This window comes from Myotis nattereri (assembly GCF_964212035.1).
Source record: "Myotis nattereri genome assembly, chromosome: 8".
Classification (NCBI taxonomy): Eukaryota; Metazoa; Chordata; class Mammalia; order Chiroptera; family Vespertilionidae; genus Myotis; species Myotis nattereri.
Window position 1 is genome coordinate 24,647,428 of NC_138083.1, and position 72,089 is coordinate 24,719,516.

The following is a 72,089-nucleotide window of genomic DNA, read 5'->3' on the forward strand; positions in this document are numbered from 1 at the left end:
TCTAGCCTCCCTTTGTGGGAGGTGACCGGGCTGATCAGGGAAGGCACCAGCCCCATCACCCCGCTGCAGCAGCCACTGCCAGTCACCACAGCCAGCAAGGTTTTTTCATCAACAAGAACTCCAGTCCCTTCACCATGAAAAAATGACAATTTTTTAAGGCATTTTTAAGATGTGTCTTTCATATAATAATAATTTCTTTATTATTTATTATTATCCTCACCTGAGGATATGTTTCCATTGATTTTTAGAGAATGTGGAAGAGAAAGGGAAAGACAGAGAGAAACATCAAAGTGAGAGGAACACTTTGATTGGTTGCTTCCTGCATGAGCCCTGACCTGGGCCCTGGCCAGGGAGGAGCCTGCAATCTAGGTACATGCCCTTGGTCAGAATTGAATCCAGACTCTGGTCGGCAGGCCGAGGCATTATCCACTGAACCAAACCAGCTAGGGCAGGATATGATATTTCTTAGCCCTCCAGCAGCAAACCTTCATTTTTTTCTCCAGGAGTGTGGTGGAAAAACCCTAGATCACCTTTTTGGATTCTTATTACCCAAGTTACTAAGAATATTACCAGTGGGATACAGGGAGCTTAACCAATGAGCAGTCAGAAAAGGAGTTTCCTCTGTAGTTCACTCTGATCTCCGACTCCGCCTCTGCTCAGGCCTGCAGCCTCTGACCTAGGCTGAAGGCCTGGGCAGGGGATCCCCAGGCCCCTCCAATCCCAGTTCCACCCCTGCCCAGGCCTGTAGCCTCTGGTTAGGCCGCAGGCCTGGCCAGGGGATCCCCAGGCCCCTCCAATCCCAGTTCCACCACTGCCCAGGCCTGTAGCCTCTGGTTAGGCTGTAGGCCTGGACAGGGGACTCCCAGGTCCCTACAATCGCCAACTCCACCCCTGCCCCCTTTGATCACCTGCTCCACTACTCGGCAACCCCCCTGCCTCCCCCGCCACCTGCCTGGCCAACAGGCCTGGACACTTCAGCGGTGGGGCTGAGGGGACTGGGCACCACCATCTTGTGTCTATGGGTGCAGCCATCTTTGTGATGTAGTGACAACTAATTTGTATATTACTATTTTATTAGATAGGATAGTCAGCATGCTGTATGTTAACATCCCTAAGACATAAGGGCCTTATAACTGAAAATTCATATTTTTTTTTTACCATATTTATCCATTTATTTATTTATTCTTTATTTCTGGTACTCTAACCAAGATATAATGCTACAATTCTTAAGCTGTGGAATAAATACCCCCAGGACTATGGTGATATGCCTAGAGTATACCCAAAGGCACAAAGAACTTAGAGCATTAACTTAATTTTGGTAAAATTCACATGTTTACACATTTATATTAATGCTGACACATGCTTTATGAAATATAAGCAAAATTTTAATTTGATTTTATAATAAAACATGTCAAGAAATATTTTGGTCTGCTGAACCTATACTCCAAACTGCAGAAGCAAGGTTGTACCCCTCTGCTGAGAATTTTCTGACAGTCTAACATAATGACAATATCTTCAATAACAATTTTAGAGAAAATGCTAATGTTTTCCCATGCAGTTATATATATCCTCCATAAAAATCCAGGGCAGAACTTGACTTACAAAGTTGCATGTTCAGAGAGCCAACACAAGGAAGCTTGTTTTGGACCAGGTTGCTTGTGCTTTCACTCCAAGGAAACAGAACTTCATCTCAAAATGTCATCCTCAGAGTATCTGCATCAGAAAACCCTGGCAATGCTTATTAATATGAAGATATTTAGAATACACCCACGACTCAAAGGGTGATTGTTTTTATAAATCTTTGTTGTTGAGAATATTACAGATGTCCTCCCTTTTTCCCCCATTGCCCCCCTCCACCCAGTTTTAGCCCCTTCTTAGGGCTTCACCACCCTATTGTCTGTGTCCATAGGTAATGCATATATGCATAGAAGATATTTGGTTGATCTCCCCCCACCCCTTCCCCCTGAGATTCATCAGTCTGTTCCATATTTCCATGCCTCTGGTTCTATTTTATTCATCAGTTTATTTTGTTCATTAGATTCTTTGTTTAGTTTGATTTTTTGATTCAATTGTTGATAGATATGCATTTATTGCCATTTTCTTGTTTACATTTTTATCTCTTCTTCCTCCTCTTCCTCCTCCTCCTCCTCCTCCTCCTCCTCCTCCTCCTCCTCCTCCTCTTCTTCCTCCTCCTAAAGAATACCCTTCAACATTTCATGTAATACTGGTTTGGTGGTGATGAACTAAAGAGGGATTGTTTCTGGAACAGAAGCTCAAGAACCTCCATGGGAACTTAATAGAGGATTGATACATAGACACACTGAAGTTTGCAAATAATTTCAGATGGTTGGAGGGTTTGAAATTCCCCTAGCTAGCTTTCCTATATATCACTTTTCTCAGCTGGCCTTCTCATAAAGCATGGTAGCACATAAACTCCAAACAGTTTTTAGAACTGATTGTAAGGAGCACTATGCATCATGAATACCAAAACTCTAGGAGGAAAGTTGATTGTTCTACTGGGGATATTGAGAGATCTGAGTCCAGCCTCACTCATTTGGAGACTCAGTAACACTTACCTGAGAAGGGTTATAAGGGTCATCTCAAAGAGAACCAAACATTTCTAAATGCCTCCCTCAAACCATTTAAAGACCTGGACAGATGTTTGAATGAACACCATACTTCTGACCATCTTTTCCTTTCACAAAAATCAAATCCCCCAGGTTGTTATGAGATAGTACACTACAATAAGCTCCTATTGTCTATCAGTTTTGTATCTGACTTCCTCAGAGTAGATCTTCTCAGATTCTTTAATTTATTAATGTGCAGAGTTTTGAACAGGAAGATAAAAGTGTAAGTTTTTAAAATTTTTCCCTTGAACTTATTGGACCAGAGAATCTTCTTAAAAGAACGACTTCTTTATATCCCTGCTACTCAAAGTAGGATTCAGAAATCTATGGGGATCTCTGTAAGCTTCCCCCAGGAGCTTGTCAGAAATGCAGTATCTTTAGCCCTCACCCCAGAACTACTAAAACAGGGTCTGAAGTTTTACAAAATCCTCAAGAGATATGTATGCACATTAAAGTCTGAGAAACAAGGCTAGAGAACACATTTTGAGAACCAAGGCCAAGGACAATGACAGAGATGGTTGTAACCTGGAAAGCTTCAAGAATCAGTCTTACAGTTCATTCACCTTGGCTCCTGAGAGCCTTCGGTGTTGTTTCCAAGGAACAGCTGCTCGGGGCAGGGAGTTTTCACTCGGAAAATTACATCTGAAACCTGCATGCAAAGCAACGCTTTCTGCAATGGAGAAAAGCACAAATTGGGGCTATGGTTTGTAGTTTTCTCAGTATATGGACAGTTTGATTTGCACCAAATATGTCCCACAGAGACAGAGATGCTGAAAGAATTAGAATGTTCCCTGCCATTTTAATCTGCAGAGAAATAGCCCATTTCCCAACTGCAGCTGAGAACCCATCATCTCATCTTAGCTGACAAATAATCAGAGATTTTTTTAAATTGCTATTCCCAAGCCACTCTAAGTCCCAAGCACAGATTCTGAATCAGGTGCGTGTGAAATACAAACAGGACTGGAACTGGGGAGGAAAGATGAAGCTTGAGCCTTAACAAGCAAAATGTACATGTTAATAAAAGCCATGCTCAGCCTCAAGTCCATGTAAGGTATGAATCAACCAGCAACAGCAAGGTTCCCATCGGAATCTTCCCAGCGTTACAGCCATGACTCATGCCCAGAGCCATCTTGTCCCTGCAAGAGAAGCATAAATCATCATCCATTCTTGAAAATGATGCCAAAAGTGCATTTTATTCAAATGCATTCCTTAAAATAATTGCTGAGAAAATAATACAAGAGTATTCAACTGACAACTGACTCTTTAGTGTTCACATCTGGAGGGAAAAATGTGTCATGGAGTGGTTAAGTGGATTCTAGAGATGCTGGGAATTCCTAAACACACAAAAGTCCAGCAACAGCAGAGCTTGTTTTATTATTCTAAGGAGAAAACTTTTGTGTCTTGGTCACACTTACACACTCCTAAGTTTTATAATACCAACCTTATTGTGTTTTTCTTTGTTTTCTTCTTTTCCTTTCATATTTTAACCAACAATAGCAGAAAAAAAATATTTGTCATAGATTTATATAAGCTTTTTCTCCTCTCCAGACTCCTTCACAGTTACAATAAACCATCTTTGACTCTGTTTCTCCTCCTTAAGCTATTTTTATTAAGAATTATACTAATTTTCGCAACCATTTATTAAGCCCTATAGTGGATACTATTGGTGTCCCAGTCAATGCCCTTTACCAGGTTGGTATACCTACCCCCAAGAAACCACAAGTGTTGGCTACTAATAGTTCACAATTGCCCCTTTTTCAGAGAATTCCCCTTGGCAAAAATGGCAGCCATTTGCCCAGGAAGTCACATCCCACTCCCACCCCAGAGACAGACCCCTGCCAATGACTGGCTGACATGAAGAAAGCAAAAGGCCAGCCAGTCACATCTAGGTTGGACAAACTCCATGGTGTAATTAACACTCCAGAGCCTGCAATGAATCAAGCTAAAGCCAGAGTATAGTAGAAACCATATTCTGGCTTAGCTCCTTCTCCTACCTCATCAGCTTCATTTCACCCCCCACCCCCACCCTCTTTCTCCTGAGAACCTGACTCTAATAAATCACTTCCACCTGAACCTCTTTCACAGGCTCTGCATCTAGAGATGCAGACCTAAGTCAAGCCATAATTTATATGAACTGCAGACATACTGTTTTTATATATTTGTTTCATTTAACACTCAGGAATACCTTCTTTGGGAACGCTATATAATTGAGATGACTAGAGACCAGGGTTGACAGATATTTTTCTGGTTCCTATACATGATCTATATGTATATGCTAAAATGCTACCTTAGATATTTATAGTAACAAGTTAATCACATATCACCAATAAAATTAATAATTACAAAGTTCATAATTTGAATGAATGTCTCCTCATCATGTCAACATGTTCAACACCAAAAAGAGGCACACAGTGTTTCCTTGATACAAAGTTATATTTTTCCATTAGGAAAAAGGAGGAGAAAGAAGAAAAGGAAATTAAAGTAAAAGAAAGTAATGAAAGAAGGAAGGGAGAAGAAAAAAGGAGGGAGGAAAGGAAGATAGAAGAGAGGGAGGGAGAGGGGGAAGGAAGGAAAAACAGACAGACACACAAAGAGATAGGCCACAATAGATACTTGTTTTAATAGGCTTATAGCCTCTTAGGTGACCCTGGTCTTGCTTCTTGGCTGGAAATGCACTGCTGGTCATTGCTCCTTCCCACTTCTTTTCAATGTGGAACAGTTGGGAGTGTTTTCATCATGGGCTGAGCTTCAGTGCAGGGCTTGGCTGAGAATCACTTTTTTGCTAAGAACTGTGAGCAGTTTCCAGGGAGGGCTTGTAAACTAGTTATCTCTGTTGATGACCACATCTGTGGTACAGAAACATTCCATGTAATAAAGTGGATCTTGTGTTCTGTGACTTTCTGCCATGTGGGCTTGTCTTTCCCACCCCATTCAAGACACCCTTTTCTTATTAAAAAGAATCAGAATGTAGCGAGTGATACCCCGCCCATAGGGTGAGGAGGCCTTTCAGTTTTTCATTTTGTGTCCAAGCAAGGCAAATATCATAAAATTCATTGTGTGATTTCTTAAGACTTCCAAAATGATCTCACTCTAAAGGCATTGAGGACGCCGCACGCCTACTATGTGACAGATATACATAGCAATACCACTGAATATTTTATATCACCTCAATAGGATTTCACAGCAACCACCGAACTATGCATTCTGGTCCCTGTTTTCCAGAAGGAAAAACTGAGAGCCAAAAGGGTAAAGTCCAAAATCAGGCATGGCATCTAAGAAATAAAGAAACTCGGCTACAAAGTCAAATCTGAAGGATTCCCAAAGCCTACTTTAACAGGAGCACAGAGAGTAACTTCTCGGGTGTCAATCTCCATCTGGATAAGAACATTTTTCACCTTGAAGAAATGCAGTTGTAATGGTTATTTGCCTTTAAAATGTTTGCTCTGCCCAACTCTCAGAATTCTGTAGAGATCTACCAGCCTTCCAACGAATATGAAAAGAATCATCATGTAATATACCAATAGTGTATTCCCAAACCACAAGACGATGTAAGCAAGGCTGGAAGAAAGAGAAGCATGGAAAATGGCCTGCTATAACAAGGATTACTCAAGATGACTACAAGCAAAAAAAATTTTTTCTTAAATTTTAAAATGCCTTTGAAAGATTTTGTTTGAGCTCCTGAGGCTGAAGAAACTGAAAATGAATATGTTCACTCCCAAGGAATTCAGGCCCCAACGCTGTATCTTGATCTTTGTAGGAATTTGATATCCACAGGCATTTGCCCAGAACAGTGACCTTTGACTTCATTACTGCTTTTAGTAAATATGGGAAGAACATGATTTAAAGGAGCTTGGAAAAAATGGTTTATTTTTAAAGAAGAGCAGAAAGTATGTCAATCAACTAAAAAAGCATCAGGTTTGAAATTTAATCATCAAATGCAAGTAGGACTAAATAATGTCTAATTTTACTTCCCATGATATTTTAGGATTTTAGGACATATTAGCTAGAAAATGCACCTAATTGCTGGCAATAAATTTTATGAGGTTATAAACATTTGCAAAGAGGCTCAATGGCTTTCTAAACCTAGAGTATTGGCAAATGCTATCTATGTTATTTTTTAATAGAAGTTATTTTACAGTCCTTGACATAAATTATACTGTAGATAACATAACTTTCTTCTAGTGCCAAAAGTAAACACTATAATTCTTGGGCTAAAGTACCCTAATTAATAAGTTAATGGAAATAAAGAGTAGTGAATATATTTGTTAAAGACTTGTAGAGTTAGCACAGACATTGTGGCATACATGATAGATGGTCATTTTGGCAGATGCCTGCTCAAAGCTTCCACTGTTTATAGTTACTGGTACAGGTAGACTCGGCTTAGAAGATATGCCCCTGGTATATTCTAGAAATAGACACATGCTTTGCTATTAGGATATCTATATTCCATGATTTTTGAATGAAATAATTATATACAATTGTAGCATCTGTTGCTTCTTTGTTTCATCATTCTGTATTCCACTTCTGTCTCTCAATAAGGATAATATTAAAGAGAACAGTGGAAACTTTACCAGCTACTTGTGAGCTCTCTAAGTCAACTGGCTGACCTACACCCATGAAGAGTCAGCAGAGCCCCCTTGGCTTTATCGGGGAGGCCAATGAGCTGGCTATAGGAAGCACTGGAACAATCGAAGACAGGTTTGGGGGAAAGGGCTAAGGAGTGTTTCCCTGGCTTTGTTCTAGGAGTATCCTAGACATGCTCCATGCATACTCTTGGGCTTCCCCAGCTTCCAGGGGAGTTCATAGACTTATTGAGCCTACCCCTTTAAGCCTCACAGCAACTTTGCCAGGAATATAATGAGATTCCCTTTATTTTACAAACAGAAAATTAAGGCACAGAAAGATCAAAGAACATATCCGTGGTGGCATAGCAGAGAAGAGGCAGAACCAGGATTTGGACTAGCCAGTACGACTTCATGGGCCATATTCTTTGCCACTTCCCACCACTGCTTAGAATCTACAAGCCTGTGTGTTTCCAAGCACACCTTAAATGTAAGGCCAGGGGATGGACTACCTCTTCACTGAATCACAGCATTTTCCAACTAGAAGAGCTGGATGCACTATCACCTATAACAAGAGGGTTCCTTTGGGATTACAAGAAAACATCCAGGTCAAAGTGAAGCAGAGTATGAAATCAGTATGCATAAGGAAGTATGAGGTGATGTTCCCTCCCAGAAAATGTAGGCATTAGTGAGAACCACTTTTCAGAAAGAAGATAAATGCTTTATATCTCTTTAAAACTATGTGTTTGGAAGCACCTCGGTGTCCTCCAACAATTCAAAGAAACATGCTAATAATTCCTGTTAAGGATGTTTCTACCTGTACCTTGGCACTAAATCATAATTACTAAAATGTCCTCACAATGTTTTTCTATCCCTCGGTTCAGATCTCACTTGCATCAGCTGAGGGGAGAAGGAGAACGCAGGGAGACGTCCTACCCTGGGCCCTCACTGGCACTGCAACCAACTGGGCGAGGACTGCTAGTCAACTCCAGTGTGGGTTTCATGGCAACGGAAGCACAAAGATAAGGTTGCCAGCTCTAGGCTGACACACTGAATGTAAGGGAGGAAACTTAACTGATGATACGAGAGCCGGAGCCCGAATGTAGGGTTTCTATAATGAGAGTTTCTATTTTTCGTCTGGGAAAATTGAGCATTGTCAGAAAATACTGGAATGAATGCAGTGTATTTTTCCCTGGGAAATGTAGCATTTCTTCATTCATTCACTCATTTATTATTTACAGAGATATGTTTCTAATATGCTTGCTCCCCATTCCTGTTACTGTATATGGAGTCATAGTCCTGAATGAGAAGGAACAAATCAAAATCAAAGTGAAGAAGGTGAAAGTACAAGCATTAAAAGATAAAATAATAGAACCATTTCCTCTTGTTTCTTTCTCTCTTTCTTCCTGCCTCTCTCCCTCCTCCCACCCCTTTTTCTTTTGAATCACATGTTTTTCTGACACACAAAGGAATGTCTGCCTTCATTTCCTCCCAGGCCCAACTGGTTTATACATACTAGTAGATAAAGAGAATCTTTATTTTTCCAGCTTTATTGAGGTACATTGACAAATTTGTAAGGTATTTAAAGTGTACAACTTGATGATCTGATATATGTATACATTATGAAAGGATTCCCCCATGTAGTTAATTAACACACCTCCAGCTCACATGTTTACTGTTTATTTATTTAATTATTTAGTGAGAACATTTAAGTTGTACTCTCTTCGCAAATTTCAATTATATAGTGTCATCAACAATATAGATGTCATGTTCTAGATTAGCGTCTCATACCTTAATTCATCTTTTTTTTTTTCTTAATTCATCTTATAGCTGAAATTTTGAACCCTTTTACCAACCTCTCTCTTTCTTTTGTACACCCAAGATCCTGGTAACCACCACTCTACTTTCTTTTTCTCATGTTATGTTTTCTCAGATCCCACATATAAGTAATGTCATACAATATTTGCCTTTCTGTGTCTGACTTACTTCACTTAGCATAATGCTCCCTGGGTTCATTGATGTTGTAACAAATAACAGGATTTTCTTCTTTTATAAGCCTGAATAGCATTCCATATACATATAATGTGTGTGTGTGTGTCTCTCTCTCTGTGTGTGTGTGTGTGTGTGTGTGTGTGTTATATCTTCTTTATCCTAGTACTTAGGATTTTTTTTTTAACCAAATACTTTAACTATTGTGAATATGGAAATATAGATATTTGTTCTAGAAAAGGATTTAATTTTATTTGGCAATACATTCACAAGTGGGACTGCTGTGTGAACAATCTTATTTAGGGGACTCCAGATAATTCCCAATATACTCAAGTCATTCTTGGCATTGTCCACTACTGCACAAGGTTTAATGGGTGTCTGTTTCCAGAATACTGGCCTCCCAAAAGTTAACCCATTCTCCAACTGTGAATTAATGCACCTTTTTTTGCCTTGTTTTGTAAATACTCAATCATAAACAACATAGAAACACATAGCTATGTGCTCATCACACACACACACACACACACACACACACACACACACACACACAGTGTTTCTTATGTTATTCCTTATCCTTCTTTTTCAGACAAGTCTTAAATGAGTCAAGCCATGATGTTTCTACTGTATATTTCATTAGAAATAATCTCTGCACCATAGACTTTTTTTTAACCACTTGAATTTTAGCTTATGTTTTCATTTGCTCCATTTCATACATAACTCTTCAATGATGTCTAGCAACAGTATAATCAAAGAATAAACTATTTCTGATGATTACCACTTCACTTTGAGGTGCAGTCACCCTTCTTTTATAGCCAGTCTAACCACATTACATAATTTGTCTCAGCCCCTCAAACACATCTACTTCCAGGTCTCCTCAAATCATCACTTTGATTTTCCAGGAGTTGTCTCGGTTTTTACTCTTGGCAAAGCCTTGAATAAGTTGTGAAATATCACAAGCAAAGGGTTTAATTATTTCAGTTCTGGTGGGACTGCCCATGAATTCCATGCAGATATGTAAACATTGCCTGGAGCATGAGATTCCTTTCCATGTGTTTACCTGCTGAACCAAGCCCTCAACCTTATTTGATAATCATTTGTTTGTCTCCACGTATTGGGCAAACCATGAAACTCCATTTACTTTCAAATTTGGAAAACTAGAAAGCTTTCTACCTGGGGAAAAACACAATGAGCTTTGCAAAGTTTCAGCAATTTTCCCCCAGCTTGTGAATTTTAAATAACATGCAAAGTGTTTTTTATACATGGCATGGCTCACATATCTCCAGTATCTCTAGATACAGCAAATAGGGAGGTAAATCAAATGATATGTTGACTTAGAGTCATGCATAAATTACTTGTCCACTGCAATTAGAAAAGAAAATAAATTTCTAATTGGGAGTTTAAAAAGCTCCACAGTGTTATTGAATACACTTTCCTGCCATGAGGACAAATATAGAATAAAAAAAAAAAATTTTCTTAGTTGGCAGTCCCTGAGCTGAATGACAAAATGAACAAACACTGAAAGAAAGTGTTGGTGCCCATATAGAAAGCATATATGTAAGTGATTTTAGCTATCCGTTGGCTCCATCAGGAATCAGTTTGTGCACTGAAAATAAGTGAGGACAAGTTGGTGTTTGGCAGGTGGATGGAAAGGATCTTAAGTAAAGCCAGGAGCCACTAAAAGCAACATGGAGGGTGCAGTAAGGGAGTTCCGCTCTTGGGACCATATGAGAGTTGTTATTTATATCAGAATCCAGGTAGAAAATATAGAATATGAAATGGCAGGCCAAGAAACTAGGCACTCAAACTCTGGTGCATTTTTAGAAGATAAAAATTACAAACATTTTAGATTCCAATTCAAGCAAAGTCACCAACTTCTTTAGTTCAAGAAATGATCATTTTATTGGTAATTCTCTCCTGCTTATTGCTAATAATCAGAAGAGTTTGTTTTATGTGGGAAGACCATTTACTAGCTGTGTGTCTTTGCCAAGACATATACCTATTCTGAAAGTTTCCCTGTCTATAAAATGAAAGTAATCACTTGAAGATAAAAAAGATAAGAACATAAAATTAATTGGAAACTGCTATAGAAATTTTATTACTACATATATGGTTATTATTAAATACAGAATGCAAATTCTGTTATTTGTTTAAAGGGGAATGTCTGGCCCAAGGGTGGTATAAGGCCCAAGAAATCATTTGGTCTGGCTCTGCCAAGGCATTAGAGGTGAGTTAATTAAATGTTTGACCAAATATAGAAGGCTCATTAAGCTGATAATTTTGGATGGCACCCAAGTGATATTATAAATATCCAAATGGCCCTTGGCAGAAAAAAAGGTTCCCCATCCTTGGTTTTAAAAGAAATAACTTACTTTAAAAAAAGAGTAAATTAGTGTGAAGTTGAGTGTCTTTAAAGCTTAAGAATTAATCATTTTCCCCTAATCTGAAGCTTGCTCTGAGCCTCCATTACCCTCCAAACTCCTTACCTTAGTGGAAACACAGAGTTGAATGTCTTCAAAGATAAATTATTGAAGAGAGGTCAGCAAATGAGCCTGTTGGATTGGCAGACTGCGGGGAAAGCCTAAGGGAAGATGACAGAGAAGTGGAAAAAGGAAGCTGTTAGGGATAGGCCTGGACCCAGCCAAAGGAAGGAGCAGAGGAAAGGGAGAGGCTTGATGGTGGAATTACAGTGGTTCCTCAGTCTACCTGAGGACCAGGAAATGAAGGAGCATCCTCATCTTTGTACAGCCTCTGAGGTCAAATGCTACCTATTTACAGGGTCCCTGCTTCTAGCAAAAAGCTTCCATAATCACAGAATCCATTTCAACACATGTGGCCTCATGCTTTCCTTAGGCCTGTCACAGCCTTGAGAGCATCGGGGGATCCTTCTTCCATTACAGACAAATTTACTTATATCTAACACAGCTATCACTCAAGGAGAGAAACCTCTTGCAGCTGCCTAGGAGGAAGTTTGCCCTTGAGAACAAAGATGGCAAAAAAAGAAAAAAAAATGCCCAAAGCTCCAGAAGAGAGCAAAGAAGCAGAGAAAAAGCTGTATTTCCAACTGTGGCTAAAATGTCCACGACACATAGTTCATCACTTGAGCACAGGGTTGAGTAGTCATTATAGACCCAACCAGCATGATCTCCCAACACATTCCCACACTCAGGCTGAATAGTACTCTCCTGAGGCCCCTTGCTGTTTTACTGTCAACCCATTTTATCCATATTAACCACTTGCACAAAGACTAAAGAGTGTAGAAGAGATGAAATACACTCCTCCCTCCAAAGTATCTCACTGCTGGAACCTGCCCCTCCCCCAGCCTTTTCTTCCCTGACAAGGGGAAAGAGGATGCAATTTCCGGATGTCCTAGGCTGAGGCAGGCAGAGTCTCAGGAAACACATTAATAGTCATTTGGCTCTCACCATATCCCCTTGGAAATCCCCAGGTGTACCATTTGTACAACTAAAAATAGAGGAAATAAAGGTGGTTTTCTTTAGAAATAAACAGGCCATTATTCTGCTTTGTTCTCATATGTGATGCCAGAGTACATACTAGTATATATATATATACTAGAGGCTCAGTGCATGATGTTCATTCACTGGGGTGGTGGAGGGCATCCCTCCATAGTCTGGGACCCCTTGGGGGATGTCTGCTTGCTGCAGAGGTGGGAGAAGCTCCCGCCACTGCCGCTGCGCTCACCAGCCATGAGCCTGGCTTCTGACTGAACAGTGCACTGACCACCAGGAGGCAGCTCCTGCATTGAGCAACTGCCCCCTGGTGGTCAGTGTGCATCATAGCAACTGGTCGTTCTGTCCTTCGGTCAATTTGCATACTAACTTTTTATTTATAGTGACATGACTACACTCCCAAAAAATCTACCTGTGAGCACAGTCATCTTATTTCTAAGCAATGACTACCTTCTAGTAAATATATCCTACCAAGGTCTCTGGGTCTATGGTATTTAGCTATCAGGTTTGTCTTCAACTTCAATAGTTGTAAAGAAGAACATAAATTTTTCCCCTTGGGATATTTTTATACCTTTTTATTTCCTAGAATTTTTGTTCTCAGTAGAGCCAGTTATGAGGAGAACTTAGTGGGGATGAGTTATCTTATTCTTCCAAGTATATTTCTCCTTCTTATAATAACAAATTCTGATAATCCTGTGTGAAATCATCTCAATCTTATTCACATTCCATGTTATTCAAAGGCATATAACCTAGGTCTGGCCAATCTGCATCTTCCACACATAGTCACTATTATTGGTTCAGGTAAAGCATGTAGCTGCAGTCAGTGCAATCAGAGTTAACCTCACCACTTTTGCTTAAAAAATCTTTAAGCACTCCCTTTTCTACCGAAGTTATTGGAGGGATAAAATGTACACATGAACATGCTGAAGGCCATTTTGCCACCACTGAGAGACAGTCTGCTTAAAAATGGAGGCAACACAAAGGAAACAGAGAGACAATGGAAGACAACCACTGACAACATTGTGTCAGTCCTTAGAGCCAGCAGTCCCTGAAGCCAAACTACTCATATTTTCAATTCTACAGTGTGTCTTCTTTTTGGCTTCATTCTCAGTTAGATTTTCAGCCAATCCATGTTAGATTTTCTGTCACTTTCCACTAAATGTGTTCTGTTTTAAATCTTCCCTTTTGTGCTAATGCTTCATCTCCATCTAAGACTGTATCAGCAATGTTCTCACTTTGCCACTTAAAGCTATGCCTGGAAATCAGGTGACAGTGATGAAAATGATCCACAATCTATGACATTCATTACTAGCTGAACTTCAGCTTCCAATAAATAGAGGAAATTGGATCATAATGAAAGCACACAAAATCATTTCCAATATGAATAATCTTTGGACAACTTCATTCCTCTTTACTCCAGAGACAGACACGAGTCTCTTCTCATTTGCCCAGCTTGGTTAGCCAAAAACACAATAGAATGAAACCATGAAGCTGAGATTACTGTAGAAAATACCACCAGTAAATTAGAGCAGAATGATAAAATGAATATGCTATTAGTTGGATCTTTGTAAATCGCCACTTGAGTGTTTATTAAGTGTTGGAGTTAAGTTTGATTACATTGGGTGAAGAATTTCCATGTGGTAAAAGTGAGACCAGTGTAGCCAAGAAGCAGTTGGAAGTTACACAGATCTGTTCTTGGCTTTCCAATGGGTGTGGAAAGAGTAGACAGAACTAAAAACACAACTGGAACTTTGGCCTAGTTCCTAAATATTAGCATAGAGGGGTGTGCTCTCCAAGCAGAGGGTGTCATCAAGTAACCAAAGGAAGAAATACTTGGGGAAAAGAAAGAGGGTGGGGGAGGAGTCCCTTTCACTCTAGTTCTCCAATGTCAAGGAGACTGGCTGGGGATCAACAAAGGTCCTCTAAGAATGCTTCTATTTCTTGGTTTTTGGCTAGTTACCCAGAGCAGATGTGAAACGTTTGCTATGATTAGGAAATATTTTGCATGTGAGAATGTGAATGCTATAATCCTCAACTCAGCCAAGAAAACTTAATAAATGGTGAAATTTTACATCTTTAGGGAGGAGCAACAAAATTTTTAAAAAGTGTTGGTTAAAATAAACACCAAATTCCCAAGGAGAGGCGCCCAACTCTGATGATGTGCAGCACTGATCATTTTATTACTGTGGAAAAACTTACTCAGACAGTGAAGCCCACCTCATGCTTTTGTTAATGTTCTCAAATCTCCCATTATCAATGGCATATGCATACTGATCCCTTACCATCCTACTTTTCTCTTGTTATTGGATGAACCAGAAATCGATGACACAGTATGTCTTTTGTTAGCAAAGAGTAAATGAAAAAGTGATTTGATGTCATTAACAATGACAAGCCTTTACAAATAAAACCTTTATCAATGTCTAAAAATTTATGGAAATTAGAGAGTACTCTTGCATTCCGGTTCTCCATTATAGCCAACTGTCTGACCTTCATTAAGCCACTTTATTTCTCTAGGTTTCAATTTCCTGTTGCGTCAAGGAGAGAACTGGATGACATCAGCATTTCAGAGTGTGTATTGTAGAAACTAGTTCTATGGGATGTTAATGAATTGTCAAAGTAAAGGAAGGAATTCACTGATCAAACAGGACAAAGGAAGATATTCAAGACAGAAGAAATAATGTCTGTAAAAGTACACAGATATGAAAAAAATTTTATTCATCTGTTCAACAAGTATTTATTGAAAGCAATAGCTATTAGGTGCCAGGTGTTCACTGTTCTAGCTGTTGAGGATCCAATGGTAAGGATGACAAGAAACCTGCTTTCAAAGCATTTATATTCTTGTGGAGTTTGAGGTTAAACAAACAATAAAATAAATTATTCTTAATATTATGCTAGAAAAAGAACAGAAGTTCCTACAGAATATATGGATAAGGGAGGTAAGAGAGGGCTTTTGGGAGAAGTTATATTTGAACACAGACATAAAGGAGATATAGGAGTGACCCAGGCAAAGGTTATAGAAGAGGAGCATTCCAAAGAAAAGGGGATATTATGAGTAAAGAGCATGAGGCTAAAAAAAAAATGGATATTTTGAAGAATTTAAACTTGAAATCCACTGTGACTGAATTTGGTGTGAAAGGGGAAAAGTAGAAGGAAATGAGCTTTAGGGGTAAATGGAGGGAAGATAATGTATCTTAGAAACAATGCACAGTGGTTTGAATTTCATCATGCAGAAAATAAGGAACACTAAAAATTTTAAGCACATAAGCAAAATGACCATATTTTTTTTATTTTTGAATGGTGGCAATAGCAGCAGTGAGAAGATTTAGTGAAGAGGATCAAGATTAGAACAAACTATACTAATTTGGAGACTCACCTTTGGAAGCTGAGGCAGTGAAGATGGAGAAAAGAAGAAAAATGTGAAAGTTATTTAAGAGGTAGAGTTGGAAGGCTTGTGTCTGATAAGATGAACAAAATGGAAGAATCTTGGCTGACACCTGTGTATTCAATTTGAGTCACAAGGTGGATGACAGTATCATAAAATAGAATAGAGATTATAGGACAAAGAAAAGAAGAAAGAATAACTTGAGAAATAAAGTTGAGTGCTGTTTTGGGTGTGTTCATGTTTTTATTCCATTGGACATTTAAAATAGAAGTATTCGGGTATACTAGTCTAGAACACAAGGGAATAGACTGAAATCTCAAGATAAATTTGAATGTGTTTAGTCCATGGAGTGGCCAAGATCTCTTAAAGAGTATGTGAGGAATAAAACAAGAAGAAAGATAAAGCTAAAACCAACATAAATGGAGAAAGCATATGAAACTATATCTGAAAAGAGGGCAGAGAAGGAAAGGCAAAGGGATAGAGTTTATCTTAAATTATATCATCTCCAGCCTCCTTCCCACTTGACTATTATAAATATCAACCTGGAAGCTGGCTGAACAACTAAGTAAAGAAACCATAGTTAATACAAAGCACAAATCAATACATCCAGAAATCAAAAACAAACACATAAAATAAAATTTAAAAAAACAAAAAGAAAAAATACTAAGATTTTTTCCCCAAGTGTTGAACATACTCAGTTAATTTGGAGGGATAACTGTAAGTTTCCAAATTTTGGAACCATTGGGCGCTCTGATTTTCTGACTAAGCTACAGTCTTCTGGAGTTGATTTCATCAGTGGCTAGTGAAGCATGACTTCGTTTTTTGTTGTTTTTTTTTTTTTAAATAAGCTTTTCTTCTTAAAACATTTTGATGAGCTAAGCATAAATTAATCAGAAACATATGGATTAAATTGACTCCAAAATACATATGGGTTTGGAAAAAAAGAAAAGTACTTAGGGCAAAAACACATTTAGGGTTTTATAAGCCCAATATGCTAGAACACCGTAGCAAGAGGATTCTAAAATATGACCTCCCCTTATCTCTGTTATGGTCAGCAAAGTCCTTGCTATCTCTTTACAGAAAAAGGAAGTCAAGAAGCAGATGATCACCCTGAGATGACTCAGTTTTACAACTCACTTTTTAAGACCAGGCATTGAGCCTGTCTGTCTGCTCCTTTTTCAGGGAAAGCAGGCACTCCAAGAGTTTATCCTTTAGCTGCTGAGACATCAGGGTCTATGACCACACCTCCAGGTTATCCTCTCCTTTGAAGATAAACATGCTCATTTTCCACTTCTTCTGAGGCAATTCTTCTCTTGCATAATCTGTTGTTACCTCCAAATTGACATATTAATTTAATGCATTTATTACCTCTTCCTCTTACTTCCTTACTTCCCAGTCTTCTGGGCACAAAATTTGGGGAGCAACTTTGACTCTGTCCTCTTAATTCTTTACATCCCATCAGTCATCATGTCCTGCCAAATTGTCCTTTGAAATCCATACCCTCTCATCCTTATTTCTAACAACCTCATCCACCCCCTCATCACCTCACACCTGGATTACAAACAGCAGCCTCCAAGCTGACCTTACTGATTCCTTCTAACCCCCGGGCCACCCCGCATGCTATTGACAGCTTAATCTTCTTTAACCCATGCTTTCATCATATCACCCTTCCCCTTCTCCTCTTTTTCTTTTACTATGTGTCAAATTTAAATTCTTCTGCCGGCCTCCCAAGTTTCTTTATAACATAAACATATTCTACTCCAAGTGTGCTTTTCCATTATTGTTCAATACTGCCTGGCTCCCAAAGCTTTGCATCGGTTCAGTTTATGTTCCAATTTATGTTCTCCCAAATCATTCCCTTATTACTCATTTCCTCCCTTGTATTTACCTTTCTTCTATTTTTCATGGTAGGATGTCTATATCATATAATTTAGGAACTTTATTAATGCGATAGTTAAGTGACAACCTGAAGGATCAAAAGGACATAGCTCACAAAGAGTGTCAGGGAAATAGCTCATGCAAAGATCCTGTGATAGCATTTGGGTTGGGGGGAGATAAGAACAACTTTGTGTATTTAAGAAATTGTAAAGGTGAAAATTATGTGTAAAGAAATTGTGTTTTAGAAAATGTAAAAGGCAGTTGTAGCTAGCATTGTTTAAAAGGAGGAAATGGTTGTGAGATGAGGTTGGGCAATAGTCATAGGTCAAATCATAGAAGGCCTTTTCAGCCCTGCTAAGGAGTGGAATTTATTTCAAATTCAAGTCATTGTAAGGTCATGATGCTAAAGAGATCACCAAATTTCATATAATTTATACAATATAGAGGATATTCTCTAATTACAGTGGTATTAAGCTGAAAATCATAACAAAAGGTAACTGGAAAGTCTCTATTTTTAAACTAAAAAAGTGTATCTTTATGTAACCCATGGTTCAAAGAAGAAATCATGAAAATTAGAAAATATCTGGGACTAAATTATAATGAAAATACTGCATATCAAAACTTATGGGATTGTGCTTTTTTATAAAAAGTATGCCCTAACTTGCATATATCAGAAAAGAAGAATGGCTAAAATTCAATAATGTATCCATATCAAGAAGTAAGAAAAAAAAAAAAAGCAACATGGTGAATACAAAGATAATATAAAAAAAGGAAATAAACATAAAAACAAAAATTAATTAAAACAAAAAACTACAAAGACAAATGGTCACTTTTTAAATAAAGTAATAAAAACACCACCTACAAAAACCTGACAGGACTGATGGTGAGAGAGGGAGGTGAGAAACAGAGAAGGACAAAGGGAGGGAGGGAGAAAAGGCACAGTTATTAATTTCAATAATGAAAAATAGAACATCATTAAAATCTATCTTAAGACATTAAAAAATAATAAAAGGATATAGTAACTTAATGCCAGTAAACACTTTATTTATTTATTTATTTATTTAAAAATATTTTTGTTGCTTTTTAAAGAGAGGAAGGGAGAGGAAGAGAAAGAAACATTGATGGAGGAGTGGAACATCAATCTGCTGCCTTCTGCATGGCTTCTACCTGGAAACAAGCCTGAAACTGGGGCATGTGCCCTGACCAGGAATTGAACCAGCAACCCTTTGGTGCAAGGGACAAAACCCAACCAATTGAGCCACACCAGCCAGGGCATACCAGTAAACTTTTAAATTGAGGTAAAGTGAATATATATTCAGAAGTATACAACTTAAAACCAACTTAAAGAAATTGGTCTTGCTTTCTATAAAGCATAGTGTTTCTAGCCACCTGATTACCTCCAAAATGGATCCAAGAACTTTCTATGCACTGCCAACTCGGAGTAAATCTATCTAGATCTTCTCTTGTACTTTTCAGAAACAACCACATGACCATGTGCAGGAAAATTTGTTTTTGTTTTATTTGTGTGGTGTTGTTGTTGTTTTCATCAAAATTGCTTCTTCATTACTCACAGGTGAAAAGACATAGAAACCATTGCCCTTAAAGACTTACAAGAAGAATTGAATGCTGTATTCATTAGCAAATGTCAATACTGGGTTCCTAGAACATTCCAGAGGACCTCACCCAATTCTCAGAGTGTGGGATGGATCCATGTATGCCAAGAACTCAGAGTTCTCTCTCTGAATATAATAGTGGAATCATCAGAATGTCCCCCACATAGAATCTCGGAGGTTAATTATTATCTGGAAACCAACAGATGATGAGTAACATCTAAAAACCGATAACTCCCAGAATTCCAATAAATTTTAAGCTATATTTGCATCCTCAACATCTAGTAAAGTTCCTGGTGCATAATGGGATCCAATTTAATGAATGTCAAATGTCAGTAAACAGGAAATGTAACCTAAGAAGTCTTGAGGATGACTCCTAGGGACTCAAAGCTATAATCTGAAAATAAGTTAACGTTTCAACTTCTAATGTCATAACATTGTTTACTAAGTTTTGAACAAAATACAACTAGTCATGTTATCACTGCCAGGGTAATAAGTCTATTGCCACATAAATAACTAACTTGTCTTCTAGTTCATGTTCTGCTAATTCATGAGGTTAGTATAGTTTCACTTAAATTGCTGAATATACCCAATGGAGCTCAGAATTCTTTCAAACCCCATTTTCCCCAGACCCCAGGATACATTTCAGGCTCAAAATTGACTCTCATAGTTTCTTGCTTCATCCAGACCAATGAGCCAATCCTTTCCATAGTAGCTGGGGGGAAAAAGGAATGGAAAGAAGTAAAATAGTCCCCAAAAGTTAGCACAATCGAATAGATATGTAGACATAAATAAAACAGGTAGTAGGTTGAGTAGTATACATTTTAATACTACAAATATTGGAGAAATTGCACAACTTCATCATGGCTTCACTTCTTGTGAATAAAGTACTCATTGCTGGTCTGGGGCAATGAATAAGCTCATAGCACCCAAACACCATCAGAGCTTCTATATTTACCATGTATCTGCCAACAACCCATGTTCTCGCATTTTCTGTGTAGAAGAGCTCCATGTAGGCCAGATTTAATTTGATGCAGAAACACTATATGTCACTTCCAATAAAAGCAAAAAGGAAAGAGAGATTCACACACTAACTTCTCAAGGATGGCAGCTCATGCTGGTGTTTGGAATAGTTTGGAGATATTGTTTTATTTACTGAGCCATCAAGTTCAAAAGAAGGTGCACAAGCCTGATCAGAATGGCCTCTGCAGATCTGTTTTCCAAATAGAAAACATATGCCCCTGTGGGGTGAGCTCTTCATTCCCAGCTACAAGTGAATTTGAAAACAGTTTCACTCTGGGGGAAGGAGAAGAAGATAAGTCTTTTCTTAACAGAATAGTGTTCTAAGACAGGTCCAGGGGAAATTTCTCAGTCAAGGTAAATGCATACCAAGTTTCCCTAATGCAAAAACCAAAGAGAACCTTAGACACCATTACTATACTATTCCACACCCCTGTAGCTTCCTCTAGGTCAGTGGTTCTCAACCTGTGGGTCGCGACCCCCTTGGTGGTCGAATGACCCTCTCACAGGGGTCGCCTAAGACCATCCTGCATATCAGGTGTTTACATTACGATTCATAACAGTAGCAACATTACAGTTATGAAGTAGCAACGAAAATAATTTTATGGTTGGGTCACAACATGAGGAACTGTATTTAAAGGGCCAGAAGGTTGAGAACCACTGCTCTAGGTGCTGATACTAAAGCCTAAAGAGATGACATGATTAGACCTAAAACCACACAGCAAATCCATGGCCAAGTTGGAGCCCCAATGCTGGTCTCTTGATTTATAACTCCGTGTTCAATATCACATCATTTCAGACATCAAAATACATTTTTAAAATGTTATTTAGAGAAAAATAGGAAAATAAATTATCATTGTTGATATGGAGACAACACTAAAGTCATTTATTTAGTACAGAGGAAACCCCAATATATGAGTCAAATCAATACTTTTTTCTGTGATTCACATAAGAGCTCAGGTACAAATACATAAGAATTGTCTCTTATTTTCTAGTAGAGCATCTTTACTCTTTTTCCATTGGAACATGTGGGAAGCATTCTTGTAGGTGTTAGTCAGTTTATTTTTATGTCATGCATTTTATTTTTTTATTGTTGACAGTATTATAGATGTCCCCTACTTTCCCCCTTTTAAGGAATATTAAAAATTGACTGAATTATTTTGTTCTGGCTAAATGCAGGCATGCCATCTTATAGAAATGTGTATTATAAAAAGAGAAACACAAAAAATAAAATACTTAATGATAAATGGCATGTCATGAACTATTTTCTGTATGTGCTCAACTTACACACACAGACACGCACGCACACACACACAACAGTACATTTTATGAAATGTGGTTTATTTTTACATAAAAAATGATTTAGACTTGTTTAAATGTTTCTAATCTGAAAGGAAAGAAACTTTCCATTATAGTTTTAGAAATCAGAAAAACAAGTCCATTGTTTAGAACCCATTCTTTTGTAAGGCACCTTCAGACTTGAGGGATCTGAATCTCTTCCTATATTTGTAAGTCTTTAAAGTTTGCTGATTAATATCCTAAGGTTTTTTTTTATTGCATCACTACAAAAAAAAATTGAGGCAAAGTAGACATTTAAAGTTTTGTTTCTAGAAAACAAACAGTCTCCAGCCTTATTTTGAATAATGTCTACATGTATTCAGTTTAGTAGAAGAAGCTAATAGACAAAAACATGCCAGATGAAAAACATCACACTTCAAAAGCATACCTTGTGAAGAAAACAAATCACTTCATCCAAAAGTTGGCTTCTGAAAATATGGTGGGAGATGAGGTACTATTGTATTAAATTTGTTTTTTATCCATTTAAAGTTTGCATAGAAGCCTATTTATTTAATAAAAATAGCATACTTTCATGAAAATTCTACTTGCCTGACTTTGGCTATGGAGACACTCTGGGCATTTCCTAGTTTAGATTCTCTAGAGATGAATGTTGACTCAAAAGCCAACTTTCTTTGGTCCTTCTATTAGGTTGAGTCTTTGTTTTTGCCAGTACCCCCCCTGGCCCACACTGATGATATCACTCTGAGTCACTAAAAGGCTTGCACACACATGGCTCAGACACAGTAATGATGTTGCTGATGACAACACCACTCTTAATAATCTGACCACAGAGTGATATGAAGTGTTATCTGGCTCTGTACTTTAATAATTAAGTCTTGTTTGTTCTTCTTCAGCATAGACCATCTAGGATTCGACCACACCTGCTTGCTCTTTCTTTCTTTCTTTCTTTCTTTCTTTCTTTCTTTCTTTCTTTCTTTCTTTCTTTCTTTCTTTCTTTCTTTTTCTTTCTTTCTTTCTTCCTTCCTTCCTTCCTTCCTTTCTTCCTTCCTTCCTTCTTCCTTCCTTCCTTCCTTCCTTCCTTCCTTCCTTCCTTCCTTCCTTCCTCCCTCCCTTCCTTCCTTCCTTCCTTTCTTTCTTTCTTTCTTTCTTTCTTTCTTTCTTTCTTTCTTTCTTTCTCTTTCTTTTCTTTCTTTCTTTCTTTCTTTCTTTCTTTCTTTCTTTTTTAACTTTATCTTTGTTGTATATTCTTGGCTAATGTAGAAGGAGAAAACATTTGAGCCATCCCATAGCCTTTGATTGACCTCTTCTGATTAAATGAACATGTCTAGGGCAAACACAGCTTATGTTTGATATCATTTCCCCTTGAGGTATGAAGTTGTATCCAGAGGATGAAAGATAAAAGCTAACCTTCTCTTAGAGTTGCACTGAATTGCTCTGAAATTTATGTTTAGTTTTTCCTAATAATTATGTTGCTACAATGCCTTCCTGAGAGGTTGGAAACAAATAACTATGTTCTATTGATTTTATTCCTTTGTTATTTGTATTCCCAAATGATAAATTGCACTGGCATTATACAAAAGTCTATATAAGTAAAGACATCAAGGTACAAGGACCACATATAGTGTTTGAGTAAGTTTCAATGCATGATTATTGCATTTAATAAATCAAAATATAAGAAATTAATCTTATGTCAATGTTTTAACATAACATCAACTGAAAGCATGGTAGACAAGCTAGCATTACAGTGAACTTTATAGAAAGCCCCAAGACTTCAGCCAATGATCAAATCAGGTACACAAAGAAATCAGTTTGTTGAGTGTTGGTTAGTAAATTAGTTAAGTTGGGGCTAACATAGGGCAAGTCATAGGCTCAATCCCTTTGAGATTAACTGGCTCTGTGTATATTAAACTTGGTTTGCTTGGCCACAGATCATGGTCTTCTGTACTGGATAGAGCCAAATATTAATCTAACAAGTATAATTGCAACTCAGTAGATAGTGTCTACAATCCATAAACTAATACATTTCAGTGAACACATATTATTTGGGAAAAAGCAGAAGAAACAGTTAAAAGAGTTGACAATGGCAAAATGACTAAGGAATGGGGAACTGGTGTTTTCCTTTATTGACCATAATGATCTTTTCATCTGTGTATAAATATTACCCTAATAAAATTAAAAATTAAAAACAAATAACTGCTTTCTATTGCTAACTAAGGAAATAAATGGGACAACGTGAAGCATTTAGTATAAATAATATCTTTCCACAATTAAATGAGAGAGACCATTCATCCTTTCATATATTGATCAAACAATTAAGGAGAAATTACTATGGATCACATAAGGGCTGGATGCTGTGAGAGTTGCAGATGAGTTTGTTACAGCGTCTCTTCTCAAAGACCTCACAATCAAGCAAGAAGAGAAGGATATGTAAAGAGCTAATTAAATATTAAAATTAATGTTTTGCAATGGAGATTTATTAATAAGTGGAGAGTGTAAAGACCCATTGGTATCCACTGACAAAATGGAAACAAACTCCACAAAGAAAATAATCACTTGAATTCAACCTTTAACAATAACATTTCCTATGTGACCCAGTGACTAAGGATTTTAGATTAGTGGAGACATTTCAAATTGGGGGAGAATCACGAGGAAAGGTGAGAAGGTATGTAATCTCAATATGTGTGCATGGGATAGGAACAGGTAAGAGAAAGGTTAAGAGCAAAATCAATGGGAGAGGATTTAAAGTGCCACATAAGGGCACATTCTTTATTCTTCATGGTTTTTTGAAAAGGGCAATGGCACTTGCAAGGTTAACTCCATTGACCTTGTGATTAGGGCCTGAAGAGGGAGAAGCTAGAGGGATCCGTGAGGAAGCTGCTGTGGTTGTGACTGGGAGCACAAGGACATGAACCAGGGCATTGGCAGTGGGAATGGAAGGAAAGGAATACTTTAAGAGGCAGTGTGTGGCAGTGGAAAAATCAATTAAACTTAGCAACCAATTAAATGTGGGAGGTAAAAATAATAAGGGATCCAATATGGGAGGTTTGTGCTTGGACAGTTAAATTAATGGTGGTATCAGTAACTGGGACAGAAAACATAGAAAGATATGGGATCATGGAGGGACTATAATTAATTCCATTCAGGACATCTGGGCTTCAGACACTATCCAAACAAGCAATGTGAAAGCTGACATTGACAAGTGGCAAATATGCCTGTTGACATAGAACAAAAACTTGAATCATGGACAGACATTTATGAAATTCCTGCTATATGCAAAGTATTGAGAAAGGTCCTATGAGTGGGTAGAGCAGCTAATAGTATAGTGTCTAACCATAGAAGCTTGATAGCATAGGTTAAAAACAGACAATGTAAATCTATGGGAAAATATCTAAGAATTGTTCCAAGACATTTTTATGGGAGAGAGAGAAAATAAATTAGCCCTTGAAAGACAGCTAGAGTAAAGCAAGGCGGGGATAGAACTTTCCAATGAAAGGCATGGAAAAGACTGAAAAAGAAGGATTTGTGAGACAAGGAATAGATGGACTAAAGGAGGCATGTGAAAAAAAGACAAAGAGTAAGTGTAGGATGGTAAGCTGGAGCAAGTTTTTGAGCATTTTTAATATTTAACAAAACTGCTTGAATTTGATGCAACAAATGGAACTTTGGAAGATTTTCTAACGAGTAAAATGAACACAAGATTGATGCCCTGCCCTTTTGAAAATTTTTTGCATTGCTTCTTACGTTCCCCATTCTTTAAATAAGTGTTTAATGGGTGGCTATTATGTGTGAGATGCTATAAAAGGCACATAACTGGATCAGAATTGCACACGCTTTTCCTTGACATAACATTTGAATAAGACATCATGCGAAGTGTGGAATCACAATTTGTCTTTCCATTTAGGTTTTGTCACTTATTAGCTTTGGGCAAGTCACCAATTTGTCCTGAGTGGTTTTCCCATTGTTATTTTTATTTGTTTTTATGACAGGCAGTCTTCTTATTAATATTGTTTTTCTATCCTCTTTGCCTTCTCTTTTCTTTCACTTCTGCTAACATATCACAAAGGTACACTTTTTATTATTGCTTGCCAAAATTGAATTGTATGGATAGATTCCTATACAACTTTCTCTTCTCCATGGAAAACATTATTTAAAGCTCTCGTAATGCACAACAAATTTATATTTTTTCTTTTTCCTAAAATTAGATATACTTATTCAATAATCTATCATGCCTTTATCTTTTCTCAGTTTTTTATCTTTAAGACAAAGCTGCAGTAAACATCCTTGCGCACATATATTTATTTCCTAGTGCTTCCTTATTTCCTAGTGATGGAAAAGATCTTCAGAGTTAGGAGTGCTGGGTATATGTACTTTCTTTAAGTTCATTAAGTTTTGCCAACTTGCTTTCCATAAAGCCTGCAATTCAGAGGTCTATACAAGAGTAATGCTTCCCAGGGGTTCACATACATCATAATCATATGGGAAGTTTGTCAAAACACAAATCCTGGGCCTCCCCTCTAGAGATTGTTTGCATGACTACCTATATTTGGTTATAATGTTTTTAATTGTTGGCAGTATAAGAGATATAAAGTCTTATTGTACTTTAATTTGCATTGTATTGGCTATTGATAAGAGCAAGCATATTTTCAAACATTTGTGGATCACTAGAGTTCACTCTTCTGAGTATTACTTCTCATGTTCTTTGTCTGCTTTTTTTCTATTAAGTTGTTCATTTTTTTTCCTGAAATTATCACTCACCAAGCATCCGCTGTTGCACATCTCATGAGCTCAAACATTTGGAGGAGTTTAATTGCCTTTCTCCCTTCCTACTAACCAAGTGCAGAAGGAGATGCAGATTCACAGCTCCTTTCCAAGAGGAATGGGCAGGCTTCACTATGAACTGGAAGTTCAGCACTCAGTTCAATATTATGGCTGAGGTATCATTCCCCAGGTGTCTTGCCTTGTCATCGCCTCATAGGAAATCAGTAAGCTAAGACCTATCTGAAGGTTTTCCATCTTGGATTCAGAAGTAAGTGATGAAATAAGGCGTTTCTCTGTTTATTAGATTCAGTTAAAAATACTTGTGACAGAGAAAGCCTGTTTAGGCCTCCTGAGTGAGTCATGTCAAGATAAATTCCTTCAGAAGGACTCACAGCTCAAGCAGCTCCTACCACAGAATGATTTCTGTCACATTGAGAGAAGGGACATTTTCTTAGATGTATTTCCAGTCATTACAGTATCTGAAACAATATTTTCAAGATAGTATACATGCTCAACTAATGAAGGTATATGGCATTATCTATCTTTATAACTTTACATATACACATAAAGGTTAGGACTGAACCCACAGCATATCAAATCTGTGCTTTAAAATGGGGTCTACAACATTTGTATTTTAGAACTGAAGTCTTTCCTTCATTCCACATTGTGCATGAAAGATGGTTAGTCAGCTCTCCAATCTGAAGGAAATTTCCCCAAGTCATTATTTCAAAGTGAACATTCTGGGAAAAAGTCAAAGCAAGGAGTCTAAAAACTGAGTTCCAAACCTCTAAAGTGATTCAGATTTTGTTTTGTCTTCAGGGACATACAGAGACACAGTTGGAGGCTGTTGTTGTCTCAGTCAGAATCCCCACCCCCGAGTCTGACCATCTTTGAATGGTGGCTCCATATTATGACGAGGGCATAACCCAAGTTTAGAAACTGCCAGCAGTTTGTGGCGCAAATGTCTGGTCACCAAGGGCAGAAATCCCCAGCCATTTGAGGACTTGTGGTTCAATGGGATATGGACTAGCCAATACTACTCTAAAGTGAGTTTTACTTTGAATAACTTGTTGAACACTATGAGTATGCTCCTGGTATAGAAGTTGGAGTGTCCATGTTATTTGTTTTGGTTATTTGTTTTATTTTTAATCTGAGAATGAACTCAAGGCCAGGGAGCCCATAGTTTGCCAGATTCAATGCTTACAGGCAGGTTTTAGAAAATTGCAAAAATGGCCAAAATATTTTGCAGTCTTCCCTTCAAAAGATGAAGCCTATTCCCCATTGAACTGTCCTCGCTGCTTGCTCGGATAACAGAATACAACAAAAGCAACACTGTACAAGTTCCAGGCCCAGGGCAAAGAGGCCTTGAAGCTTCCATCCTTGTGCCCTTAAAACCCAGAGGCTGCCATGGGAAAAAGCTCAAGTTAGTCTGTTGGTTGATGAGTTGGCTCATGAATACATATTGCCTCAGGTGATAGCCAGCCAACCTCAGAAACAGTCACCTTGCTAAACATGGCAATTGACTGCAGATGAGTAAGTGAGACCAGGCAAGTAACTGCCCAACTAAGTCCACCAAATTACTGACCCTAGAATGCTAAGCTAAGTAAATAGTTGTACCTTTAAACCATGATATTCTGGGGTTGTTTGTTACATGACAAAAGCTAACCGATACACAGGTCCTTATAAGCACACAGAAAGAGTAATAAGAGTGGTGAGGACTTGGCAAACTGATAATCCCTGTCTAAGGAACTCAAATACAGATTTTGAAAAACTCTGCTTGCCATAGGAAACACATCTGGAAGCTGCTGCCAGCCAAGAGTGTTAGCCTTCTGAACTAGCCAATTCCCTCATTCTTACAAATGAGAAAATTGGTCCAGAAACTGACTTACTCAAATTGTTATGCCTAGTTCATGCCAAAACAAAAATAGAGTCCAGGTCTTCTGATATCCTATGCAGGACCTTCTCTTAAAAAGAGGCTTTAAACAAAGGCTAGCTTTTTCTATCTGAAATAGGCAAAATTTGAAGATAAGAAAGGGCAGCACAGAACTAAAACTGTTCAACTTCTTATGATGGGGTCTTTAACTTATCTTTTATGGAAATTGTTCCAACGAGAAGGAATAAATCCTGTGATTTAATTTTAAGAAAAAATATTCTTAGAAATGTTTATTGAGCTTACAATTTTCTGTCCAATGAACACATCACCCTCACTCATTAATTATATTTTTGTGTGTTCTGGAAAGCAGAAAGAATAACAAAGTTCTCAGATCTTAAAATGGAGGGGAAAATGTTCCTGTTACATAATTCTTTGAGGAACTGACTTCTGTCAGCTTACGTAAGAGGATAATAAAATCCATATTGCATATCCTCTGAACATATAATGCCACCTTTTTGTAGGTGTGCAAATGACTACCTTTAAAATGAGTTTCATCATTGATGACATAATTGCATTGTAGAAGATAAACAGAGGTTTCAACAGGTATCTGGCATTTAACTGCAAAAAAAAAAAAAAGTGCATTGGAGGGTCAATTTTCATTCAGTTCCCTTTCTGTGAAGTTAACATAAACCAAATGATTTCTCACACAGTGTGTTTATTTGGTATTTCTGCATGGAGGTTTACTCTTCACCCGTGATAAAAGCCTCTCCTGCACACAGCCACCACATAAGGGATAGGAAATGGACGGGTTCTATATAAACTGTCCCTTTTCCCATCTGGTTGTGCCCATCCTGCCAAGATAATGCTCTTATTCTCAATGCAGCCCAAAAGAAAAAAAAATTAAAAATCAGCGTGCTGCTGGCACTTTTCTCTGTGTTTAGTGCCTGTGCATTGTGAAGACATTAAAACGTATATGTTGGAATGTATATGTCAGCAAGTACACCTAAGTTTGTGATGGAGACATGAGAAGCACTGTGAGGGAAAATGGGGTGGGAGGCATGAAGCAGAGAAAAAGAGTACAGCTCAATTCCCATTACTTAATAGAACACATTGTGAGGCCAGAGCCTTGTGGGAGCCAATCACCAGCTGACAAAATTAGATTCTGAATCATGCTTTGTAATTCTTTCTAATGCCAGCCAGGGATGAGAGCTTTCCTTGGGAACTGGTTCCTCCCAGGACCTACCCACCCCCCTGCATTCCTTATCAGCCCCTAGCCAGCTGCCAGCTCTTAAGATTACTGGACAGAGAATTTAATTCTCAAGGTTGTATATTAATATTCAAATTCCTTCTTATCCATAGACTGTGACTTAAGTCTGAACTCTTTATTTTCCCCATCTCCACCCTCTTTCCTGCATGAATTTCCTTCCATAGATTTTACCCAGAAACTTTCAAATTGAATGGACGTAGAAAAGAGAGTCGCTTACAAAACTTATACTAAATCAGTCCCGCTGCAGCGTACGCATATCCCCAGAGCGAGGCTTTTTATTTCCCAAGCCTAAAAACTAATTTTATTCAATGTTCTTTAAAACACATCTCCACCCTCAAATCTTTTCCCCTCCAGCAAGTGTTCAGCTGATGTCTGAAGTTGTTGGCAAGTAAATTGGAATTAGTTACAGTGGAAAATACAGTTATCAGAATGTAGCCAGATATCTCATATTGCTTAGGATGGCCCTGGTTTTCACATGGCTGCCTTAGAAAATATAAAGTTCCAGGGATTAGCAGGCGAAACTTCTCAAATGATCCCAATACCGAAAAGTCACCTTACCTGCAGGTTTATCGGGAATCATATGACTAAAAACTATACATTGCAAAAGACATTAAGGCATGTGCTATTTTATGTCATAAAGCATTTTGGCCTTAACTATCAGACTGCCTAAAAGAAAACATGATGGTATTTCAGTTTAGTCTTAATTAATGCAGTGTTCATTCTCCGTGAAATGCATCTTAATGTTCTGCTGTACTTTGCATTTGTGGAGCAAGTCACGCCGAATGTAGGGAAGTCCCCTCCATTGAACTGAAAAAACATTTATCAGTGGCAAAGTGCACACGGCACTTTAATAGATATAAGGAAGATGGATGCTCTCATGGATTATTATTATTTTTTATTATAATGAGTCAGGTAGATCTTTTCCAAGTTATTGTCTAGATCATCCACTAATGTTAGGACTTTGACAAAGTTACTTAAACCTTCTGTGCCTCCGTTTTCTCATCTGTAAAACAATAACCTCAGATGATTATTATCAGGCTTGAAAAACCAATACATACACACTGGCTTGAACACATATCCAAAACACAGTAAGCAATAAATAAATGTTCTATTATTAGCTATCCAGATGGGGAAGGTAAACTATTTTTTCAGAAAACTAACAATTTTAGATTGGATGTTGGAGCCTAAAGCTGGATTTTAGAAACATTACTAACCCAATGGGACCAATCCTCAGTTTATCTTCAAGTACCCTTTTTTGTTTGTTTGAGAGACACAATTCAAGCAGCCATGAGAACTGACCAAGACATGGCCTGGTGAAGAGACAAGCTCATTCTCAACTACCTACCTTTGATCAAAACTCACCTGACATGTGTGCTGTAGACTCTGGGCTCCACAGATGGTATTTATCTTGTTAATATAATAAAATAAACCAGCAAGAATGACGAGTTGGACCACTGGGCTTTGGTTATCCTTTACAAATAACAGATGACATTTTAAATATCCTCCAATGGGCAGGATACATCTACTCCTTAAATGCAATCTACCCTTCAAGGGTTAGAATGCCTCAACATTAAGTACAGAATAATGGCAGGAAGGAATTTTAGAATAAGGGAAATATGGGTGCCCCTAAAACCACACTGAAGGGCAGAACATCCATTCATCCACTCTGCTTGTATAACGCAGAACTGACATCTCACTTTGAAAAATAGAAGTTAACACACAAACCTAATGATCTAAAACCAGAATGCATAACTATCTCACTGCCCTGGCCAGTGTGGCTCAGTTGGTAAGAGTCTCGGGTTTGAATCCAGGGCAGGGCACATACCCAGGCTGCTGATTTGATCCCAGGTCAGGGTGTGTACAGGAAGCAGGTAATAGATGTTTCTCTCTCACATTAATATTTCTCTCTCACATTAATGTTTCTCTCTTTCTCTCTCTCACTTTCTCTCTCTCTCTAGAATAAATAAAGAACATATTCTCATGTGAGGTTTTTTTAAAATTCCCAAAAAAACTATCTCACTTTTCTTAAGCATAATTTTTCTCTAACTTGATGGGAAATAGGACCAAACATCACCTTATAGCTAATACAGAATCAAAAAATTTGAGAAAGTTAACTAATTTTTCTTTGTTATCCTATATAACAAAAGCCTAATATGCTAAGTGTCCAGTCAGCTGTTCAACCAATCAAAGTGTAATATGCTAATGATATGTTAAGACCGCTCAACTGCTTCCTATGATGTGCACTGAGCACCAGGGTAAAGACACTCCAACCAGTAGGTGAGCTTGCTGCTGGGGTCCGACTGATCAAGACTGAGTGAAACGAGCCAGACACACCCTGGAACCCTTCCATGGTCCCTCACCAGCTGGCCAACCTCCTGCATCCCTCCCCAGCCCTGATCGTACACCAGTGGGGTCCCTTGGCCTGGCCTGTGCCCTCTCACAATCCAGGACCCCTCAGGCTATGTCAGAGAGCTGGTTTCGGCCCAATCCTGCAGGCCAGGCCAAGGGACCCCACTGGTGCAAAAAATTATGCACCAGACCTCTAGTCATTATATAAAAAATGTGCCTAGATATGGTCTTCTGGTTTCCTAATAGTATTAGCATATGGAAATGTTAATTGAATTTAATTACATGGCTTGAAATGCCTGATATATTAATGTTAACCCTGAAAAAATTACTAAGTCCCACTTCGAAGCTTATGATTTAACTAGAGTCCCGGGGCAAGAATTCGTGCACCAGTGGGTTCCCCAAGCCTGGCCTGTGGGATGGGGCTGAAACTGGCTCTCCAACATCCCCCAAGGGGTTCTGAATTGCGAGAAGGCGCAAGCCAAGCTGAGGGACCCCACCAGTGCAGGATCGGGGCTAGGGAAGGATGCGGGAGGTTGGCCAGCCAAGGAGGGACTGGGGGAGGGCTCCAGGGCATGTCTGGCCCATCTTGCTCAGTCCCAATTGGCTGAACCCCAGCAGCCAGCTCATCTACTAGTTGGAGCGTCTGCCCCCTGATGATCAGTGCACTTCATAGCAAGTGGTTGAGCGGCCTTAGCATAACATTAGCATCTTACGCTTTAATTTGTTGAATAAACAACCAGACGACCGGACACTTAGCATGTTAGGCTTTTATTATATAAGATAATTTTTAGGGGGAAGGTATTAGCAACAAAATGAATTTGCTTCTTGTCACTCAAGTTTAACCATAAGAGGACATCCAATCTTTAGACTACTTCAAACTTTCTGGCCAAACTATAATTTTTGTTAAATTCAATTATTGGTCTACTCTCAGGCCTGCATCTACACAATTGAATGTGACTGGAGAAAACACATGTATATGATGACTGTTCATACTTTAATGATGAGTAACCTTATGTGGTGTGTCAATGTGATCCAGCAAACACACTATATTTCTCTAGTCCTTTCACTTTCCCCTCTTTGCCCACTTCCAACCCCCACTTTCCACTCCCTTGGCCTTCACTGAACTATTGACTGTGTCCATGGGGTATGCATATATGTTCTTTAGCTAATTCCTTCACCTTCTTTATCCAGTCACATAGCTTTCCCCATCCCCTTGGATACTGGCCAGTCTGTCCCATGTAACCATGCTTCTGGTTCCATTTTGTTCATCAATTTATTCTGTTCATTAGATTCCACATATTAGTGAGATCATATGTTGTTTGTCTTTTCTGACTGGCCATTTCACTTAGCATACTTTCCAGGTCCATCCATTCTGCTGCAAAGGGTAAAAGTTCCTTCTTTTTTATAGGCACATAGTATTCCATTATGTAAAAATATCACAGTATTTTATCCACTCATTGGCTGATGGGCACTGGGGCTGTTTCCAGATCTTTGCTATTGTAAATAATGCTGCTATGAACATAGGGTTGCATATATTCTTTCTGATTAGTGTTTCTGGATTCTTAGGATATATTCCTAAAAGTGGGGTCACTGGGTCAAAAGGTAGTTTCATTCTTAGTTTTTTTGAGGAAACTTCATACTGTTTAGCATAATGGCTGCACTAGTCTGCACACCCACCAACAGTGCACTAGGGCTCCCTTTTCTCCACATCCTCACCAGCACTTGTTGTTTTGTTGATTTATTGAAAGTAGCCTTTCTGACAGGTGTGAGGTGATATCTCATTGTAGTTTTTATTTGTATCAGAGAGCAAGCCTTTTATGATTATCAAGCCTTGTCCTATCCTACAAATAAAAATGCTAGAAATGCTAACAAAAAATAAGTAGTTGTTAGAAAATGTGCAGCTTACAAATATACCAAACTAGATGTTTTAATTTTAAAACTCCATCTTATAGTCTACTCAGTTTACTCCAGTTACCCAAAGGCCTATCATTAGTGAGAGATAACTCTATAACATTTGTGTTTATTAATGGCAAGACAGGATTATGGCTTAGGGATTATTTAAATATTTGAAGTTTGGATTTGACTAGCTGCAGAAGTATGCATATGCTTCCACAGAGAGAGCTAGATAGTGGGTAATTGGCCCTGACTTCATGCATACATCACAACTGCTTTGAAGTAAAGGCTACAACTCTACCCATGGCTTTCTCCCCATCTTCACATCACTGGTTGCTTTTTTATTAAAAAAATAATAACTTTTCTTTTTACTTAAAAAAAAAACAACCATGAAGTGATATGTATCAGTCCACCAAACACTTCCTGCAAGTGTAGTACATCAGGAATAGTGAGTATTTTAAAGACTGACCTCATGACAAGTACTCTATTATGTGGGTCATATCCTCTTTGCTGTTTAATGTTTTCCTAGCATTATAAGAGTTATATATATTTTCAATGGCTTTCTCAGGTAAGTGGTTTTACTTACAAAGTGACCATTAGAATAGGGAAATGACCATACTGCATATTGAACTCTTCAACATATCACAGGTATTCAATGAGGCTGGGAGAGTTGACTGTTATCTTGGGGCTCCAAGGAAAGATTTCAATCTAACAAGTACAAAAATATTTTCATTCACCAAAAACTCATCACAGCACATAGTAGGAATCTCATCAGTATAATATAGGAAGTGCAAATATCTGAAATTATATGTAAACTGATTACAAATCATAGCAATTTTTGAACTTAAAAAGGTGCCAGTAATCAAGGAAGTATTTGTTAATATGGATAAAATTTTGATTTTTTTGATTCAGAAAACCTGCGATGATTTTATATAGAGTGGGTTGTATAAATCCATGATTCATTAATTTAATGCTTCTCAACACAACATCACTATAATAAAGGAATATATATCTAATATATGTAAAAAGAGGAAAGAGACATATAACAGTGCTCCATTGATGAACGTACATTGGATTTTTATGTCTTGATTTTTAGAGAGGGGGGGAGAATGGAGCGACAGACAGAAAGAGACAGAGAGGAAGAGAGAGAGAGAGAGAGAAAGAGAGAGAAAAAGACATTTGTTGTTCCACTTATGTATGTATTCATTGGTTGCTTCTTGTATGTGCCCTGACTGGGGATTGAACCCACAACTTTGGCATATCAAGACAATGCTCTAAGCAACTGAGATATCAGGCCAAGGCATGTACATTGGATTTTTTATTTCATATTGTAGTGTGTTTATCTTTGACTTTATAGCTGTTATATGAGTTGCCAACTGTAACTATATGTGATGATAGGCCAGGTGATGCAAGATTCTTTCAGTTCCCATTGAAGCACTCATAGAAGTTGAACCATGCATCACTGGTCATTGCCAGAGCCCCTCTAATGAGAGAGTCTGTGGGCAAGGACTTTGGAAATCTAGTACTTTAGAAAGATATGGCATTTCTCTGTTCTTTTATCATCTTCCTAAATGGGAAAGTATAGTTTTTGAATTTCCCTTTTTAGGTAATTTCTGATATCTGACCCAATCCCTTTCTCTCATGGTGGTGGGTTTAGAAGGGCAAGGAGGTGCTGGGGGGTTTGCGGGGGGGAGGTAACTTCCTAGAAGAGTCTATTGTAAAATTCATCCAAAAAAAAAAAAGTGGAGAAAGAAAGAAATGCTTTCTTTGAAAACTAAAGATAAGAAAAGAAACTTAATGTTGTGACTGGGCAGAGGGCCATTTTAAAATATCTACTGTCAATACCTTATACAAAGATGAAACAATGCTTAGGCTTTCTCAGGAAGCTGGATAAAGGGGGTTTCCCAACTCCTCCCCCATGTCCCTACCCCTTGTTTAGATGTTAACAATACCTTAGTTTCTAATATTCTTAATACAGACCTTCATATTTATGCCTATTTACTATCAATCCTTGGTTCAAAGGTCTTTTTAACTTTCTAATTAAAAAAGTTGCTCAAAGGATTCCATGGCTATTAAATAGTTCTTTAAAATGGCAATTGTATTTGTGTAGTATAGAGAAGTCAGAAACAGATGGATTAATTTTCCTTTAAAATGCATTTGGTTTAAAACTACTAGAGGATAAAATAAAATATTTGGACAAATATGTTTAAGTTTTGCTAAGAGATTAACACCTAAGAAACACTGTGAAGGCATTAGCCCATCTGAAAATCCAAGGTCTTTCCATAGCAGATAATTTTCCCCTATGTAGAACTAAAACTCTCAATATTTGCAGATAACATGATCCTACCAATAGAAAACCCTAAAGAATCCACCCAAAATTAATAGAATTAATAAAAGAATTCACTAAAGTAGCAGGGTACAAAATTAATATTAAGAAATCTGTTGCATTCTTGTACACTAATAACAAACAATCTGAAAGAGAATGAAGAAAACCATTCACAATTTCATCAAAAAGAATAAAGTACCAGGAAATAAACTTAACCAAGAAGGTGAAAGACCTCTACTCTGAAAACTATAAGACATTGGGCCACAAATAAATGGAAGAATGTATCATGTTCATGAACATGAAGGGTTAATTTGTTAACATGACCAAACTACTCATAACCATTTATAGAATTAATAAAATTCCTATCAAAATACCAAGATCATTCTTCTCAGAACTAGAACAAACAATCCTAAAATTCATATGGAACCACAAAGGAATAGTCAAAGTAATCTTGAGAAAAAAAGAAGAAGCTGGAGGTATTGTGCACCCTGATCTCAAACTATACTACAAACTGTAATAATCAAAATAGGATATTGGCACAAAAATACACACAGATCAATGGAACAGAATAAAGAACCCAGAAATAAGCCCTTGCTTATATGGTCAACTAATCTATGACCAAAAACGTAAAAATATACACTGGAGTAATGACAGTCTCTTTAACAAGTGGTACTGAGAAAACTAGACAGATACATGCAAAAAAAAAAAAAAAACCACCAAAAAAACAAACAACAAAAAAGCAAAAAACTGGACCACTCTCTTATACTACACACAAAAATAAACTCAAAATGGACTAAAGACTTCCATGTAAGACTTGAAATCATAAAACACCTGGAATAAAACACAGGAAGTAAATTATCTGGCATTGGTCTAATATCTTTGTGGATCTGTCCCCTCAATCAAGGGAAACAAAAGAAAAAATAAACAAATAGCACTATGTTAAACAAGAAGGCTTCTGCGAAAAAAGGTAACCTGCAACGAAACAAAAAGGAACCTACTAACTGGGAGAATATACTCGTAAATGATATATCCAATAAGGGATTGGTATCCAAAATATGTAAGAAACTCATAACAAAAACTTAACAACAAAAAAATAAACAATCAATTGATAAATGGGCAGAGGACATAAAAAGACTTTTTTTCCAAAGAAGACATACAGATGGCCAGTAGTCATTGAAAAGATTCTTGCCGAAACCGGTTTGGCTCAGTGGATAGAGCGTCGGCCTGCGGACTGAAAGGGCATGTACCTGGGTTGCGGGCACATCCCCAGTGGGAGATGTGCAGGAGGCAGCTGATCGATGTTTCTCTCTCATCGATGTTTCTATCTCTCTATCTCTCTCCCTTCCTCTCTGTAAAAAATCAATAAAATATATTAAAAAAAGAAAAGAAAAGATTCTTAACATCACTAATCATCAGGGAAATGCACATCAAAACCATGATGAGATATCACTTCACACCAGTCAGAATAGCTATTATCAAAATGTCAACAAATAACATGTTAGGATGTGAAGGAAAGGGAGTCCTTATGCACTGTGAGTGGGACTGCAAATTAATGCAGCCCCTATGGAAAACAGTATGAAGATTCCTTAAAAAAATTAAAAATAGCCCTGACCCGTTTGGCTCTGTGGATGGAGCTTCGGCCTGCGGACTGGAGGGTCATGGGTTGGATTCCAGTCGGGAGCATGTGCCTTGGTTGGGGGCATATCCCTGCTGAGGGCTGGGGGGAGGAGGCAGCTGATCGGTGTTTCTCTCTCATCAATGTTTCTAGCTCTCTATCTCACTCTCTTCCTCTCTGTAAAAAATCAGTGAAATATATTTTAAAAAGACATTAAAAATAGATATAAGATATGACTTAGCAATTCATTCCATTTCTGGGTATTTAGCCAAAGAAAATGAGGACACTAATTGGAAAATATATATACTCCTCTATGTTCTTTGCAGCATTATTTACAACAGCCAAAATATAGAAGTTATCTAGGTGTCCACTGATAGACAAATGGATAATGAAAATGTGGTATATATACACAATGGAATATTACGCAGCAATAAAAAAGAATAAGGACTGGCCATTTGTGACAGCATGGATACATTTATGCTAAGGGAAGTAAGCAGAGAAAACAGACTGACAGCTGTCAGTGGGGAAAGGGGAGGGGAGTTGGGTGAAAAAGGTGAAGGGATTAAGCAAATCCAAAACACCTCATAGACTCAGACAAAGGTATGGTGATTACCAGCGGGAAAGAGAGGGGGAGTAGGTAGGAGAGGGTAAAGGAGGGACAAATGGTGATGAAAGGAGACTTGACTTGGGGTGCTGAACACACAAAACAATATTTAGATGGTGTATTATAGAATTGTACCCAAAGAACTTATACCCATATATGCATAACCCATAGACACAAACAATAGTGGAATGAAGCCCTGAGGGGTGTGGGGGTGGGTACAGGGTGGAAAGAGGAATTGGGGAGAAAATGGGGACATCTGTAATACTTTCAACAATAAAGATAATTTTTTAAAAAAGAAAAGCTATATAATTTTATTAACCAATGTCACCCCAATAAATTTATTTTTTTTCAAAAGAAAGAAAACTGGCTATTGGGGGAAGACTATATTACTTTAGAGGCATTCTTCCCAGTATTCACTGAAATAAAATCCAGATGTATTTTTTTAATGTAGAACAAAAGAAATAAAAAAATGTCAAAGTAATAGAAAATAGGGGTATATATGTGAATAACTTTGCAGTGAAAAATAATCACAAAAATTCAAAAGATTTGCCTATATAAAAAGTTATAACTTTGGTGAATAAAAAGTAACCATTAGAAAAATTAAAAGCTATCAAGTAAAATGTATGATCGGTTATTATGTTTTCATAATCACATCTTTTCCCCTGAATTCTATCTTTTCTTTTTCTTCTTTTTTTTCATGTCACACTTCCCAGAAGGGCAATACACTTTTTCTGCCCTACTTCTACCAATCCTGAAACCACAAGTGTCCTTGTCTGTAGTGCACTCCAGCAGTGATTCCTAAACTTAGCTTTCATTTCATGAAATACATATTGAGGGGTTCCTTCCATCCCTGAGTTTCTGACTCAGCATGTTTAGATCAAGCTCGAGATTTTGCATTTCTAACAAGTTTCCAGATGATGTTGATGTTACTGATGTGTGGCCCACACATAAAAATTATTATTCTACAGAATATTCTCTTCCTGTGTTAACAGAGCTTTGGTAACTGGTAAATCCAGTGGTCCAATTTCAATCCTCATTTCACTTAATATCTCAGCATCATTTGTCATATTTTTCCACTTCTATCTCTTTGAAAGTCTCTCTTCACTGAGTTCCCATGACATTAATTTTGAATTTTATTATTTGCAACTCAGAACTCTTATTTATATACCTGGTATATAACAGCTCTGATAATCTATGCCCTATTTGCCATATAGCTTTAGCTTGTATTATTCTCCCTTCCCAATCCTGACACTGTGCTTACACTGGCTTTCCTCCAAACCTTGCAATTGATGCGCTATTATACTTCTACTAGAGACCTGGTGCACAAAATTTGTGCATAGGTAAGGTCCCTAGGCCTGGCCCATGATCAGAGCCAATCTGTGGGGTGACTGGCAGGATGATTGGGGGCCCTCTACTCACACCTCCCTGTGCAGAGCGACTGGCAGGGTGGTTCGGGGGGGGGGGGGCACCCAAGGCAGCTGCTTTGGCCAGCCTGGCACCACCCACTAGCCAGCCCCACCCCCTGCTGCAGCCACTGGTCACTTCCCTGTGCGGGGTGAGTGGTGGAGGGATCAGGGGGGTCCCCACTGGCACCCGTCTTGACTGGCCTGGTGCTGCCTGCTCACTGGCCCCACCCCCCAATGCCGCCGCCAGTCATATCCCTGTGCGGAGCGACTAGCAGGGTGATCGGGGGGTGCCCCCACTGGCACCCACCTTGGCCAGCCTGGCACTGCCTGCTCACCAGCCCCACCCCCTGCTGCCACTGCCGGCCGCCTCCCTCTGCAGGGCAGTGCCTGTTTTGAGTGTCTGCCCCCTGATGGTCAGTGAGCATCATAGAAATCGGTCGTTCTGCCGGTCATTCCACTGTTTGGTCAATTTGCATGTTAGGCTTTTATTATATAGGATGCCTCTACACAGGGTTGTTTTTTCCCCCTTCTCTGCCTGACAGATTCCTTATTTACCCTTTAAGACTCAGCTTAAGTGACACTCTCCTTGAGAAGGATTCTGCCCAATGGAATTATGTCTCTTGGAATTTTCCTAGCATTTTATAGACAATTCATTACTGTATGTAAGGTATTTAAGTCTAATTATTTGTTTATACAATCATGTGCCACATAACGACATTTCTATAAACAATGCACCATATATATGACAGTGGTCCCATAAGATTATAATGGAGCTGAAAAAGTCCTAACACCTAGTGATGTCATAGTTGTTAAAACATCATAGTGTACCATATTACTGATGTGTTTGTGGTGATGCTGGTGTAAACAAACCTACTGTGCTGCCAGTTCTATAAAAGTATAGCAAATACAGTTATATACACTACATAATACTTGATAATGATAATAAATGACCATTTCTGGTTTATACACTTACTATACTACACTATTTATTTATTTTTATTTAAGAGTATACTCTTTTTACTTATTAAAAAATCAGTTTGCTGAAAAACAGTATGCCAATTTATGCTGGCAGCAGCCTTATACATCTTGTGTTTACCATGTCTCTTGACTGCGTTATTTTCTCTTGTGCTTGATTTAATCTTCGGTTGTTTTACACAATAACATGCCGTACCGGCTTGTAGCCTAGGAGCAATAGGCTATGCCATAAAGCTAGGTGTGTAGTAGGCTACACCATCGAGGTTTGCGTACGTGCACTCTGTGATGTTCACACGAGGACAAAGTTGCCTGACTCATTTTCGGATGGTATCCCCCCCTCGTTAAGTGGCGCATGACTCTCTATCAACCCCATTAAAATATGAACTCATCACAGGACTGTTTCATAGGCAAGGGCCTAGCACAGTGCTGACTCAAGAAGACTGGAAATGTTTAATGAATGAATCAATGGGCCAAAAGTACCAGGCCGTAGCGGTAAACACTGCTTAGAACCAATGTTTAGGGCAGAGCTGTTTTCAGACCCATCCTGTTTCCATGTTACAGAACACATTCCTATCAGCTGATTCTAGGATCTGATCAAGTCATGAATGACTAACTTATTTTGCAATGTACCTGTCATGGCAATGTTCATAAGAAGATATTTAATAAGTTCATGTGAGAGGTGATAAAACAGATAACCTTGTCCTCTTAATTGTTAGAATATACACTATTAGTTTTGCATCAATGTTGACTTTCCAACTGGTTAAATTGAGAAATTAGGAGGGTAAAATTAAGAGATATTTATAATTCAGATATATTCCACATATTGAAAAAATAACTTAATCTGAGGGCATTTCCCAAAAGAGCAATTCAAGCTAATTTTATAAAAGGTTCTAACCATTTTTTCAAATGTCCCACCTTGGAAGCATTTAAACATACTTTAGATTCTGCACAAGTATATAAATGAATGTAAACCTCAAAATGTCCCATCATTGCTCTCTCTAAAAATTTTTAAAGGCTTTCTAGAAGCATAAGAATAAAATACATGCTCTGGACCCTGTGGCTCAGTTGGCTGAGTGTTTTTCCATATACTGGTCCACACCATGTCAAGGTTCAATCCCCAGTAGGGGACATGAAAGAGGCAGCCCATCAGTGTTTCTCTCTCTCATTAATGCTTCTCTCTCTCTCTCTCTCTCTCTCTCTCTCTCTCTCTCTCTCTCTCTCTCTCTCTTTCTCTCTACCTCTACCTCTCCCTTCCTTTCTCCCTATAATCAACAAAAATATATTTTAAAGATTAAAATACATGATACTTATTAATAAGAGAAATTAATAATTATCAAACTGAAAATAAATCAATTTTCAGAAAAAATAAGATAAAATTTTAAGTTATACTGCACACAGAGAAATAAATGATTGATTTTTCAAATTTGAGGTATTTCAAATTGGATTTTAGAAGGATCTCTACGCAGCAGTGTGATGATGGGTATATTGGGCATATAGGAGATAGAAGACAGGAAAATCAGGTAGGAAGATGTTGTCATAATCCAAGTGGGGACAGGTCAGAGGGGCAAAAACCTGAGGTATATGTGATCAAAGTATAAACATGTTGGTGGCTAATTTGACGTTGGAGGGTGAAAGAAGAAACAGGAGTATGATCCTCTGGGTTACTTGGTTGATAATGGCAGGAGCAACATAGGGGAGAGGAGTGAGACTGTAATGGGCTCAGTTTCAACAGTTGCCGTGGGTCATGTCAGAGGGATATCTATGAATAGATCGCTATTAAAGAGTTAGAAAGAGAGGTCTACTTAGAGGATGTTTCATCCTGCTGAGTTAAAAACAAACAAACAGCAACTTCAGCTAAATATTGGAGATATCAAAGCTAAACACATCTTCCTCTAAATATTGGAGACTGATGCAAATGAAAAATATTTCACCCTGGTTTAAATGTTGTGGTGAGCCCACAAATAGATGATTTCATGGTTCTGTTCATCTCAGTGGTGCTATATGCAGTATAAATTCTTCTCAAAGTTTGACATGTGCAGAAATCATGTGGGGATCTTACTCAAGTTCAGGCTCTGACTCAGTGGGTCTGGGGTGGGCCCTGATAGTGTGCATCTCTAACAAGCTCCCAGGTGATGCTCATGCTCTTGATTCATAAGGTTCACAGAATATAAAAGAGACATAATGACACAGTCATGCAGCCAGATTTTGTTTGGATAACAGTCCAGTTGCCTGGTTTCCGGCAATTCATTTTCTTGAATCCAGTTTCTCTTACTGTAGAATGAAGTGATCATCACCAGCTGCCATGGACCCTCCTGAATCGAATACGGGGGCCATGTGCACCCGGTAGATCAGAGAGAAAGTCACAGAAGATGAGGAGCAGAAAGTGCTCACGTGAATGTATGGGAACAGAGCCATCAAAGGGGAGTTGGGAATTAGGAGAGAGAAGTAGGAACAGATGGGTGATGCATTGAAAGAGCAAAACATGGGACTTCTTGTTTACTTAGCATTTACAAAATACTTAAGGGTTTTAATTCTGAACGTAGCTTTTAGCAAATGTTAATATGTACAAATAGATTCACCTGTCCTGCTTGTTAAAATGCAGATTCCTGAGCCTTATCTTTAGAGATTCTAAATCTAGCTCACTGGGGTGGGCCAGGGTTTGTGCATTTTAAATAAGCACCTTAGGTAAGTATTACTTTGGAACAATAGTGTGAAAGGCACTGCTAAGACCTTAGGAAAAAGAGAAATTGTGGAATATTTGAAAGCCAATAAATGTAGTAGAATCAGTGGAAAAGTTTAAAAGCATTTATAGGCAATAATGTTGCAACAGGCCCATGGAGAGATGGTTTGGAAAAGCCAGTGCTTAAATGCCTCCATGGGTAAACTTCAACAAATGAGGAATATGAGTCAGTGAAAAGTACCCCAATAGACCTAGCTCTCGGCAAGCAAACCTGGGGTGCACTCACATTTATTCATTTATTTATTTTTAAATCCTCACCAGAGGACACTTTTTCCATTAATTTTTAGAGACAGTGGAAGGGAGAGGGAGGGAGAGACAGAGAAACATCCATGTGAGAGACACACAACAATTGGTTGCCTCCCACATACATCCCAACCGGGGCCAGGGAATGAACCTGGAACTGAGGTACATACATGCCCTTAACTGGGAATAGAACCCGTGACCCTTTCGAAGTGCAGGCTGATGTTCTAACCACTGAGCACCACTGGCCAGGGCTGCACTCACATTTAGAGGGTCCCCAGCTGAATTGAGCACTAGCTGTCTACCATGCCCACATTCTTTACTGGCATTTTTCCCTTCCCTGTTTTACTTCCTCACTTTCTCACATGTTCCTGAAATCACCTCCCAGGCAAACTACCTGCCTCAGTCCTTGTCTCAGAGTTTGATCGTGGAGAGATAGGGGACTCCAGCATGGATCAACTGCACATGTATATTTATGTGGCTATTTTGTGGGTTTTTTGGTTTTTTTGGTGTGTTTTTCTTTTTATCCTCATCTCAGGATATTTGTTTCCATTGTTTTTCAGAGAGAGAAAATGAAAGGGAGTGAGTGAAAGAGAGTGAAAAACGTCCATGCGAGAGAGACACATCAACTGATTGCCTCCCATAAGCACTTGACTGGGGGTGGGTAGTGAACCCAAAACCTAGGTACGTGCTGTTGACCAGGAATCAAACCCGAGATCCCTTGGTGTGAGGGCTGACTCTCTAACTACTGAGCGACACTGGCCAGGGCAGCACATGTATATTTATGTATACGTGTGTATAAGTGCACTTCATTCTTTTTAAAAAAATATTTTTTATTGATTTCAGAGAGGAAGGGAGAAGTAGAGAGAGCTAGAAACATCAACGATGAGAGAGTATCATCAATCTGTTGCCTCCTGCACGTCCCCCACTGGGGATCATACCCACCACCCAAGGATGTGTCCTGACCGGGAATTGAACCATGACCTCCTGGTTCATAAGTCGATGCTCAAACACACCGGCAGGGCTGCATTACATTCTTAGTTACTAGTGGATTTAAGTCCATGCCTCAAATAGTCTTCTTGGTTATTTCTATTTTTCTGCTTTTTTTTTTTTTTGGACATACTTCTTGCCATACTTGATTATTTCATTGTTTATAATCCCATGACAGGTTGGATGCAGCAATTGTTCTAAGAGTAAGATACAAGTCAATGCTACTGGACTGCTGTTTTCTTATCATTCCTTAACTGGTATTATCTTGAAGGTGACGGCTCCTTTCAGGCATCCTTTATAATGCACCTGTCCATTTTGTGAGACGTTCCATGAAAACTTAATAACTAAGTCCATGATTCCACCTAAACAGGTCACTTAACTAACAACACTTTGCAACAAGGATAGAGAGTGTCTCTATCCTCCACACTGCTCTAAGGAGCCCACACCCTTTCCATAAGCTTCCCCCCAGATCATGAGTGGCTCCTGATTCTGTCATACCTGGACTGCATTTGGGTGCTGCATATCAAATAGTTGTGAAATAAGCCAGTCAGAGAAAGATAAGTATCATATGATCTCACTCAGATGTGGAATCTGAACAAAATAGATCCAGAGACATAGAAACATGGAACAGACTAATGAATTTCAGAAGGAAGGCTGGGGGTAAGGGTGGGAGGTTGGTGCAGAGATTAACCTGGGAAGTTATATGCATATGGACACAGACAATAGAGTGGTGAGGCCTGGGAGGGGCAGGTACAGGGTGAAGGGGGTCAATGGGTAAAACAAACAAGCAAAGGGGACATCATCTGTAATACTTTCAAAAATAAAGATAAAATAGTTATCAATTTCTGTCCTTTTTAAGGTCAAAAATATAAAATTAAGATCTCAGGGCTCTAGAAAGATAAAGCTTAAACCCCATAGAATTACTTTTAGTTTTTTTATATTTTTTCTTTTGCTTAGAATATCCAACTTCATCTTGACTCACCACTTCACATCCTGTGCTCCAACAACACAGACGTTTTTAAATTTCTAAACTCAGCCTTGCTCTTTTACATTACTGAGACTTTGTAAATGTCTGCTTACCTTTTCATTCCTTTACCAACCCAAAGTCATAGTATCCACCACCTTCCAGAGCAAATACTGCTGGTGCTTCATGGCCACTACCATGGTTCACCAGCAACATGGCAGCTGAATTTTCATTGGAGACTTCCAAGTGGACTAGATCTACCTCACCCCATGTGGTCCCACCTCAGGCATGTCGGCAGGCTTCTTTCAGCTGTTTGCTCCAGGGACTTCCATTCTGGCTCCCCTGAGCATGCAGTCCCTGGAGGAAACTCTCCACCAGTGGGGACAGGAGCCAGTGAATAAGAGCTCCAGTTTCCTGTCTTTCAAGGGACAGTTTTGGAAGGCATTGTGTTTGTTTCTCAGGAAGTCCTAGTGGAACCAAGCCCCACTGCCAGCAGGGGAACCCTTGATAAGACACCCTTACAATGGCCTTCCCTCTTCTCTGCCTCACCTACCCTTACTAATACTTCCTGGGACCTACTCCCAAACCATTTGCACCAAAATCCCGGTCACAGGCTCTGCTTTCAGTAGAAAACAAACTGAGACGCCTTGTTCTGCCTAACTGCCTAGAAACCCTGAAGTCCCTCCCCTAAGTAGACGTATTTCTGTTCCCTTTGCTGCTGTCAAACCTTGATGTATCTTAGCTGTTTCACTCATTACAAACAGACATGATTGCTGGTTATCACACATATTCTAATGCCCTGCAAAAGGGCCATCTGACCTGGTCGAAGGTCCCATGCGCTCATACATGTCTGTTCACCCTGACACTTCTGCTGCTCATCTGATGTGGCATAATGGGGTTCTTGATATCACTGTGCTCCATGGGCACTGTGGTTCCCATGACACTGACATTGGCCCAAGTCTGACCTTCAGGTATAGTAAATCCTCTAAAAAACTAACTGGAAGTGAAATGACCCATGATAAATCCAATTTTACTGTAGGCTAATTGATATAAACAAGAGTTAAATTTTCATGACATACTTCTGGTCACAAAACATCACCACACTTCTAAATAAGGACCCCGTACAGTTGTAATAGTAAACATTGAATTAAATGTAAACTCTACCTACATTTAAGAAAGACTAATAAAAACAAGAAGGATAATTATTTTCCAACCTGCTGATTCCAGTTCAGGGTTGCAGGTGATTGGAGCCTAAGCTGGTGGTCAGGTCTCAAGGTGAAGACCAGCCCTGGACAGGACACTCTTCCATTGCAGAGTGCACTCAGGAACACCCTCACACTCCCATTGGCACAATGTAGACACACAATTTCACCTTATCTTCACATCTTTAGAATGTGGCAGGAAACCAGAATCCCCAGAGGAAACCCATGATGACATGTGGAGAACATGAAAACTCTACACAGACAGTGGCCTCAACTAGGAATCATTTTTTTTCCCCCTCATCAACATTATAATGAAACTAGAGGCCCGGTGCACATAAATTTGTGCACTCGCGGGGGAGGGGGGGTCCCTCAGCCCGGCCTGTGCCCTCTCGCAGTCTGGGACCCCTCAGGAGATAACGACCTGCTGGCTTAGGCCTGCTCCCAGGTGGCAGAGGGTAGGCCCAATCCCTAGGTGCAGCCCCTGGTCGGGCTCAGAGCAGGGCCGATTGGGGAGTTGGGGCGCCGCCCCCTGTCATGCACAGAGCAGGGCAGATTGGGAGGTTGCGATGCCACCCTCAGTCATGTTCAGGGTAGGGCCGATTGGGGGGTTGGGGCACCGCTCCCTGTCACACTCAAGGCAGGGTCGATGGGGAGGTTAAGGTGCCACCCCTTGTCACGCACAGAGCAGGGACCATCATGGGGGTTGGGGCTCCGTACCCTGTCATGCACAGAGCAGGGCCAATCAGGGGGTTGAGGAGCTCCCCCCTGTCACTCACAGAGTAGGGCCAATAGGGGAGTTGGGGCACCGCCCCCTGTCACACTCAGGGCAGGGCGGATCAGGGGGTTGGGGTGCCACCCTCTATCACCCACAGAGCAGGGTCGATCAGGGGGTTGGGGTGCCACCACTGTCACACTCAGGGCAGGGCCGATGGGGAAGTTATGACTCTACCCCATCACACACAGAGCAGGGCCGATCAGGTGGTTGGGGCACTGCCACTCTCACACTCAGGTCAGGGCCGATGGGGAGGTTATGGCTCTACCTCGTCACACACAGAGCAGGGCCTGGGGGTGGGGGGGTTGGGGTGCCGCACCCTGTCACACACAGAGCAGGGTTGATCAGGGGGTTGAGGCATCTCACCCTGTCACACAGAGAGCCTCAGGGCGATCAGGGGGTTTGGGCGCTGCCCCCTGTCATGCTGATCCCGTTGCCGGGAGGCCTCTCGGCTCTGCTGATCCTGGTGCTGGGAGACATATTACCCTGTTAGTATATAGGATAGAGGCCTGGTGCATGGGTGGGGGCTGGCTGGTTTGCCCTGAAGGGTGTCCTGGATCAGGGTGGGGGTCCCCACTGGGGTGCCTGGCCAGCCTGGGTGAGGGGATGATGGCTGTTTTCAGCTGGTCACACACCCTTCAGGGTGGGGTCCCCACTGGGGTGCCTGGCCAGTCTGGGTGAGGGGCTGAGGGTTGTTTTCAGGCCGACTGAAGCTCCCAACTGCTCCTTTTTTTCTTTTTCTTTTTTATTCTGGGCCAGCTTTAGCTCTGGCTCCAGCTCTGAGGCTTCTGCTGCTGAAAGAAGGTATATGGTTTGTTTCGGTTCTATAATAGAAACACTGTATAACTCCAGCTCTAAGATCCCGGCCTCACTGAAAGCAGGTTTCTGGGGTTTTGTTTAGCTTCTATATTCGTTACAATGTTTCTTAAACTGCAGGCACAGAGGCCGGCAAGGCAGGCGGGGAGCGTTGGTTTCCTCCGTCACTGAAGCAAGCAAGTCTCATGTTAGTTTCAAGCTGCCTGGTTGCCGGCCGCCATCTTGGCTGGCAGTTAATTTGCATATCTCACTGATTAGCCAATGGGAAGGGTAGCAGTCGCACGCCAATTACCATGTTTCTCTTTCATTAGATAGGATGACATTGAATTAAATGATGTTACTCAAGCACCTGCTGCCCAATTACTCTGACCAGACTCAACTCTCTTTCACATTTCTCCACCAATTAGGCAGTCCTGGCTTGTACCCATGGGATGTTCCTTCAAGGGCCAGGGCTCATGCCTTGGCTGCCGCAGCTCCAAGATGACCGTGGGAAATTACTTAAGCCCCAGAGATTTTTCCATTCAGTGACAAGTTGTTAATTTCTCTAAGACATTCATTTAAAAAGTTAGACAGGGATGGGTTTAATTAATAGCTACCATTCTTGTTTTAAAATTACTACTTTCCTTAATATCCTTATTTGACTATCACTTTTTAACTAAAGTAAATTCAGTATCCCCCCCCCCCATTCCTACCTCCATTAGCTTAATGAAGTTATATAACTTCTCTAGACTTTAGAACTTTTGCTTGTAAGATGAGAATAATAGTTCCTTGCCTACTGAAAGACAGTGGACACAAGATTATCTCTTGAGTGTTCTTAGATCCTCAGACTAGGGTTTATGATTAATACCAGATACCTATGTGACATTAAGTTATTATTCTAGTTTCATTATCAGACACACACACACACACACACACACACACACACACACAAACACTATCCCCCTCCCACCCTTGACTGATGCTGTCATCCTTTGAAGGACATTTCAGCTATACACCTAAAATGGATGCATAAATATAATTGCTGACATCGATTTATTCCCAAAAAAGCCTATCACAATGGTTCCAGCGTGTAGCTCTCAATAAAGGATGTGACAATTACGGATATAAATTCAGCCTTTGGCGTGCCAGAGTTACAGCATCCTCATATTTAGACATCAAACAAGACTTCCCCGTTGTACAAAGCAAAGGAACAGGAAAACGTGGACACTCAGCATGACTGCGCTGGCTCCAGCAGGTCAGGAGTTTGCTTCTTCAGAGGATGAAAATACTCTATGCTTCCTGTGTTTCAGGAAGACTCTGGGTCCATCTTGGCAACATAAAGCTGCGTGGTGCTCAAAAACAAGCATGCCTCATATCCACCCTCATCCCATCGGTTTTGAGTGGGGGTTGGGGGGAAATTTTGGATTCCATTGGGAGAAAGAGACATCAAAGAATTAAATCATTAACTATTAAAACATGAAAAAGTTAGGGAGTGAGAATTAGGATGAGTTTTTTCCTTACTTATCCTGGATCATATACTCATCACAGTTCATTTACTCATGCCATTTTGGGGTCCCTTTGCTCTGAAATCATGGGGAAGAGAAAGGCTCAATCTAACTGTGAGCTCAGGGCAAAATTATTCATTTGGCAGAATGGCTGAATGAGTAAAATTTATTGTAAAGGTGACCATCAGCATATAACTATTTCATACAAAAGACAAAGGAAATAAAGAAAATAAAAAAGGGGATGGATAGGACAGGATTATCATTAGTTATTTAATCAGTTATTCACTTTTATTGTGAACATTAAAACCATACCAAAAAAACAAACAAACAAACACATATCATGTACAGCCATGCCCATGTCCACACAGCTTCAACAACTATAATCCTAGTATGGACATCTTTAGCATTCTATATGCTTAGGCCGTACCAAGCTTAGACAAGCCTGACAGAAGTACATTTGGCAGTTTTTTTTAACACATGATTCTTTGTTCTTTTGCTGTTTGTACCACTGTGAATCCACTAAAGAAAAAAATGTGCCGAACTGTGTGGGTGTTTTCCCATGCACTGTATTGTTTAATTCACATACCCAGTCCCTAGGGAAATTTTTAAAAAATTAGTTTCACTCTAGAAGATCCAAAGAACTCAGCATTTTACAAGCTCTGGGTTATTAATTCTTATAGTTACTTCCCTGCGACGTCAGTAAGTGGGAAGTGTTATTATGCCCATTTTACAGATGAAGAAACTGAGGGTTTTTATGATTATATGTCTCATCCAGAGCCAAACTGCACTGGCAAGACAAGCAAGGACTTCCAATAAAGCCCATTTATATAACCTCCACACCAGTGCTAGAAATATAATGTGAGCGATGTTTGTGATTTAAAATTTTCCAGTAGCTACACTCAAAAATAACAAGAAACAGGTGAAATTACTTTTAATATTATAGTTTATTTAGCCAATATGTCCAAAATATAAGCATTCCATTAAATAATGTGTTGGAGAATAATAGTTTACATTCTTATTTTCATACTAAACCCTCAAAATAGATGTGTATTTAACAGGTAAAGCATATCTCAATTTGGACTCATCACATTTCAAAGGCGCAATTGCCATGAGGTGGCTAGTGGCTCTCATAATGGACAGCAGAGCCCTAGGTCATAGGCCCTTCTCTCACAAGCCACCCTCATGCCATTAGACAGCTTAACCAAGACATGCCATACCTTCTGTCGATTGTTTGGAATGCCTTACATTTTGCTTTAATATCACTTTGGTTTGGGCTAATGGAATCAAATTATAGAGATGAATTAAGGCCCTGGAAAATAATATGCAGTTCCAACTCCAGGAGAAAAAGAGGGAAACCCACCTTCATAAATTTCGAAAGAGGATATAATGTATTTTGAATTTCAGTTCCTACCATTGAAATGGTTTAATAAAATTAGGAATGAGCCTGTGATGGACGAGCAAATAAGTTGCTTTCTGTACTATAAGAGCTATGAAGCTATGATTTTTTGAACTAACATTTAATAGACAAATATTGAAAACATTTTTTTCTCTTGACAACTTAATAAATTTCACAAGCTACAAAAATGATATAGCTACTGAATAGTATCATTAAGGAGGCGGGGGGGGGGGGCGGCTATATTTAGCTCAGTGCTTAATGGTATTCACACAGGGAGCAGAGGCTTTCCCTCTCCTAATTAAAGCATACTTGCATTCCCCCTGGTAGGGGGTTGCCCTTTGAACATTGACCTTTATGTACCTCACAAAACCACAAGTCAATTTATCTAAATCTCTCATTTATTTCACTGGAGGTCCCCGATTTGGGTGGTAACATCAAATAAAACGGTTGAAATCTCAAAAGTATTTCACAAAATCAAAAACCCATGACAATCTAAGGAAAGTTCAGCATCCAAGTAAGCAACAAACAATGTAACATTTCCAAAGGCAAAGAAATATAACTACGGTCTGTATTCCACAAGTGTGCGCCACTAGGATGAACGATGGTGTAAAGTGAAACAAACAAAGTGGGTAATCACTACAAACACAAGACTTATCAACTAGTGACTCCAGGGTTAAGGAAAAAATTACACACTATTCAAGGCTCATAAGACAATGCCAACTGCAGGTTTAAAACTATTTGTGATGGCTAACAATCACTCTAAATACGGGGATATACATTGAATCTGCAGTTATTACAGATAATTTTGAGGAAGATAGTTTAGAAGAGTTTACCCTATAATGTTCAATAATAAAAACCAATAAAGTAATTTCACTATATTTATATGTCTTTTTACCTGTCCATTCATCCATTTTTTCCTGTATGTATCTACCACCTATGTATGTTCATTCCCAAGGAAATAAATCATAAAATTATACTGGAAGGCATATGATTAGATTAGAAACTATTAATATACATGCATAAAACAAGGAAAAAAGGCCCCATTGGCTGAATAAAGACCCATTTAGTGGATAAAGAAAATGTGATACGTGATAGATTAGATAGATAGATAGATAGATGATAGATAGATAGATAGATAGATAGATAGATAGATAAGAGATGGATAGTTATTTCTCAATTTATGATAAGGAAATCCTGCCCTTTGTGACAACATAGTTGAACCTTAAGGACATTATGCTAAGTAAAATAAGATAAAGACAGGCAAATGCTGCACAATCTCACTCATACAGGGAATCTTGAAAAGCTAAACTCATAGAACCGGGTAGATTGGTGCTGGCCAGGGGCTGGGGGAAATGGGTAGATGTTGGTCAAGGGTACAAACTACCAGTCTGAAGATGAATAAGTTCTGGGGTGACTACGATTAACAGCACTGCACTGTACATTTGAAAGTTGCTAAGAGAATAGGTCTTAAATATTATCAATTCAACAACAAAACAAATGCAATTAATTTATGTTCTAACAACCTCTCTGTGGTCATCATTTAGCAAAATAAATGTGCATCCAATCATTATGATGTACACCTTAAACTTACACAAAGTTATAAGGCTGGGGAGGTGGGCAGATCCATTCAAGAGAGAAGTTTTCAGAAGAGCCTTCTTCAGGGCAAGGCTATTTCTTAAATTCTTCAAACACTCCTTTTACTCAAATTGCTTCAAGAAAACTATCTCAAAAATTCACATTTATGTGGAAGGTCTAGTAATAAATTATTTAACAACACACTTACTTGAAAGTTCACAGTAAAGGGTAATCAAGCAAGAATTTTGCCTTTTTGCTCAGAGGAGTCCATTAGCTCCTGCTTTAACTCTCCTGCCCCAGACTTTTCCTTCAAACCTTCTACCTAGTTGGAGACCCTCTTATTTTATAGAAATTTATTTTATGTTACAAGAATCCTGGCATGAAGTGAAATATATGCACCCACAAGAAACATGTAGCATGCAGTTACACACACTGCATATGAACCTGCAGAGATCGTCAAGCTAGGTGGTGAAAGGAGCCCATGCAAACTCACCTTGCCTGTGAGGGAATCAGCCGGTGAGGCAAGGAATCAAAGATTCTCGCTTTCCTACAATTCTTGCTTTCCTCCCAGAGAATCAGGTCATCTAAGCTCCAGAACAGCCTCTTGAGAATTTTCCTCATTCCCGCTTGGACAAACTTTGGCCTCTGAGAGACTGTCTTTAGAAGTCACCCTGATTAAATAAATAATTAAACAATTAAAAATCACTCCTTCCTTAGATGAGCACATTAGAAATAGTAGTAAATTACCACATCGTCAGCTTATTTATTTAATGTGCTACTTCTATGTTTATGCTTGGTTAAAAAAAAAAAAAAAAAGAAACAAAAAGAAGAAGCCTTTATTTCCTCTTCCTCTTGAATAACACATGCAATCCTTATTTTGTATTTTTTGATAAAGTAATTCATCATTTTCTTTGAACACACATATTACTATACAGCTATCCAAATTTTAAAGCCTTGGGCACTTATATATATGTGGAGTCCAGCAATGACCAATAAAAATTCCTAAAACCTAAAGAAATTATCCCCCAATAAAGTGTTTGCTGTCACAGGAGCTTCCTTTTCTCCCACAGGTATTTCATGATAGGAGGATGGGAAATCAAGGGGCCATTTGATGAGGTTGAATATCAAACACGCAGGCTTTCCAACCCTCAGGCAGTTTGCTTGGTGACTTCACATCACATCTGGATTGCAAATCTCCCTGCAGCACAGGCCTTACATCCAGGCCACCAGGTTTACACAAAGAGACCGCCCAGCTGCTAGCTGGTAAAAGGCTCTTGGGGTCTCACGGGGTCCCTGGGAGCTGCGTAATTCAGTGCAGAAGCTTCAGTGCAGAAGCCGTCCCCGCAATTACGTGTCCCTGTGGATTGCAGTGTAATTGCATGGAGGAGACTGGAAAAATAATTGCTTGTAACTTACCCTGCAGTTAAGAAGGCATAAATCATCACGTGTGCGCTGCGTAATGATGTGTGATCACTTTGCCACTACTGTGTCGCAGCTACCACCTATTTAGCCCATCAGCAGTGACTTCTGGAGAAGAACGCACGTGAAGGTTATGTGTAACCTGAAGTGTAACGAACTGAAGCACTGACAGCTACCCCTTGCCTTCCAAAGAACTGCCTGGGGGGGAAAAGTTTTATAAGACACCCCCTCTCCCCCCAACCTGCTTTCACAAGGGGAATAAGAGGGAGGAGTGTAAGTGTTGCTTGATTTGCACTTTTCAGTTGAGCTTGTGCCATCTGGCCCCTGTTTCCCAGGCTCTGACATTTGATCCCTAGGAAGGTTTAGATAAAACTGTTCAAGTTGTTAAAAATTCAACCTAATGCAGAATTGATATTTGAGAGATTATTCTTAATGTCAAAATCATTTTACGTGTTTAATTCATAACAACCTAAATATTATTTGCTAGGATTAGATCCCAATTCCCTTCAACAACTCCTCAGTCCCATTTATTGTTTTAAATAAAGAAACATTCTAAGTCCAAAGGATGTGTAGTTTTAAGGGGTTTTGCTATATACAGGTAATTTATGCATAATTCACAAACAACCACAAATTACTTAATTTATTTATGGCTAAAGTGAAGAAAAATGTGCATGTCTTTGAGTAATTTCTTCCAGATTTGAGAGTAGTGCTATTTGACCTCTTTGTTTCATCACATCTTGTCTCAACAATTGATGAAGCATAGGAATAAGTCCAGTATCAAATTAGAAGCTTTGGAATCCCATTTTTAAATCCAGTTTGATAAGATGTTCAATTATTCTTTAAAAAAAATAATAATCTTTCCATTGAAGAGTATTAAATTATAATTATTTTAGAAATGGCAATAAAAATTTCTACAAGAAGTTTATGCTTAATCTCTTTATAATAGCGACTGCCATAGAAAACCAATTTTATTGAGCACTATAGTTTGAATTATGAAGAAAACATGGTTAAAACTAGTTTCAAAGCTATATAGTTGTAAAGAAAAAAAAATTTACTTCTAACAAAACCTAAACTTTGGAAGATATTATTTAGTATAGAGGTTACAACCCATCAGTTATTTGGCAAACTGATGAAGCCTATAAACTCTTCTCAAAATAATGTTTTTTTAAAAACATTAAGTTAAAATACATAGGAATGCAAAGGAAACAATTCTATGAGTGCAATTAAAAAAGATTTGTGATATAGTAAAATATAATTTTTATTGATGAATTATTAAGTGACTATTAAATTTAAAGGAGTTGCTATGGTCAGGTGTCTCAGTTGGCAATTGGTTGAAGCATTGCCTCATACACCAAAAGGTTTTGTGTTCAATTCCCAGTCAGAGCACATACCTAGACTGCAATTGGATCCCTGGTCAAGGCACGTAAGGAAGGCAACTGATTGTTTCTCTCTCTCTCTCTCTCTCTCTCTCTCTCTCTCTCTCTCTCTCTCAATCAATAAAAAACAAAACATTAAAAAATTAAAGGAGTCCACTAGCTACTACATTTTCAAAATGGTAAAAAACATGAGATTTAAAGATATCATAACAACTGTCATACCATATGAACATATCTATGCCCTGGTACTGTAGTTTGTTGTTCACATTCATCACTAAAAGATATGCTCTATTTATGATACAAAATAGTGAGAATAAAAATGCAATATTTCCCATCCCATTCACAGATCCTCTGATAGACCCTTTTAGGGGGGCAGTGTCCTGTGCTTGCTAGGTTTATGGTGCCTGATTTCGTACTAGTTTCTGAAAGAGATATTAAACACATGACTGTTTAATGGTGTTATTTCATACCTACTGTCTACCAATTGTCATTGGCATCAATTCAATGCCAATAAGAATCCCCAGTTTGGGGTGCAGTGAAGAAGGAAATTTCATTCAGTGCAGTGATACAGCATGGCTGTAGAGCAGTCCTTCTTAGAACAGCTCAGGAGGCTACAGTAGGGCTGTGAAAATAGCAGGATTGTGAGGCTACCCCAGGGCCAGGTGGGCAGGCAGCTCTGCTCTGCTCCACAATGGTCTAGTCTAGTCCCTACACTAGTGAGACTCTACCTGGGGGAAACCTTTTCTTCACTCTTCCACGGAAAGTGTGATCCCTGAGCAAGAGGGGAGCTGGCTTATATAGACAGAAGGCCCTGTCCCTAGTCCCTGATTGGTCCATCCTCATGCAAATGAGGACTCTAAATCTTCACAGTTTGATTGGTCCAAAGACACTATCCTGATTGGTCAAAATAGAGCTGCTCTGATTGGTTGGAGCTGTGCAGCTCCAATTGGAGGGGGAAAGCTTCAGTCATATTGGTTGAAATAGGGTTCCAGGAACTCCTTTCTGGCTCAGATAGCAGAAATACAGTGCAGGCAGGCAGTTTAGTGCAAAGACACGAAGTCCAGCTCTGCTTTTTTTTTTTTTTTTTTAATAATTTGAGCCCAGTTAGCTACTAAGAGCCCTTTGTTAGTAGGTGTTTGTTTTGCTGTTTTTGTGTTTTTCTTGTAGGGCTCATACCACCATCCCTGGGATTAAAAAAAAGGGGGGCAGAACTAATTATTTGTTTGTTTTACCAAGATATTGGGTATAGAAAAACATTTAATGAAGGATTCACCAATAGAATCCTTCTGTTTTTCAAAGCAGGGGGTACCCAGTACATGAAGCCTACTTTTCACAAGTATAAATTATAGACAGGATGATAAAATAGTACAGGGAGTGACTTACTTCCTCACACTTTCACTCCCTTATCTACCAAATATAGTAAATGGGATGGAGGATTTTCAGCTAATCTTAAATCTGTGCTAATCTGAAAGTGAGATTACAAGGAAAGAATTTATTCATATCTTCCCAATAGCACCTGATTATTTAACCACCTTAGTGTTTCCCTTACCTTTCAATGCAACTTGACTGTTTATGAAATTGTTACAAGATATTCCTGATCTCATTTCCATTATTGCAAGCACACAACTGCAGTGCCAACGTTTGAAATACTATCTGCTCATATAGCCGAGCCATGTTGGCAGGTAAGGGAAGTTTCCCATTGCCATATATAAATACCCCCTCCCATGGGATATTTTCTCTTGGAACTTCTCAGTGCCTGTCTCTTGATGATTATGTCATTATTATTTATTGAGCTGTGAGAAGTGGTTCTCAGTACACAGAGCAGAGAGGAAGAAGCTTGCAATTTTTAATAAGACCCACAAGATAATTAAGACATACAATTTCTTCCTCTAATGCTAGGCCAGGAGAACTTTTCAACCTGTAATATGAATGACTAAACACTTTCATGTTTGAATTTATACATGACTGTAAATATATTTTGATTTTTTTAGTCAGCCCTTTCATTTAGCTTTCCCAGGCAAAAATAAAACATCACATCATGTTCCACTAAAAAATGGGGAATTTCAATCAGGCTTCAGATCCACCTAGTTCTTTATTCAAATGCATCCTGAACATTGCGTGCATAGCCACACATCTGTTCATGAAAAAAAATAAAATCAAATTGCATCAGACTAGCTCTACATATTTGTGCAATCCTTCGTCCAAATAAACTGGGTCTTGGCTCTATGAGGTAAGCAAGGGTGAGAATGACTAATTCATTTTACAGATTCAGTCTTGTACTCAACATATTTCTGGAGTTCTTACAATGACGTGTTCATTGAGGTACATAAAATATGCCCAGGACACTCCTTTTCTCAAGAAGCTGCATCTAGTTTGGGGTATAACACAGAGATGAGTGCAATGCAAGGGGAACAGTTAAAAGTTAGGAACAGATCTGAAGGAAGTGTGAGGTGAAGGCATGGGTAAGGGACACAATTTCAGCTTTGAGGCCTCAGAGAAACTCCATGGAGGCAATTAAATTTGAAAAAGGCTTGGAAAATAAGGAGAACTTCATTAGCCAGAGACTGGAAATGGGCATTCCATTAAAAGAGGGCAGCATAAGCAAGGTTGATGAGGGGAAAAGGCAATATGTAATCAAAAACTTAAAACAATTATTATTGAGAGATAAGTTTAGGTTTATTATTCACTGGGGAGATTTGGGAACATATGGGTTGGTCATAGAGTATGTGCTGGAGTTGGGAGTTTGAAGTTTACCTGCTGGATTTTAGAAAGTCATTCAAGATCTTAGATGTGGGAATGTTGTGCCAGAGTGGGTCTGAATAGGACTTCAGAAAGCAGCAGGTCCTTAATTCTAACCCTAGCCCTAACTCTAAGGAGGATAAAAGGGCTAGAGCCAAGGTAGTATTGGGAATAGAAAGGAATAAACCAGAAAGACACATAAAAGAAAAAGAAGTCCAGGAGATATTAAGAAACATGAGCGAGATTACATAGAGAGTAAGGAGGAGTGAAAGTTCCTGTTGTTGACCCAAGAAATACATCTGAAATCAATGAGCCAGTAATTTCCATTAAATTACTTTTTGTGGGTTGATTTACTCTACATAGAATAAAAATGACTATAGATCAATCCAAGTTGGAGATCTTATTTAGAAGCTACATTTTCAACAAATATAAATTACCATCCATATAAACTTTAAACTGTTGCAATTAGTAGAGTGAAAGAAAGAATAGGTAGTATAAGAGGTTAAAAAAATTTTTTAGTTACTCAAGAGCATTATTAAACAGTAACTACCTGAAGAAATGTAAATTATAATTCTGAAAAACTAGTGATGGGTTTAAGTAAAGTATCTAGTGTTAACCACAATACACAAATTTATGATACTAACAATAGAGATATTAACTTTCTTTGTACCAAGATCAATATCCTCAATAGTGTCCCAACAAGTATGCCTCATGAAGAATGTAGGGTTTTTTTTTTTCTCTTTTCTTTTTTTAAATCTTTATTGTTGAAAGTATTACATTATGTCCTTTTTCCCTTTAATGACCTCTTCTAGCCTGCCTCCACCCCCCTACCCCAGGCATTCACCACCCTATTGTCTGTGCCCAAGGGTTATGCAGATATGCAAACAAGTTCTTTGTTGATCACTTCCACCCACCCACCCTCCCCTCTGGGATTCCAGTCTGTAGAATATAGGTTTTAATTTCAGTCTTCAAAAAGATTGAGTGATAAAAAATATAATTTCCACAAGGAAAAAACAAAGGCAAGCAATAACTACAGAACAAAACGCAAGAAAGTATGTCCTAAATATGAAAGCAAACTAAAATTTTTTTTCATCTTAGAGCACCCAATTTAGCATAAGAAAGTGGGGAGACTTTAATACCTCTTAACACTAGAATCATTCCCCAAGTAGCAATTCCAAATGAATTTCAGATCTTATCCTAGTAGCAATGGAATCATAATTATAACTCACTACCTGGCTCTACAATAAACAAGAATTACATTATAATCATGTGCTATTAGTTTTTATTTGTTAACTTAACTTACATAAAAATCAGAAGTGACTTGACTACAAAATAGAATGTAAATGCTATCGAACTTGACAACTATCTCTCAGGAGATGGAAAGTATAAATGATGGAGATAGGCGGGAAAAAGAGTCAGCACAAAAAGTAGCATGTCTTAAATAGAGAGAATAAAAAATATTCCTAATGATAGAAAAAACTTTAAGTATATAAATTAAAGATACATAAAGTTAGCCAATGGAATTAAATAAGGATTAAACAGCAAACAATATTGAAAAGAAGTGGGGTGGGGAGGAAGGGGTAATGTATAGGAGCTATACCTTCATCTTTCATATAACAAAGTAGAGAAATTAAAGGTAATAATTCAGAAAATAGCGGTATGACTACATTATTTAAAATTATGTAAGTAACCACCAGGAACACTTGAACATAAATATTAAAAGAGATTACCTCTGGGCAATAAATCTAGGAAGGGTTTAATTATGGGGGTGAAAGAAGTTTCTTTTCGTGATGAACCCTCCTATTCTATTTAATTGTTCTATGTAACATGACAAAATTAATTATGAATTAATACAAATGACATTTAAAAATTACACAATAGAGATAGATGAAAGAAGGAGAGAGAAAGGAGATGGAGAGAAAACGTATCTATTCAGCTTTCATAACAAAAGGGGTCATTTAGGAAGGGAGTAAAGGAAAAAAATACAAGAAGACAGCATCATTTTGTCAATGAAATTAGCTTTTCTACCAAGGGAAAAGAAATCAAAGTGAGTCCAGAAGCAAGGAGGTAGCTTTGTTAGTCTAAAATGAATTGGTATAAGACAGAAATCTATTTCTGTGGGAACACATGAATAAAATACTGAAAATATGGTTTGAGAGGTTTCAGAAGATTGGTAGATTAATAATAAAAAAATTAAGAATCAAAAAAACAACAACAGAGGATGGGTGCAGAAGAAGGGATACGACTTTTACTATATATATCTTTAAGTCTTTCTTTTAAATCTTATAAATGTGTTACCAATTTTAAAAATAACATAAAATGACAAAAGCAATAATATTTTTTAGTAAGGTACAAATATTTTAATAGTAACTAGTATATTTAGTGTTTCTGTTCATAAAATATTGAAAAAAATAATCACCAAACAAGACTTTGTTATCTGTATCTATCTATCTATCTATCATCTATCTATATATAAAAAGCTAATATGCTAAGTGTCCATAGTGACCAGTTACTATGATGCACACTGACCACCAGGGGGTAGGCGCTCAACGCAGGAGCTGCCATGACACGCATTGGCCATTTATAGAGAAGCGGCACCACGGACCTGGTGCCCACAAAGCAACACTTGGCTTCCCCCAAGTGGCACACAGGCCCTGCCACCACCTCAGAGTGACAGCCCACCAAATCGCAGCCAACACTGCTAAGACCCCATGATGAAAAATGTGGCCCACGACCCAGCCCAGCCCAGAAATGGTCACTGTGGGTGCCGAGTAATGACGTCACATAGCAACTCCCGGCTTCCTCTCCCTAGTGACTAGCCTCCTTACAGTTTCTTCAGCCCAGAAGCATGACTTGCTTTATAGCCAGGTGGAAACATTTTACATTTCAACCATATGTCTGTGAAGCATTTTCCCATGCCTCATTTCATTTGATCCTCACAAAAGTCCTGAAGTAGGTAGATTGGAGACTTGGTGGAATCCTATTTCCTTTTCATTAGTTGGAAAATGGAGATTTAGAAAGCTTAAAAACTTGACCTGACTGAAAAGAAGTAAGAAATGGTGAACCTTGAAAATGACTTCAGGTTTTCTCACTGCACAGAATATAGTCAAACACTGCTGCAGTTAAGTATTTCACCCTTTGTTCTCCCTGTGTGATCTACAATAATACTTTGCTTCATGTTGATATTTACTGCTGTGTTGCTGACAATTACCTGGGAGAGAAGTTGGGGTGCTTGACTGGGCTGGAAAAAGTTTACCTAAATCAGAAAGAAGGTCAAATTGAGCAAGTTTATTATATATATATATATATATATATATATATATATATCCTATCTAATAATAGGCAAACATGGTAATTAACTGTACCTCCGGCATGCTTCCCATTGGCTAATCAGGGTGGTATGCAAATTAACTGCCAACCAAGATGGTGACCTGCAGCCAGGCAGCTAAAGCGAACAGGAGACTTGCTTGCTCCAGTGAAGGAGGAAGCTAAGGTTCCCCGCCTGCCGCTGCTGGGCTCTGAGCTTGCACTCTAAGCAACTATGTTGCAATTATAGAAGCTAAACAAACCTCATGCTTTCAGCCAGCCGGCCTAGCTGGAGTTGCAACAGTGTTTCAATTATAGAAGCCAAACAAACACAGATACCTGCTTTCAGCAGCCAAGGTCTCAGAGCTGGAGCTGAGCCTCAGAGCTAAAGCCAACTCTCAGTTCCAGTGACAGCCATAGAAGGTAAATAAATACCAGAATAAAAAAGAAAAAAGAAAAGGAGAGGTTGGGAGCTTCAGTCACCTGCCAGCCTGAAAACGTCCCTCAGCCCCTCACCCAGACTGGCCAGGCACCCCAGTGGGGACTCCCACCCTGAAGGGGGTGTGATCAGCTGCAAACAGCCATCATCCCCTCATCCAGGTTGGCCAGGCACCCAAGCAGGACCCCCACCCTGATCCGGGACACGCTTCAGGGCAAACCAGCCGGCCCCCACCAGTGCACCAGGCCTCTATCCTATATAGTAAAATGGTAATATGCCTCCCAGCACTGGGATCAGCGGAGCCGCGAGGCCTCCTGGCCCCTGGAGCAGCTTGACAGGGGGCAGCGCCCAAACCCCCTGATCGCCCTGCGGCTCTGTGTATGACAGGGGGTGGGGCCACAACCTCCCTATCCACCCTGCTCTGTTTGTGACAGGGGAAGGCTCCAACCCCCTGATCGGCCCTGCTCTGTGCCTGATAGGGGGGAGCTCCCCAACCACCTGATCAGCCCTGCTCTGTGTGTGACAGGGTGCAGCGCCCCAACCCCCCCATGGGCCCTGCTCTGTGTGTGATGGGGTGGCGCCGCAACCTCCCCATCGACCCTGCCTTGAGTGTAACAGGGGGCGGTGCCCCAACCCCCCTATTGGCCCTACCCTGAGCATGACTGTGGGTGGCATCGCAACCTCCTGATCTGCCCTGCTCTGTGCATGACAGGGGGCAGTGCCCCAACTCCACAATCGACCCTGCTGAGCCTGACCAGGGGCTGCACCTAGGGATTGGGCCTGCCCTCTGCCACCCAGGAGTGGGCCTAAGCCAGCAGGTCGTTATCTCCCGAGGGGTCCCAGACTGTGAGAGGGCACAAGTGGGACTGAGGGATACACCCCTCACACACACACCAGTACACAAATTTTTGTGCACCGGGCCTCTAGTATATATATAAAAGGCTAAGTTGACTCACGCATACACAATACATATAAAGTTCTCGCTGGCGCCAATCACCAGCATGTGTTTTGATCTGCCATTGTCAATTGTGAATTTGGTCAACACTTCTATTATAGAGAAAGGGTGAATAGGGATATTAAAATATTTCTTCTAATTAATTTCCTTTCAATGTGCACGAATTTGTGCACTAGGCCACTAGTAACTTAATAAAAATGTCATCCAAAAAGACTTGGTACTAAGATCTTTCAAACACAGACAAGCTTTCAAAAGTCAAATACTATGACTACATTTATACCAAATCTGAACTTTGTTATATAACCAAGTTCAGCACTTAAAAAAAGATATCACTAATTTTAATAAATTTATAAATACAATGCAGCATATTAATAGTTCTAAAAATGAAAAATCAGTAAAAATTTACTAAAATCCCTTCTAATGATCACACTCACCAAAATGGCAATATATGGACACTTTCCTTCCCTCATAAAATATATAGTTTCAGTCCAGAAGACAACATCATACTGAACAGGGAATCACTACAGACATTCTCAGAAATGTCAGGGAAAATGCAATGATGTTCATTATCACCACTAGTGTTAAACATTATAAGTACACAAGAGAAAACTGAAAAACATAAACATTGAAAAAAAAAGGAGGAAAAAGTCATCATAATTTCCCAATTTTCAGATGATTTGACTAAATGGCAATAAAACTCAGAGAATCAACAGGAAAGATAATTGAGTAAGGTAGTGTTGTTCTATGGAAATCAATATTTTCATATTCAAAAGTAGCAACCATATAGAAAAGCTGATGGAAAGATCCTATGGACAATAGCAATAGAAAAAAGTAATGGCCAAATGGCTCATTTGGTTGAAGTGTCACCGATGCACCAGAGTTGTGGGTTCAATTCCCAGGCAGGACACATGCAAGAATCAACCAATGGATGCTTCAATAAGTGGAACAACAAATTGATGCTTCTCTCTCTCTCTCTCTCTTTCCCTCTCTCTCTCTTTCCAAAATCAATTTAAAAAAGAAAAAAAAAGAAAAAGAAAATTAGCTAGGAGAAATACTTAACAAGAAATGTACATAATCTTTAATGAAGAATTGATTTTTGTATCCATTTTTACAATTATTTTAAGTTTTATTAATAAATCAGAGACAACATGAATATGAAGATGAAAAATAAAATTGATACACAAATGAGAATTATTATGCAGACATAGAGATAATCATATTTAAAAGAATAAAAATAGATCTCAATTGAATGACCTTATTTAAAAAGCAAAAATTCTTTAAATCCAATAGGGAGAATCAGAAATTAATCCTGAAATTTGAATGGCAGGGCTACAGATTAGAAAGAACATAGTTTTCCTTATCCATGAAGTTTCAAGCTGCTTTAGTGAACTTTGCCCTTTCTGTCTTGTGAATATCCTGAGAGTTTAACTGTGACTAAATTAAATTGATGGAAACAATATCAATAGCTATTACCATCTGTTAAGCCATTCTTATGTATCATAAAGATTTTACCTATGTTTCCTTATAAGACACTTGTTACACATAACATAAATACTAAGAAGCCATTCTCATTTTGCAGATAGGACACATAAGGCTCAGACAGATAAATCTCTTGGCTAGGGTCATACACATGATACAAGGCAGAGTCTGATTTCCAGTTCTGATCTCAGCCTCACAATGCACATCACACTTTAGTATGGTGCTTTCCATTTCAGTCAACTTCCAATCAATCCTCTACAGAGCCACTTTAAAACACACACGCACACACACATACACACACACACACACAAACAAACAAACAAACAAACAAAAAAAACAAAAAAACACACAAAAACACCAGAATTAATGTAAGCAGCTCTAAGATTCCTTCCCATAACTTTTCATACGATGGTATTAACTAGAAATATAATAGACATCCTATATAATAAAGAGGGGCTATGCTAACTGACCCTCACACCATCACAAAGATGGTGGCACCCACAGCCAATAAGGAGGGAATATGCTAATTGACTTCCCCACCCTCAAATATGGTGGCGCCCACAGCCACAAGATGTTGGTGCCCAGTCTTCTCAGCCTCGCTGGGGTGGCAGGCACAGCCTTGCCACGTGCCTGCCTCTGGAGTCCCCCAGTCTCCTTAGCCTCCCAGCCACTCAGGGCTGGCCTGAGATTCAGGCAAGCCTCAGATGGTGGCTGCTCAGCCACCCAGGGCCACCCAAGGCATAGGTAACCAGGGCTGGCTGAGGCTTGCACTGCCGGCAGTGGCAGCAGCAGAGGTGTGATGGGGGCGTCGCCTTCCCCTGATTACCAGGTCACCTCCCACCCCTGAGGGCTCCCAGACTATGCGAGGGGGAAGGCCGGGCTGAGGGACACCCCCTCCAGTGCATGAATTTTCATGCACTGGGCCTCTAGTCAAAGATATAAAGGGCCTAAGAACTCTACAGCCTTGATAGTGATTTCCCTCTAATAACATTTCCATGCATCTTCCCATAATAGCAATTACAAAGACAGAAGAAACTAGACACAATTACAACTTCAATCTTATAAAAACATTTCAGAACCCTTGAGGGCATACTATAACCACTGAACTAGATACATCTCTATTGAAAAAATCTCTCTCTCTCTCTCTCTCTCTCTCTCTCTCTCTCTCTCTCTGCATAATTATGTGTTCTTAGGGCAATGCTAGTTACATTACAAACATCACTTGTTATTTTAAATATAAGAAGTGATTTAAAAATCACTGTATTTTTCCCCATTGTGAAGGACAGAATCCCCATCATGGTCAATTGCAGAGCAGGCTACCCTAAACCAAGGGAGCCTCTTGGATTGGAGCCAAAAGCACCTTCCCAAGAAAAACTCATTGATCAATTAGGAAGTGATAATTTGTGTTTTTTAAAATTTTTCTTGTACCAAATTATCTTAGATGGAGCTGAACTCTGTAAAACATTTACGGATGGTGTTTAATATGCAATATTTGATTTGTTTTTTATTTTCCTCAGCCCCTTTTAACCTCTAGACTCTAATGACTGCCATATGGCTAGCCAAGTCTATTTTTAGATTGTTAATTATTCATCTCTATTTTTACTTCTCTTCTTTCTTTTGGTCGCTGATTATTAAAAGACCTAAAGTGCCTTCTCAATTTTTGTCCATGTTGTTCTTCTGCCAGATTAGAGGCCAAATTCGTCACTGAATACTAGTCTCTCCCTTCCCAATACCAATCTTTTCCACTTTAATTTTGCTCCTCACAAATCAGTTAGGACAATAAGATTCAACATATACGTCAAAGAGCTCTAAGTTATGTAATATGTTTAAAAAATTGCAAGCAAGATACCCATTTTCAAAGAGATCTTGGCCATGTGGCTACTATTAGGTTGGAGAATAGCAAAACTGCCTGTTAAAATGCTTTATAAAATTTGGACTGAAAAATCAAGTTTTGCACATGTTAAACAACCTATTTAGGATTCTCATGCCTTGCCCTAGACAGATTTTTCTTATTTTAGAAAACAAATATACAATAAGAGTTGCATTTGAGATCAATAAGATGCTCCAATTTCAGTCGTTAGAGACCTTGGCTCTTGCCTTTGAAAATTCCCAAGTATAATACCATCCCAAATTGGTGAGCTTTAATCTGTTCTTCATCACATGAAATTTTCGGGTTGTTTTCTTTCCCTTCTTGCTGCTTGTGTGGGTATATATGTATGCATGTGTTTGTTGAACAATGTAAACTAAAAATACTAAGGATTTTTGCAAATAGCTAAGGCTGAAATCCAGAATTTCTTCTTTCATGTGCCTATTACATGTAGAAAATTAAAAGACACCCAAATTTTTTTTTCTAACAATCATGCATCTTAATCAAGTAGATTTTAGAATTAGTCTAGATCCAAACAGGAGAACAGCAAGGAATGGGCTCTGCCCTAAATCCAACCTAGGTCACTTTGCAACCTTAAATCTCTCCTGCCAAAACCAGTTCCAACTGCCTTAAATGCCATTTGCTCTGTGTGCAGGGGGCGGGGCTTTGGAGCAGGGGTGCCTTGAGAACAACTACGAAAGTGGGGAACTTGGCACCACTGTGGTTTATAAAACACTTGTGTTGACTGTTTTTGTTATTGGATTTGACGTTTGAAGTTAACTACCACGTCCCCTGAACTGCGAAGGTAATTCAGCAGACTCTTCAACAAGGATAAAGTTTGTGAAAACACTTCATAAACTCCACAATAACTCTCAAATAGGAGGAATTACTTTTCATCCCTTCAGGGCTATGAGAGCTCAAAATTTCAGCACGTTGACAAAAGATTTTAAATGTAAGGATGTATTCATGGCAAATTTTGAAACAAGAATATGTTTGCTTCTGCAGTTGGCTAAAATTCATCCTTGGCTTTTTAAAGAAATGTGCTTCAATAAAACAAAATAATTATGTGTCTCTTTATCCTTTTTATAAAATCTGTATCCCATGGGAGGATGCCCCTTTCAGAAAGGTACTGAGTGATCACATGGTTCTATGTGCCCTATGTGACACACTTAGGATGGCATGATCTACAATATAGATCTTAAGTGTTTCTTTAAAAACATTCATCGTATGTTTTCATATGAAAGAGCATATAACACACAACAGGATCACAAGTTACATGTCACTTGGCAAAACAATCTTTGCAGACTGATCTGAATTAAAACCTGACAAGACATTAATTTAAAAAGAGAGAGAAGGAAAATAAGAGAGGGTTTGGGAATTCTATCTTTGTTTTTTTGATTTTGATATGGGAAAAGCAGTCCTCGTTTTGTAAATTTAAGATTTCCAGTGAGAAACATTAGAGAATAAAATACCTTATTACAACATTTTCTTTAAAATCTAATTTAAATTTACCCATTAACAAAATCCCTTGATGACACAGATACCAAAGGGGAAAGGTTAGTGGTGTCTTTCTATCTTATCTGTCCATCGAAACATAATAAACATGAGAAAAAGTGGGTTTAAAACTAAATGTAATCTGTAAGAACAAAATGCATAAACAAGACTCTTAACTTTCTTAGCTTTTTACCTTCTCCGTCCATACAACCGGGCTAAAAGAAGCCCACTATATTTTAGCTGCACACAGCAGGAGTTGTGGTAATCAGCTTTGTTGTCACTTCTATTTTCTGTCAGTGACCCACTGCCTGAAATTCTCAGTTAGAGAAATATTAATTCATCCATGTATTTAGCAAAATGTTAATAAAGTGTCATAATCCAATAATCAGGACAAATGTTTCCTTCAGCCCAGCAGAAATCATTGGAAAATTTTCAGGTAATTTCAGAAAATGATTGGGGAAGATCCCAGAACAATATACTGTTCCTAATAAGAAATGAAGGAAGGCTGTAGAATCACAACAATAATTATTCCAGAAACTGTTTCTTGAGCAGTATCTATGTCCTTGATATTTTAACAATGTCTCTAATGTTCACAATAACCTTGTAAGACCTGTAGAATTATTTCTTCTTTTTTTACATTAATAACACTAATGTGTATGATAAGGTAAGCCCAATAAAGAACATTGACAAGATTTGAACTTAGGACTGTGTGTCTTTAGGTCTGTGCTTTTTTCATTACACAATATAATTTCTGTCAAAATAAATGTTTTCTGATCACATGCTCTATGTCAAACACTCTAAGTGCCTTAATATTTTATCTCATCCAAACCCTGTGAGTTAGGCATTATCATCATCATGTCCATATTTATTACAGGGGATAGAACAGAAGTTTGGAGACATATACCAAGGACACACAGGAAGAGGGGAAGCCAGGATTTGAACACAGGCTTCTGACTATGAAATCCTCCATTATATTGCCTTTCAAACAACAGACATGATAAATACAATGGAATGATAACATAAATATGAAGTTCGAACTGGGGCTTTGGTGTGCTAACATATTACAAGAAACCATCTCTCTTTTCTCCAGGATGGACACAGTAGTGTTGGATTGCTTTACATGTCAAACCCAAACATATCTCTCTAGTGTGTGAGGTTAAACACCATTCACACACTCCCACCTCTGATTCCAACAACCTAATTCTCAGTGCTGCTCTCTTTCAGAATTTTCCGAGATCCACTCTGTGGAGCATCAGTGTGCCTTGAGATGACTGAACAGTGTCCTAGTGGCAAAAGATTTCATGGAAACAGAAGTTTGGAAAATGCTCCGTTCCACAAACTTGGGTTTGGGGGGGTGGTTTTATTTTAATTTTTAAAGGTAGGATCAGTAATATGTCAATGTGTGCTATGAACCTCTGAATTCTAGAAGTAATATGCAAATTTCTCTAATTTATTTAATCCCCCAAATTTATCTGTAGTGGAACACTACACATGATGTTAATTTCTGCAGGTCCACAGTCAGGTGTGCTCTATGTGTGCACACTTTACCTACTCCTGCTGTGGAACTCTGAGCTCTCTCTCCCCACATCCTCTCCCACAAATGCCTTTCTCTTTTTCTCTCTGCCAACCCAAGCCTTTCACCTCTTGTTAAACCTCACTCAAAAGATCGCTTCTTCCCTGCTGTACTTTATCTCTTGGCTTCTTTTTTCCATTTGCAGCACCCAGATTTTTCCTGTAAAATGTTATTTATAGTGTCCTGTGACTAAAACTGGTATAAACATCTTTAGACAAAGAATTTCTGTGTAAATTTAAGAAAGATCATTTGATTCTTTTTAAACAAGTTGTCGTGCATCTATGGTGAAATATCCAAAGAGAGTGAGCTCCAGATTGCAGATTCCTTTCCAGCGGCGGCCTCCTCTCCTCCAGGGCTGCATCTCAGGCCCAGCAGAGGGCTGTCCATAAAGGACCGGAGAGGCACACTATGAAGTTGCAAACTGTTTTCTTAGGAGAAATGAAACTGTACTTAATTAACCATGACAGGAGGCAGCAACTCACACGAGAAGGAAGATCTCTTAGGTGTTTGTTTGGTTTTGCATAGTATTGTGTTGTTTTGTGTTAGGATGCGTTCTCCCTAGAAAGCAGAACCTGAGATAAGAGGCTGTGTACAAATAGCTTATTTGGGGAAAATGATACCAAGAATAGGAGGGGATGATTGGGAAATTTCCATGCACAGCACACTGATCACTGATTTCACCACTTGGGGCTCAACCCCACTAGGGCCTATAGAATGAGCTTCAGAATTGTCTGCCCAAGGGATGCACTAGCTCTTGTCTTCCACTGGCTAAGGATTTCCCTGTAGGGTATAACCCTCAGTCATGTCCAGGCGATGCATGTTTGAGCACTATGAGGTTCCTGTCACAGGGCAGAAAACATAACATGTGTGGTAGAGCCCAGGTGGACACTCTCAGATTAAACTGTACAAAGCCATATGTATCAGAATTGATCAGAGAAAACGATGGGCAAAGTGTATGAGAAAGGGCCCAAGAGGTGGCTGAGTTTGTGTCAGATCTATTTTCACTCACCAAAGTGCTGGCCCTTCACAAGCCCCATCTCTGGAATGATGTGAGGAGCAGGAAGTCTGAACTAGACCTTCAGCGGTGCAAGAGCATTGGATGAAAGCCTCGGAGAAAGAGAAACCATTTTGCAGAATGACATTGGGCAAATGATTTTGGCAAACAAGTTGGCGGATGCAAATACTTACATATCACTGATTCCATTTTGAGTAACAGCCCATGTACTTTTACAAAAAAATATGTGCAAGATCTTATAAGGACCTACTATTTCATAACCAAGAAAGCTCCTAAAAGCAAATGTAGCATTCATGGACACTTGTCTAAAATTATAAACATCAATAGATTTTTTTTCAAAAGGCAGAAAAATAAGTTTACCTGTCAAAGACCCAAGCAGGTGGAGAAATCATCATGAACTCAATTCCATGACACAGATTCTAGTGCCTTCTTTTAGCAAAGAGGGAAATAGCAGAGACTCCTGTTTCAGTTTAGACTCTCTCCATGTCACAAAACATGTAGTATGTAGTAAGAATTTTGGTTGAAATGTCAAGGTTTGTCATTTGAATGAAATAAAAATGATAAATTATCTCCCAGTCCATGTCTCCAAGGGGAAAGATGGAGGGAGAAATATGAATATTTTCTATGTAAAAGGCAAGAGAATATGAAAGAAAGAGAGTGAGAGCAAAAGAGAGAGACAAACCAGCAGGAAGGAGAGAAATAGATGAGAGCTCGCAAGAACCCAAAAGTGAGAAAGAAAAGTAGCTGTGTATCCTTAATCACTAGTGACGTATTTAAACAGACAAAATGACAGGCTGACCTCATCTATTTTAACTGCCATATCCTATCTGCGGGGTGTGATTTCCTCCTAAGACCACCTTCTGGAGTGGGGAGGAGGTCCTCCAAGCCTGCCTGGAGACTGACTCCCTTGCTCCATCTAGAAAGCCAGAATTCTTTGAAGGAAACTTTTGTGGCCATTAAACCAATTGGAGTTGAACCCATGTCCTAGAGGTTGACAGGTCAATTTATTAATGTGCTAAATAACCAAGTCTGGATTTTTTTTAAAAAGAAGAATTTGCACATATTTGTTTTTCTTCTTTCTTTAAAGTTTTACAAGATATTAGTATTCTTGAGATCTATAGCTGAAGGAAGAAAAATAGCAGTTTCAGCCTAGAATTTCCTATTTTTAATTTAAAGAAATTCATCTTTTACTTCAAACACAAAATAATAAGGAATTAAGAACCAGGAAATGTTAACTAAAATTATGCTTTGTGAGTAAAAAGGAAGAGAGCTAAAAACAATATAAAACAGCAGACATACTTTTAGATTTTAAATAGTTCCTTCAAATTAAAAAAAAAAAAAGAGCTAC